The following is a 72,089-nucleotide window of genomic DNA, read 5'->3' on the forward strand; positions in this document are numbered from 1 at the left end:
GAAGGATGGCTAATTAGATAAGATTTACTGGAATTATTTTGTTAGGTATATCAATCAATCAATTAATCTTTATTTTATATAGCGCCTTTCGTAGTGAACCACCATCACAAAGCACTACATTAAATATAGTGAAGAACAATGCATTATACATTAAATGCAAGGCTAAGATGTAAAAAGAATTCTAAAACATTGTGGATGCGAGAAAAAAAGTAGCAACAACACAACAGCTAATAACAGATATCAGAACATGGAAAGCAAAAGAGAACAAGTGGGTCTTGAGAGCTGATTTAAAACAAGCGACGGTGGGAGCATCACGCACCAAAGCTGGGAGAGAGTTACAGAGAGTCGGAGCGATGAAGCTAAATGAGCGTTCTCCAAGTCATTTTTGCTTGTGGGTAACAAGCAGGCCAGAGTCGGAGTACCTCAGCTTATGGGCAGGGACATAGCAGGTCAGCAGGTTGAGGATGTACTCAGGATCTGTGTGATGAAGGGCATTGTAGGTGAGCAGGAGAGTTTTTAAAGTAATCTTTACAGGTAGCCAGTGCAGCTGGGCAAGACAGGGGGTGATGTGTTCACATTTTTTACATCTGGTAAGGATCCTGGCAGCTGCATTCTGAACTAGCTGCAGTCGGTTTATGGCACATGCCAGGAGACCACCATAGAGAGAGTTTCAGTAGTCGAGTCGAGAGAAGACAAATGCATGACAAAGCATCTCTCCATCCAGGAGGGAAAGGTAGGGACGGACTTTGGAGATGTTTCGAAGATGGCAGAAGGAAGATTTGACCATGGAGGAGATTTGGACATCAAAGGAGAGGTTGCTGTCAAGAAGTACACCAAGGCAGCAGACAGTTTCCAAGGTTCAGGGTAGCTATATTGAGATTCTTAATTTGAGTTTTAGATCCTACTAGAAGGAGTTGAGATTTGCTAGTGTTGAGCTGAAGAAAATTCGCAGACATCCAGGCCTCGATGTCTTGGCAGAGGGGCTTCCAGGGTTGACTATTAAGTGGAGTTAGGTGTCATCAGCATAGGAGAGAAACATGTTGGCGGATGAGGTGACCCAAGGGAAGCATGTAGATGTTGAAGAGAAGAGGCCCAAGAACAGAACCTTGAGGGACACCACAAGTGACTGGGTTTGCAACCCCATTGCATCCAGCATTGAAAACAGACTGCATGCATTCAGATAGGTAAGAGGACATCCAGGAGAAACAGGTTCCAGAGATCCCAGCATACTTCTGAAGGCAGTCAAAAGAATGCTATGATCTATGGTGTCAAAAGCAGAGGGAGCAGCAGCATTAGCATTAAGAAGGAGCGGAGCAGAGCAGTTTCAGTACTATGATGTGGCCGATAGCCAGACTGCTTAGATTTAAGCAGATTGTTATCCATGAGATGTTTCATCAGCTGACTGGCTACAGCCCTTTCAAGAGTTTTGAACACTAAAGGGAGATTGGAGATGGGACGGAAATTAGATAAGATAGTCAGGTCGAGGAAGAGTAACACGGGCAAGCTTGAGGGCAGCAGGAACGGAGCCTGAGTCCAGGGTCAGGTTGAGCGTGTGCATAATGGGAGGAGCAAGAGCAGAAGCACAAAGATGGACAAGATTAGTTGGCCAAGTGTCCAGGGGGCACGTGGCAGTAGTTGATTTCAACAGTAGGCCGGAGACATCAGCAATGGAGAGAGGAGAGAAAGAGGAGAGAGCAAGAGGGGCAACCGGAGGTGAGTCAAGGTGGTCAAGTAGTAAACTGGGTTTGTGGCGGGAGAGCGTAGAATAGATGTTGTCAATTTTGTTCTGAAAGAAAGAGGAGAAAATGTGCATTAAGGCCACATTTTGTTGGTCCATTGACTAACCTCATAGGAAGTTGTCACTGTATTTGAAAGGAAAGGCACAGCCAAATACCTCAGAAGAACAAATAATTGGGCAGTGAAGGGGAATCTCCTGAAAGTAAATCAATTTTCACATGCTTTTTGTGCCAAAGGCCTTGTGAAACAAATACAGTTTGATTGTAATGTTTTTCAAATAAAGCTCAAGGCATAAATCTGAGTTGGCAGTTTAATTCCAGCAAACGTGATTCTGTAAGCTTTCTAGCTTATTTATACTATGCTTCTCGGTGCTGTGCTTTTTCTAGGTTGACTTAATCTGTGGCTTATTGAATGGGGACTTCCCTGGGGATCAGGAGGTTACACTAGACAGATTGGAGCAGGGGCAGATGGCAATACATTCATTCTTTCCATTATGGAATGTGTAAAATATATTTATTAATAGAAGTAGCTTCACATTTCATTTTCTTGTCCTGCTCTTCAGTTCCAGTTGCCTGATATAAGCTATATCAGTCAAAATGTCTGTTTGGAAGTAAGAGCCAGTGGCATCTAGTGATCATTTACTTTGGATCAAGTTTCCTTTTGTTTTGCTGGTAATATACTGCAGTGCACTAGATAGTGCTAGCCTGGCACTACAGCAGGAAACACAATATTTGTGTAATTGCAATAAGAACGACTCAGAATAATTGCAAACATCTTAAAATGGGACGAGGGTATTAATACATATAGAGTAATCCGTCGCGTATCCGTCTGTCACATATCCACCCTAACTGTTTATCCGCCATGATCAACCTCTTCAGCAACATTACTTTAATATTGAACAGAGAAGATTAGTTCAAAGATTGTAGATGCTACCATCATACGCTGTGTTGTATGTGCTCCGTGCGCTGTTCGTCTGAAGGGCGTATCAACTTCAACCTTCATCTCGATCTCCTGCCTGTTACTCAGCAGCGAATGCACGCAACGAAACAGCAGATGGCTACTCTGTCACAAGCATTAATACCTTGCATCTTTCTAAACAAGGGATTAAGGAGAGCTCCCTAATAAAAGCTGAATCTCAAAACAATAATTTTGTGAATATAATAATTGTTACAGCTGTGTATAATGATTGTGACAGGAATGGCTGAGTGGTCTGACGTCACGGCAGAAGAAGGCACAACAAAAACAAAAGGTATGGTGCAGTGGCGCGGGCGCCGTTTTATTTAAAGCAAACAAAAAATAAATAAAATATTCAAACAAAAACACTCGCTCACAGAGCAAAATAAAAGGGTAAACAAAAACAAATCACGAACACAAAATAACTGCAACACAGGTCAGGCTGGGCAGATTGCCTTCACTGTTCCTATGTTTACAATAAAACATACGGCGCTCGCCGACAAATACAATAAATCATAATAAACAAAAACAATAATCTGCACAGGGGTGGAGGGGGAGACCCCGATCTAAAAATAAATAAACAATACCATTAAACAGCAGGGCTTTTCTTCCGCCCTGCTACATATCCCCCTCCTTGTGCGAAGCACACATGGCCCCAACGGCCACCTCCCCCCTCAGTCTCAAAGTCCCGGAAGAGGGGGAAGCAAGTTGCTTCTGGGGGGTGGCCATGGTGGAATTTCTGGCACCCCCCAATTCTTCGTGGCCAGCAGCTCCCTCTTCCGGGGCTCCCGCCACACTCTATCCTGCCGCGAAATTGCGGCTGGGGGAGCTGGTCTCCTGACCTTCCCCCTCCTCTTCATGGCCATCAGTTCCCCTCCGTGGGGCTCCGACCACACAATCTCCGGCCGCGAAAGTGCGGCTGGGGGAGCTGGTCTCCTGACCTCTCCCCCTTTCTTCATGGCCGGCAGCTCCCCTCCGTGGGGCTCCGACCACATGATCTCCGGCCGCGAAAGTGCGGCTGGGGGAGCTGGTCTCCGGACCTCTCCCCCTTTCTTCATGGCCGTCCGTTCCCCTCCGTGGGGCTCCGGCCATAGTGTGGCGACCCCAGGCGAAGCAGGATCCCTGGCGACCCCAGGTGAAGCAGGATCCCCGGCGACCCCAGGCGACGACAGCGGACCCTCGGGAGGCGACGGCAGCGGACCCTCGGGAGGCGACGGCAGCGGACCCTCGGGAAGCGACGGCAGCGGACCCTCGGGAGGCGACGCAGGACCGGCAGCAACCCTAGGAGACGCAAGGGAAACACAGGCGACCCCAGGTGATGCCGACGGCGGGAGGGGAGCCCCTGGCCATGAAGGCGGCAGCAGGAGCTCCACTTCTCCCAATGGTGGTGGTGGTGGAGGTAGAGGTAGCTCCTGCTCCTCTCCTCCTGACGGTAAAGACAGCTGGGGCTCCTCCTCTTCTGGCGGCCAAGGCGGCAGGGGCTCCTCCTCTTCTGGCGGCCAAGGCGGCAGGGGCTTCTCCCCTTCTGGCGGCCAAGGCGGCAGGGGCTCCTCCCCTTCTGGCAGCCAAGGCTCCTCCCCTTCAGGCTGCCAAGGCGGCAGGGGCTCCTCCCCTTCTGGCGGCCAAGGCGGCAGGGGCTCCTCCCCTTCTGGCGGCAGGGGCTCCTCCCCTTCTGGCGGCCAAGGCGGCAGGGGCTCCTCCCCTTCAGGCGGCCAAGGCGGCAGGGCTTCCTCCCCTTCAGGCTGCGAAGGCGGCAGGGCTTCCTCCCCTTCAGGCTGCGAAGGCGGCAGGGCTTCCTCCCCTTCAGGCTGCGAAGGCGGCAGGGCTTCCTCCCCTTCAGGCTGCGAAGGCGGCAGGGGCGCCTCCCCTTCTGGCTGCAACAGGGAAACCAGCAGGCATGTTCCCTCTGCTGGCGGTGGTGGAAGCGGAACCAGCAGGCATGCTCCCTCTGCTGGTGGTGGTGGGAGCAACACACAGTCCTCCCATGGAGACGGAGGTGGCACCAGCAGGTATTCTCCCTCTGCTGGTGGTGGTGGGAGCGACACGTCGTCCTCCCACGGCGGTGGAGGCGCCACCAGCAGGTATTCTCCCTCTGCTGGTGGCGGTGGGAGTGACACGTCGTCCTCCCACGGCAGTGGAGGTGGAACCAGCAGGTATGCTCCCTCTGCTGGCGGAGGTGGGAGCGACTCACAGTCCTCCCAGGGTGGTGGAGGTGGAACCAGCAGGAATGCTCCCTCTGCTGGCGGAGGTGGGAGCGACTCACAGTCCTCCCAGGGCGGTGGAGGTGGAACCAGCAGGAATGCTCCCTCTGCTGGCGGAGGTGGGAGCGACTCACAGTCCTCCCATGGAGATGGAGGCAGCACCAGCAGGCATTCCCCCTCTGCTGGCAGGTACCTGGGCTGTGGACCTTCGGCCTTCCCCTTCTTGGGCCGTGGACGCACCGACTCCCCCCTCTTGGGCCGTGGACGCACCGACTCCCCCCTCTTGGGCCGTGGACGCACCGACTCCCCCCTCTTGGGCCGTGGACGCACCGACTCCCCCCTCTTAGGCGCAGGACGTTCGGGCTCCTCCCTTTTAGGCGCAGGACGTTCGGGCTCCTCCCTTTTAGGCGCAGGACGTTCGGGCTCCTCCCTTTCCAGGTCCGTGTTCCCTCTCTGCCTCCTTCTCCTCACCTTCCGCTCTCTCCCCTCTCGCTCCTGGTAGACCCAGTCGATCATCTGGGTCATCCACTCCTCTCCCTGGTATTGGGTGGGGCAGATGGCCACGGTGTGCCCAAACTCCCCACAACCAGGGCACCACTCATTCACCACAACAACCCCTGGTGGCCGCTGTTGCAGCTGCCTTCTGCAGCTCCTCCTCCTCTCTCCTCTCATCTTTCTTCCTCCCATCCTCCTCTTCACTCTCCTTTTCTCCACACAATCAAAAAACGAAAAAAAATGAAAAAGATGCAGTACCCTCTTCTGCCTGCGTCCTGGAGGCGCTGCAATCCCACGCAGGACACCACGTGTGACAGGAATGGCTGAGTGGTCTGACGTCACGGCAGAAGAAGGCACAACAAAAACAAAAGGTATGGTGCAGTGGCGCGGGCGCCGTTTTATTTAAAGCAAACAAAAAATAAATAAAATATTCAAACAAAAACACTCGCTCACAGAGCAAAATAAAAGGGTAAACAAAAACAAATCACGAACACAAAATAACTGCAACACAGGTCAGGCTGGGCAGATTGCCTTCACTGTTCCTATGTTTACTTTCTCTCTCATTTCTCCGTCACTCCTCTCGCACACTCTCTCCTTCTGACACCCACCCCGAGTGCCGAGAGCTGCAGGCTATTTATAACAGGTGACCATCTCCCGATTAACAACAAATTAAATCACCTAATTAATTCGGGAGATGGCCACCTTCTGCACGAGTTTTAATTATTACTCCTGGCAGAGGACGAGCACCGATCTCGCCTCTGCCAGGACACGTTTTAAAAATAAACAAAACAATAACACGGCGCTACGCCGTCATAAATATAATACAATAAAACATACGGCGCTCGCCGACAAATACAATAAATCATAATAAACAAAAACAATAATCTGCACAGGGGTGGAGGGGGAGACCCCGATCTAAAAATAAATAAACAATACCATTAAACAGCAGGGCTTTTCTTCCGCCCTGCTACAATGATATTTAAAACATGATTCATTCATCTGACTTTTTACATATCCACCCTGACTCACTGCAGTCGGATATGCAACAGATTACTGTTTAAATAAATAAATAAATACATGTAATGTAATGTTCTAATTTGGATAAATGAATGTAATTGCTACCCTGAGAGATGAACTACAAATCTTACAAAATATATTTTAAAAAAGGATCCCGTAAATAAAGCCCAGTATCATATCAGTTCTATTTGACACAGAGATGCTCATCATTAATCACAAGAACATCAAAAGCACGTCCAGTGTGAAAATTGGAACATAAACCAGTTCAAAACGAGTTGTGCTGTAACTATTTCCCATTTTCTGAAAGGCTTGCATTACCCTGTGCTATGTGCCAGGGTGATGACATGCTTGTCACTTCTAATAGCTGGAAATAATGAAGGCTGTGATGGATAATGGAACAATGATACTGAAATGGAAATGTCATGATGCCTCTGTAGAAAAATGCAAGCTGGAATTGTGCTTTCGTTTAGAAGGAATTTTAAAAGAAAGATGAATGTCACTAAAAATATTAAAACAGTTTAATTTGCTTAAAACCTTCTTGTTTCACACCGATAGTGCTCAAATACATCTGACTGCGTAACCGTTAGTTATTTTCAAAGATACTGTACCAGTACAGTACAGCATATCTTTCATTCTGCCTAGAACTGCTTTAATCTGAGACATTCATGTTTTTGTGAATAAACATCACTGTAACAAGGATGGCGTGTGTGGTGACGTCAGACCAGGAAGATGAAGCTCCCACACAGACAGACTGGGGTACAACTGCGATGCGACGTGTTTATTATTAAATAAACAAAATAAAAGGTTTAAACAAAACAAAATAGTTTACAAAAACAAACCGGCTCGTTGGCTAAAACAGACAAACAAAACAAACAGACTGTCACCGGGCCGAGTGACTGGGTTTGGCTTGCCAAAAAGGATGATAAATACACCACAATTAAATTACAAAAAAATTGATTTATTTATAGGAAACAAAAGAAAAACTAGAGAAAGAAATGTGCCATGAGTCTCTCCAGCATCCACCTTCAAGGTTAAAGCTCCATCTCTGAGCATTCTCAGGCCCTTATATATAGAATAAATTTCCCATAAGGCAACTCTCATTTAAAGATACAGCTCTCATTTTTTAAAAATAAAAATAAACACAGATGCAAAAATGCTTCATTAGTATCATCAAAAAATATTTTGTCCAGATTCACACACATAAGGTTAACCATACACATATACATATATAATACAATATATATATATATATATATATATATATATATATATATATATATATATATATATATATATATAAGACAACAACATAAAGAAAAGTGCACTTTTAAATATTAGCTATGACCTTTAACCTTTGAGGCCAGCAACCATTTTGTTTCTGCTGATGTGGCACTATCAGCCATCTTTATATGCTGGTGGTATCACTGGTGGCCATCTTTTATGCACTGCTGACCAGCTACTACCAGCAACAAGGATTTTTGCACACAGGTATGCACAATACGAACTTTGGTTTTTTAATTATATTTTCTCTTTGCTTATGTTGTTCTCCAATAATGTAGATACACTGCAGTGATTTGGGAAAATTGGGAAAATGGTATGTAAAAATTCATTACTCATGCATATCACAAGCACACACACTTTCATACATGAAGGGAAGTAGGAAAGGTTCTTGGAGTCAACAAAAATACCTTGGTACAAAAATAAATTAAAAAGCCACCCTGTCACACAGACACAGAACAAATGTTAACCCTTAGCGGTCCATTTATTCAGCGCTTCTCAGGCACGTCAGGTCCAATTTATTTTCACACGCGCTGTTTATTTTACACACGCTGTTTAACCCTAGTGTGTAATTCAGGGGATGGTAACCTTCCTATCAAACAATCTAGACTCCCTTTTTAAACCCTTCACAGCCTATGCTCTCTCTCTTGCATTAGCTTTTTGACACGTACAGAGTGAAAGAATGAACCTTGCCTGTCTGGATTCAGCTTTCCAGTCAATGGCTCCTGCCCCAGAACCAGGGCACTCCCGGCCATGTCGCTCTACGAGGAAACACTGCCCAGATCCCATCCCAGTGCAGCTTTTCTTTAAAGACTTGCTTATTGCAAAATTACGAAAAGCCCTCTTCGACAAAGGAATCCAAATCCCAGCAGGAAGCGATTGGACCGAACTGCTTTCCATTTATTGTGAGTCTATCTCTGCAGAGCCTGTAATTCTTCTCGCAGCAGGGCAGCAGGGCTCCAGCTTCAGGCTCCGCTGACGTCACTCATTCAGCGCCTCCTGCAAGCCTGCCTGAAAGGCAGCAGCTACCTCCATCCGAAGTCGCCATGGCAGATTTGCATCGGAGAATAATGGACGACATGAAGCAGTTTATGCAGCCCTTTGCAGACGCTCTATCCAACGTAAATTCCCTTTTAGATGACATGGATAATCAATTTATATTGAAGCCTCCTTTCAACTCGGCTTCATCTCCTTCTTCCGCATCTCACGCACAAGTCTTCGCCCCCTCATTAAATGCATCATCCACTCCAGCCCAGGCAACTTCAACCCCGCCCACAATTCCAGCAGTCATTCTCCCTGAATACAACTTGGCTTCAGCAACCGCATCGGGATCTTAAACAGCAGCAGTTATCCGTCGCCTCATCCTTTACCCCCTAATACGTAAGCAGATAATTAAAGGTAAAGATATAAATCTTGTTTCCCTTCTCGTCACAGCATCTGAATTTATTGATCATAGAGTTATCTTTTACACTTAAATCTCGTGACTCCGTCTGCTAAAAAAACCTGTCCCTGGGAGAATTTGTTTGATATTTTTCCATTTTTAGAGATGTGCTTTGCTTTTCTTAACCCCATCGCAGACAAGAGATGGATCAGCATTTGTTTTATATTACTGAATTATCAGTGAGATATGGGAGTACCGTGTTTCATGAGTATCACAAAGCCTTCTCCGGCAAATTGGAATTGAAAAAATATCAGTTACAGAATTGGAATTGATAGGTTGAAATGAGTGGAATTCATCAATTCCATTTCAATTTCATTCGGTTCCACCCAGGTTTGTACAAATCAGTTGCATTGAATTACTTTAAATAAACACGGATGCATTTCACCCATTTTCATATCAATACTAACTGTGATGAATTAGATAAAGGTATATTTAATTTATAGTCTATATAGCAAATATTTCCTAAAACAAAGGGGAGCCAGTAATAATGTTAATATAACAGGTTAAAATTCAAAGCAATTCAAAGCATTGGTTAGCACCTTTTAATTAAAGCCACTATCTGAAAAGCTGTTCAATAACCCTACGAAAGTCTCTGCCTGCTGTGTAGCAGTAACACGGTGCCTGCTGGGTTTGATGTGGGACCCTGCTTGACCTTCTGTACAGTTTCCTATGATGGTTAAAGCTAGCTTTAATCCCTAGTGACACTGCCAGGGCAGCCCAGTGATGTGGGTTGTTCAAATCAAACCAGCCCTACTCCAGCACACACAAAGAGCAAACCCAGCATGATCACAGATGCCACACAGAGCTCCCAGCGTCTCTGCTCACACTTCAGCTTCTCTAATTACTGTCTGCAGTATGCTATAGTAGCTTTATTCACTTCTCTCCACTCAATGGAATGCTCTTAGGGTTCAGCCTAAATAAATAAATAATAAATAGCACCTACCTTTTCATCTTTTCTTACATCGATTTAGTTAATAGTGGCTATTGTTGAGATGCGATAGTTAGCGAATCCTCTCCGTTCCTTCTGGAACATAAGGCTACAACCTTTGGCCACCTTCTCTGCCTCTCCCCACCTCCTATGCATGTCTTTCAGATCTGTCTCAACAGTTCTCCTCCAGGCGTTTTCCCTGTGGGGTCCATCGCATTCCAATTTTGGTGTTGTTGTCGTGTGGCATCAGAAGTACATGGCCTAGCCATTTTGGTCTTCTCTGCCGTATCTCTGTATTAATGTCACTTGATTTAGTCTTAGTGTACAAATCCTTGTTTGATATCTTATTTGGCCAGAAAATTTGACATATGTTTCGTAGACATTTGTTGTGGAAAGTACCCAGTTTGTCTACTTTGGTTACATGCCAACATTACGAAATGTACAGTAGCACAGATTTCACATTCCTGTTGTAGTTTGATCTTTAACTTCAGACTGTACATATTTGACTTTCATATAAGCCGTAGATTTTGAAATGCTAGCCATGCAGAGCACATGTGATAATTACATGTAAATTAATGCAGGGGACACCCTGAATGTTATTTATTTCCCAAAGGCCACAGTGTTTTCCTTCACATTGGGCCTACTAAAAGAACTGTGAAAATGTGTGCTGCGATCTTGGATATATTGCAGCAGTATGAATAGCGTGTTAGTTGTTTTGTAATGCAAAATGGTTATGTTAATTATTTGATATAATAATATTATACACTGACTGAGCAAATCATTAGGGATGATGCTGGATCCTATTCAACGTTGAAATCAACATTATAGATGTGCCATGGTGTGGAAAGGCATAGCCCTGTACATGTAGATAATTTATTGTTTGTAATTTTTGTAAATATTGGGTTGTGTGTGTGGTATATATTGGGTATGTGGTGGTGGTTGGCAGGGATAGGGTTAATGCCTATCCCTGCCAGATACATGTGAGAATGTGGCCAGGCGTTGATTGGCCACATGGTATATAAGAGAGCTACACAGCTCCATTGGGAGGAACTGCCTGGGAGAGAGGAGACCACATGGAAAGTCTGTTTGTTGGCTTTGTTTCTTTTCTTTGTTTTCTTGAATTAGTGAAGGTATTGCTCAGCCTGACTCTTTTTGTTTGAATTGTATTTTGTGTAAACCTTTTGTTTGGCCCCATGCCTATTTGTTTTGTTTTTTTGTTTTATTGTTGTTTAATAAACATGCGCCCCAGTGCTTGAAACCTGCAGTTACTGTCTCTGAGTCTCTATCCACCCAGCCATCCTGCCACACATGGTTTTGACACTCCTCCAGTGAAAGGACCTAGGAAGTGAAGCAGTAACAGATTTCCTGGAAGGCAAAGAAAGCAAGTTGAGAATTTTCTTTTGCCTTGCGTAGTACCAAATGTCATGATTTTAAAATCACGTTTGCTAAAGCTTGCGTTTCCTTAAAACTACTCATTTGAGATTTACATAAGGAAGAGCATGACAGCTCATTACTTTATTAACTACAACCACTTTAAGTTCCAGTACCGTGACCAACCATCAGATTAGTTAAATACCAGGTTGACTCCTTTGTGAAATGTGACAGGGGAGCTCTGTGCTGGTGATAAAATACTAGACATCACTAATGAGATTCCACAGACACCTTCTATTAAGGAGGACTCCAGCACAATTTTATCAACTACACCTTGTAACGGTTACAAGTTAAGACTACTATGGGGGCTTTTTCTTTGATTACCTTGCAGGAACTGACATCTAGTTCAAAATATGACAGCTACTACATGCTCTCTTGATCCTATTCCTACAAAACTATTACAATATGTTATTGGTGTTATTAATACCCACATTTAAAACAATTATAAATGGTTCACTTTCCTCCAGTATAGTTCCCTCAGCACTTAAGGTTGCTGTGGTAAAGCCTATGCTTAAGAAACACAATTTTGACCCTAAAGTCCTCAATAACTATAGGCCAGTCTTCAACCTGCTATTCTTAGTTGTTGCAATTCAATTACAAAAATGTCTAACTCTTAAAGGTATATTCGAGAATTTTCAGTCTTGTTTTCGTGCTGCACATAGCACCGAGATGGCCCATGTCAGAGGTGTGAACTAAAGTATCTGTGGGTACTATTGTAGGCAGTTGATATATTCTTAAGAGCAATAAATTAAAGGACCTCCAAAAACTGTAGGGGATAAAGAGATACCTTCTATAGTCAAGATCTCGGTGGGACCTCTAGAATAAACAGTGTCCTATTATAATGTACAAACCCGTTTTTAATATCGCTCTCTGAAAACGATGACAGATTTACACATTACAACAAGCCAAAAATAGACCACATTCCAGACTGTTCAAAGTTCATAAATCGTGTTTGTTCAACATGAGCGAATGACTCAATACTGGGAATCTCTTCTTAGAAAGATGGTATTTATTACGCATGCAACAATATAAGTTTGAAAATCAGACAAAACAGTTACACAATTAATGTCACATTAAAAGCATTACCATGAGAACTAAGGTTTAAAACAACAATTTACCAAAGAAATACTAGTACATACTGACACAAGGGGTCACACAATACCGGAATAGATATTTAAGAGTATTGTTACCTAGCCTGAAAAGCATTCACTTTCAGTGTTCTGTTACCTTGTGTTTCTCCGAGTGTCAGGGCCCCCAACCTTGATGGATAAATACTGAGAGCTGAAGGCTCCAGGTGCAGTCTTGTAGTTTCTTAGAATCTGCGCGAGCAGGGATCAGCGGTCGGTCTGGGGCTAAAGCAGGGGCTATCGCCGGTCTGGATAGAGCTGGGTACTAGAGCAGATGCTAGCCTAGGGGGGTAGAGCTGGGGACAAGGAGCTGGGCTAAAGCAGGGGGTTTTATACTTTTCAAACAAAGAGATTATTTGAATTTCCCGCTGCATGCTCCGATTGGCTATTTGGTAGCGAATGGGCTTGAAATCTTGATTGATTGCTCCCCCCTTACTCTGTCTGATTAGTTCATTATCATAATCTGGAAAGGGGAAACTTTTAGAACGTGCATAACTTTTGCTAAATAATTCAGATTTTATTCTGAATTCCTGTTATTTTTACCATAAGAAATTACATTTCTTTAGACACCAAATATGTCTGGTTGCAACTTTGGTTAGACATTGCAAACAGTTTAATTCTCTTAGGGATTTATTACCTGGGTTATTCTATACTTGTTAGGCAATTTAAAATGCTTGCATCTTATACTCATAGTGGTATTAAATCAATATGATGTGAAATTTGTCTTAAATCTCTAAGCTATTTTTCTCTCTTTCAGACTATTCTAAATCACCTCTCTCACTAGACGGGTTAATTAAATCATGGAGACGGTTTTGATTAGCCTTTTGTTTCCTGAGTGCCGTGCATTCAAGGTGTTAGGTTGATCGTTATCTCTAGGCAAAGCTAGACAAATTAGATTAAAAGTTCATTCAATGTAGATTCCTGATAATATATAATGTATAATATATAATGATAATATATAATGTTATCAGATTCCTGATAATATATAATGTAGAGCTCCTAAATTATGGAATGCTCTGCCTTCGTTTGTCAGGGAAGCTGGGACTGTTACAGTTTTTAAGTCAAGACTAAAAACACACTTTTATAAAATGGCTTTCTTGTCTTAGTGGGTTTTAATGTAACTTTAAAATTGCTGCTTTTGCATTATGTGTATACTGTTATTTAAAAATGTTATTTAAATGGTCTGATTATGGCAGTTGTATGTGTGACGTGCTATATATGTATTGTGGCTTGTTCTTTTTTATGCTTTGCGATACTTTTGTATAAAAAGCGCTATATAAATGCAATAAATAAAACAAAATAAATAAATTACATTTGCAATGCAGCAGTGTGGGCTACTCCCCATACCTTTGCTAGGTTCTACAGTCGTGGAACCACAAAACCCTGGCTTTGGAACTTGAGTATTAAGAGTGGCTTCTCAGTCAACCCTTACAAAATAGACATAGAGTTGAGTTTCTCCCTCAATTTTTTAACTCTAGCTACTTCATGCTAGGTTCCTAATGGTAACGTGCAAGGTGGTCTTTGGCTTAGCCTTGTAGCACTCCAGTTGGTCTGCAATATTGCCTTGCGACAGCTTTGGTATTAGGTAATGGTTACATTTCATACTTGATAGGGAACTTGAGTTTATTATCATAACCCTGGTTCCCTGAAATAGAAATGTAACCATTAACCTTCAAGGTTGCTGCATCCATGATTGCAGCAGTCTTTAAGGAAAAATGATGATGTCTGTGTATGCAGTCCACTTATGCCCTTGGGGGCAGGCACAACTGTGTCACAGGCTCTCACATGTAACTTTGATCTTATTCAGGTTATCAGAGTATTTAGGATAAATACCCTTTAGGTAATGGTTACATTTCTATTTCAGGGAACCAGGGTTATGATAATAACCTAATGTTCCTCTTTTGATTATGGACTGTTTATTATTTCTGTAAATAAATGTGTATCTAGAACTCAGGGTGATACCATTGCTGGCAGCAACCCTGAGTATATCCCCAGTGCCACCTCACCCCGGAATCAATAAATCCTGTGTGCCTGCGTGGCACTTTCAAAGACATGTTCTGACTCCTGTGTGTTCAGTGAATCACCCACACCCTCCCACCGTACATTTACTAATTGTGTTACATTATTGGGTTCATTGATGTGGAAATGTTCACAGCTCTGTAGAACAGACAATAACGTGTTATGATAACACAAGAGCTACCTGACCTGATCAAGTTTTTTTGGACTAACTGTATAACAATGACATGTTTTAGATGGCAAGTATGTAAAACAACTAACACTAACATGTATTTTCATATACTGTATGTGCATCAATGACTCTTCAATATCTGGCCATGAGGTGTGCCGCCTTCCATAACTTTTAGCTATTTTCGCAGAACAAACACAAATGCATAAATAATTCTTCAGTCAATGTGGGTTTGAATTATTGATGTACTTCATTGCTTATCTTTGAGTAACAAAAATAAACTGAAATAATTTCACCTTTTAGGAATGCAAATCCTTCATGGATATATGACTGCCTGAAACAATTTCAGTCATTGAATTTTCTATTTAACATGTAAATAACTTATTTGTCACTGCTCAGAGTTAGATGGAGAATGAAAGGATGAGCACACAGGTTTGCAGATGGTCTGCAATACTGAGGCTCCAGGAACTATACATAGTTCTAATATGCCATGTTTCCATCTGTCTTTGGGACTGACTTGAAAGTCAATTGAAATCAGTCCGTTATTTCTCATCAGCAGCCGATCGAGATCAACTGGGACTCTATCAGCCCAATTAGGATTGCAGAAGTTACCAAATAAGCGTCCAATGCAAAGGATCTTTTTTCAGGGTTCAATTGCCAACTAGACTGCAGATGGAAGCAGCATCAGCCCTAGTATGATTTTGGAATGAGATCATCATATTGAGTTTCATGGTGCAGATGGCAAGGTGACATTTGGATTAAACAAAATACAGTATACTGTACTATTGTAAATTAAATCTGGAACAAAAACACATTGAAAATGTGAAAAAATGCTAAGTTATCAAAAGTGCCCAGCCATTTAAAGTGGAGATAGCAAAAACAGAAGCCACGTTTCAAGAAACCATTGGGGTTCTTTTTTGCAGCTGTAAATATACCCTCCTTTGATTGGTATCAGTTGTTTACTCAGCAAAATGTGATCAGTTTTGTTGGTGGCTCTGAATCTGGCACTGTTAAACAGAGTAGCATAAACCCGGTCCTGCTTCTGGCGCATATTAATTGTGAGTTCATCATATGTGAACAATTTCCACAGGTCCACAGCTCCCATAGAGTCAGTCAATTTGTGCAATTCCTCTTGAGTAAGTGGCACAAAAGGTAGTTTCTCATGCACAGGTGGAAGCAGCAAATCCCCCAGAAGTAAGATGATTTTTCCAAACCAGCCATTGTCTTTGTTGGCAGTGTGGAAAATCTCACATAGGCGAAGATGGATGTATAACAAGGTGACATTGGAAATCATAGACACCTCAACAGTAATGAGGAGCGACACATCTCGCATGTCTCTATGAAGGCATTGGAGTACCTCATCAGAAAGACTATGATACATTGGTGTTTTTCCATGCTCCACTGGGAGCATAAGTCGTCTGTGAATAATCATCCCATTGATATTGTAAGCTGCAACTCCAGTTGGTGCTCCAGTTTTTGTCTCACCTATGCAGTGACAGTTTGAATCAGAAAACTCTTACCTGTGCCCCCAGTGCCACTCACAAACATGCGAAGGATGGGGCTGTTTGTTTCATTTTGTACTTGCAAAGTGTTGGCAATGTGGTAAAACACCTTCTTCTGTTCTTTATTTAGGTGCTTGATCATATCTTGTGCATCCTCTAGCACAGGTTGTGCAGCCACGTCCCTGAATTCAGCCATCACCTCTGCAGCCTGCCGAGGAACAAAGTGAACAAGATTGTCGGGTCCTTCTATTTCAAGCACATTTTGGTCTTCAGCCTCCATTTCTTTCTGTCTTTGCTCTACTAGTCGGGTTACCTCCTCCTCATCTGTGGCAATCTGTTGTAGTAGGTCATGATAGGCCATTGCTTGTTGAATGCTATCCTTACAGGCATGAAAGGCAGCTACATAGGAAGAGCAGCCTTCAAGGAGAAGCTCGTCTGTGAGCCTCCATGGCTTGAAGAGTAGTAGGATGGCATAGAAGTAGCTTTGTGGACTGTCATGGACACTGTAGCGGTAATGATTGATTAAGTAGGACTTTGTTCTTTTTTTGAGGTATCCAAAAGGAAACTTGTAGCAAGTGATGTTCTCATTCTTGGGCCATTCTGTCACCACATCATGCCATGCAATAAAGTCATAGAGGTTAATATCTTTCAGAGCTTCTGGATAGTAAGAGTCCATCCAGGAAGGAAAGTTAGCTCCACTAACTTATCAATTTCTTCCTTTGATTTCACCTGATGGCTATGAATCATTGACACATCAAACCAATTGATAGCAGTGTGTGGATCCGTGCCATACAGACCAATGCCTAGCAGACTGTCTGGTGCCTTAACAGTGCCACATTCTCTGTTGGACAGGCTACGGAGTGTAACATTCCACAGTCTGCTGGCCAGAGACTTGTTTGAATTAATGTCATTCATGATGCTGAAGGCATAGCTCTTCTCAGGTTTTGATAGGTATTTTGTGATGTAGCGGTTGAGGGTTGTAGAGTGTTCACCAATAAACTGAATGTCCATATTGCCTTCCCAGGCTAGTGAAATGACTGGGTTGTAGTCGTTAATTCTGACTTGTGTAATATTCCGTGGTAGATCATAGAGTCTGCTGTGAGATCTGAGTGCTCTCCGTCCAGCAATTGCTTCAGCCACATCTTGGATTACCATGATTGATTGTTGTGGTCTGGGAAATCCAAAGCGACAAACTGACACCACGCTGTTCTTGGTTTTCTTTTACCTCAGGCAGTACTTGTTACATTTATGTTGCTGCTATTTCAAGACAGTCTCTTCTTCAGCACAACTTGTCACAAGAAGCACAAGGGTGTTTTGGTGTGTCAGCTGAGCATTGTGTGTAAGTCAGAAATTGTAAGTGATACTTTGTGAGAATTGTTGCTTTGTTCAGGAAGTAGTCCTCATTGTCATTAGGATCCAAATGTGATATAGTCAAGTAAGGCTTGCACAGTGCTGTCATGGTTTCTTCATCACCTTGTGCCAAGGCTTTATGCAAGTTAATTATTTTCTGGTACACTGTGACCACAGTATAAATGTTTTTAACAATTTGTCTTATGTGAGGAAAATGGCAGCCAAGTGTACAGAAGTAACGAAATGATGACTTAGAAGTGGTCCCAGACATGTAGCAGGTAATGTGATGGCCAGCTTTGTTAGGTGCATGAAAAGTTTCATTAGCACAGTGATCGATGCATCCATAAATGCACATGCATGTTTTGGGTCTGTTGAAACAATGCTTTGAAGGATGTTCAGTACAGAAGAAACAAGATCAGTGTTGGAGTCAATTCGACAGATCTTCTCATGACATTGCCATATGTGTAAGCTTTGTTTTTACTTTGGTTGCCCTTCTTCATCACTCTTGTTTTCGTCTGCCAGTGTCTCGGGCTGAGCATTGTTTTTGGGCTCTTTCGGAGTGTGGTGTCATATATTCCTTCCCAAAAGTAGGCCTCAGTGTTTGATGTGTGTTGACTTGTGCCACATATTATGTTTGCCTTTTGGGAAACATTGTCCTGTACATCTATTTTGGTAAGAAGTGGGTGTATTTTGTGTTGTAATGCAACAAACATTCGAACTAAGCTTCTATGGATTTTGTCAAACTTGGAGAGAAAGATCAACTTGGACAGAGAGTTTTGCAGAAGGACTCCTTTCTTTCAAGTTTTTCACAAGATGTAGTGTTGTTTTTGGAGATGGTGCCTTATAACTCTTCTTCTTCTGTATTTGTTAGTTATTTTTTTGAACCTGCAGTAAATGTTGTGGTGTTGTCTTCTTCTAGCTCTCTCAAGCCAAATGTTGCCAGCATAATGTGTCCTTGTGACAGAGAGCGAATGAATCCTAATCAACAATCTCCCTCCTGACCTGTGAGGGCGCTGTATAACAGGAATAGTGTGCCTCGTACTGGATGGTTCAGCAGTTCATTCCAGGGTCAGTCGGAAGCCGGCCATCCAGGAAGGGGGCGGAGTCACAATACCAGAAGTCATCGCTCTAGTACGGTAAGCGATGTGTCATTTATGGATTGGAGGAGACATGATTGAACTAGCTATCGGAGGGGGCGTGACTAAGGGTATTTTAGGGGATGTGACGATGCAATCTGTTCCTTTGTTTTGGTTATGGAAAGACCTGTAAAGGATGGGTGAAACTGAAAGTAACCGTGAGTGTTTTGTATTTGTGTTTGTTATTAACCGTTTATTTGTAATTATTAGATGGCTAATCAAACCGGGTGCTGTTGCTGTTAAGCCACCGCAAAAGAACATTGCTGTGTAGTTGCCAGCATTACTATTTAACGGTACCAAACCATGAAAACAAATTAAAGAAACAGTTTGGACCGTGAACACTGTTTGTTGTCATTGTTTGAGCACAGCATCACCTCTATACCTGTGCACTGTGAGCCACTTTGCAACAACCCTGTATGACATTTTCTTTCTCTGTGGGTACTGTTTTTTCTTTTTTGTTGTTTGGAAGCCAGGGTCTGTGATATATGTTTGTTTTGAATAGTTTATTTTTGGCTCTGTGTTATCACTGTAATGTTGCTGTTGTTGTTGTCACTTTGGGTCTGAGTTGTCATGGTAAGTTTTGCGCTGTTGTTCTTTCTTTGTGTGGGTTGTCACGGTAAGGTTTGAATGACGACTGGTGCACGATACTACAGCTACTGGGGATTTGGTGGAACCTGCTGTGTTTGAACAACAACTGGGGCATGGTAGTACTGTTCTGTGGGCTGTGTTTGAACAATGACTGGAGCATGGAAGTACTGTTCTGTGGGCTCTGTTTGAACGATGACTGGAGCACGATAGTACCCTCCTGGGGGTTTGGTGGAAACTGCTGTGTTTGAACAATGACTGGAGCATGGAAGTACTGGTGTAGCATTTGTTGTCGGTTTTGCTGCTGTTCCGAATGTGTTATTGTACTTTCTGTGAGTGGGCTGTTTGTTTTTTTTGGTGACTTATTGTTGATGTACATTTATCATTTTGTTATTTGTGTTGCATATAATACTTTATGTTTTTTTCTTAATTTTTTTAAGGAGAACGGCATGATTTCAAACCAGTTGTAAGCACCCTTGGAGAATGAAAATAAAGTGTCATAATGAATATTATGGAAATGTCCATATTGTCATTCAAAGCACTTTTTTGTAATGTAAATATCAAGCTATGTATTGCTTTTGTGAAAGGACATTTCTTTTGTTGTATAAAAAGGTTTGTATGTATTTTTTATTGATTGTGATTGTGGTTTATTATTATTATTATTATTATTATTATTATTATTATTATTATGTATTTGCTTGGCAGACACCCTTAACCAGGATGACTTACAGAGGCAACAAGTTATTACAATATAGTTAAGAGCAAGTAGAAATTAAGAGAAAGAGGGTTACATTAAGGAACATTTACAAATAAAGTACAGTTGCATTTAAGGCAATTGCAGTTAAGAGCCAATAGAGCAGATGGAAGAAGTGCAAAAAACACAAGTGCAGGTACAAGAATAAAGAATAAACGCTTATTTTCAAAATATATGTATTAATTATCCTGACAAAGTGTGAGACGTGGGGTTGGAAAAATAAGGGCTATCTAATGCCCTAACACTTAGAACTACCAGACCAGTCAGGTTGTCCACTACATATGAAATAGTTGTATTGCACCTATACAGAACAATATAATATGGTATTATTTTTAAAAGTCAGTCAGGAGTGTGTTGGCGATGTATTGAACTGTGATTAAATCAGATTAGTCATACTGGGGTAGATTTTCAAAGGTGACTAAATTTTAGTCAAACGTCCAAAGTTACATGTCTTCTAGACGACTACGTTTTTGTTGAGATTTTCAAAAATGACTTGGATGAATGACGTTCGTCGACGTCTAAGTTTACTATTCGTAGCATCGACACCCAACCTCTCTCATAGGTTAGCATCACAGTTAGGCGTCAAGAGAAGGGAGTGATTTTCAAATATTTAGACATTAGTTAGCTAGCCGTCTATGTAAATTACTTTTGCATATTACCATCTATGCAAATCAACGGGAAGTGATGCGTTTCGTCTAGGTTTTAGATGTTGCAACTGAAAGTGCAGTGCCCACCTCTCCCATTGCAGAAGGAAAGGGAGCTGACCAACCCACTACAGTCAAAATAAAAGCATCAGATGAGAAAGGCGAATGCTCTGCTCTAAAGGTAGCCAGATGCGGCCTCAGAAAAACAACATTTAATATAGAATTTGTTTTTCATTTAGTAATGAGTACTCTCTTAATTGATATCTCACCTTTTCATTTATGATACTTGAGTATTTATTTTCATTTCGCAGTATTAAATGATAGTGAAAAATAAATAAATAAATATCAAGATACATAAATAAATAAACGACTATGTATTCATTTATTTCAATATTTATATTAATGTATTTATTTATTTATGTTTTAGTTTTACCAAACCAAACATAAAGGCTATCCTTCAGCATATAGCTAATTCTCAGAAATGAATGTTCCTTTTTGTCAGTGTGGACCACTGTGACAAAGTGGCTGAGTGGATACAGGTACAGGAGTGATGCAGTGTGTGAATGAAGCAGACAGAGATAATTGTAATCCGGTTTGGAAAGGATTTTATTGATAGTTTCCAGGTCTGGCGACAAAACAATAATCCTCCCGCAATACACAACAATGTGTACTGCACGGGGTAAATAACAACGGGATTGCAGTCCCAAATTATAAACAATAATATCCACCCCACAGTAATATGTACACGGTCACCAGTCCTGGGTGCGTGCAGTAGTGCTCATGGTCGGTGATACAAGTTTATTTTGTGACAGTGGTGAAGTGTTGTTCCAGCTTTGTGCTGGCCCAAGGCTGTCACACATGACCCCTTCGTAAATGAGTGCAACCGCCTCTCCAATCTGCGGCTGCCATGTCGTCCCTTCCGGGTCAATGCGTTATCTGTTCCAGTCATTACATCCCAGTGTCTTTTTAAACGTTTAAAACAACCCTGAGCTCTCAGAACCATGTCTAACCAGAAAATGCTGTGGTAACCTGCAGCTCAGAAATAATAAGCCCCTAGAAGACTGAAGAAATATATTAGTAAGAAATAGCATATAGGATAAATGTGATATTTTTACATCCACTATAAGCAGAGTGTTGCAGGGGGACAGATTCATAGGTATAAGATGTGATGTGATGATTGGCATATAAAGTGCCTCTCAACAATAAGAATACATTACATTCGAATACTCTAATAATTAATTCCCCTACCCGGGTAACAAATTGATTACTAAAACATCCTACATTCAAATTATAATACTGAACAGATAAGAATATTTGGAAATTCCAGTTAGATTATGGTAAAACATGTACGAGTAACATTTTAAAATGCCAATATTTAGTCATTTGTATGCACAATTAATCCACAATATTATTAAAAAAATGAAACAAATCAGATGTCTTTGGAAGAAGTGACTTGGAAAAAAATAAGATTGTCAGACCACAATACATAATGTTCAAGCTATTTTTGTGGTGCAATATAATAGATGTATTTCAGGTTCTCTGCTTTGTCTATGAAACACTGCAGGATTTGATCTCATAAAAGCTCTGACTCAATCCATCCAGCAATGTTTGTCACAGCTAAATTATCCATATTGCTACTTAACATTTAATAATATCTGCTGCAATTTGCAATATTGTTTGAAATGTGTAAAAAACAGCTCAAGAGCGCTTTACAAAAATGACTGTGGCACTTTCATTTTCTCTTGTATCAGCATAGTAATGCACATTAGCAATCACAGGTCACGATTATAATGTCACCAGCTTTTAACAAGAAAGAATATCATGACTGTCTGCATATGCATTGTATTTAACTGAAACTATTTAACCAAAGGACAGACTCCAATATTGTGCATACTTAGTTTAGCTTGCAAAATACGGTTTGCATACTAATTTAACGTCCAACAATTTAATGTCCAATATCTTTACTGTAGATTTGTTGTACATTTAGATATATCATTTTTGATCTTCAGCCATTTCAAAAGTAAGACCTTTATTTTAATGGAAAACAATGTTCTAGTCAGGATAGATGCTTGAGTTTTAATGCTTGTTTCCAAGAGTGTCCGGGATACACCAAACAAACATATATATCCTTGCACATGCAATACATACCAAATGCAATTAATAAAGAGGGGAAGCATCTTGCAGCACCAGCAATAATTAATAACAGTGACAATTCATAGAACATCTTAAAAAAAGCAAAAAGTTTAATCTTAAATGCTGATTTATCATCATTCCATAAGTTAGGTGCAAGATATGCAAAATCTAATCTAAATCCAGGGACAGTGAAGTAAAACTGCCGTCTGAACTGAAGAAGTAGGCTGTGAACCTTGCAGACACAGAACATTAAAGTTATTGTGGAGAATGACCATTTAATTGTTCACAGTATACTGTATATCAGAAACCAACCAGTGATTCCTTCCTCATGTAGTCAAACCAAGACAAATTACACCCATTTTATATTAAGAGAATTAGATTGCAAACATCAGAAAAAAAACTGCCTTGAACATAGTGGATGTATTGCAAAGTTCAAAATTCCCATTCAAGGTCAGCAGTGTGGAGTAGTGGTAAGGGCTCTAGACTCTTGACCGGAGGGTCGTGGGTTCAATCCCAGGTGGGGGACACTGCTGCTATACCCTTGAGCAAGGTACTTTACCTAGATTGCTCCAGTAAAAAAAAACCCAACTGTATATATGTCAAAATAATGTTTAAAAAATAATGTAATTGTATGTAAAAAAATAATGTGATATCTTGTAACAATTGTAAGTTGCCCTGGATAAGGGCATCTGCTAAGAAATAAATAATAATAATATCAATAAAAACAAGTCAAAACACATATTAGCTTGATCTAGAGAACTGCTGCATATTGCCAGCAAAACAAAAAGAAAACTTGAGCCAGTGAGGCAGTCACTAGATGGTGCAGGCTCTTACTCTTACAAGCTGGGGTGAAATTCTGTTGGTACTCATCTGTACTCAGTACCAGGACTTATTATAATGCATTTCATCTAATAGGCTGTGCATGCATACCACTCTTACACAGTCCACAAGCATTCATTTAGAAAACAGCCTCATCATAGAAAATAAACGATCATTAAAATATCCTTGAAATGATCCAATGGCAATGGATGATCTATTTACCTTAATTCTTTGCAGTAAGATCATGAGGAGAAGTTATTTTGCAGCTTAAGTGCCAATCATCATTAAACCAATCAGTCAGTCCCATCCGCCTATGGATTTATATGACTGGTCAATAACGTTGTCAAAATAATGCATGTACCCTCCCCTGATATTGACTATTAATTCTTTAAGAAATGGAAAGTAAAAGACAGTTGCTCTTCATTGAATGTATGACATCTGAAGTAAGTTTACTGTTAATTTAGTCTCTTGATTAATATATTTTTTTTCTTTTCAACTTTCAAAACTATGAATATGATGGAATTTGTAAAATATAGCTATTTTCTGGGGTATGTGAAATAAAATCAATTTAAAAGTAAAATATGTGTATCAGTGCATTCTAGCAACCACTCTACAGAGGGAAATAACATATCATTCTTTTCTTAATGTACACAATGAAATTAAGTTACTGAGTTTTCGTGTCAAAACAAATAAACTGTACATGCAGATGGAGATAGTTGTTTTGCACATCTTGTAATGTGACTTTAAGAAAATACTATCGATCACTATAACTTCAGAATCACACATTAAACAAAAGGCTACTACAGAGGCTGCTGAACAGAACTTAAAACAAACAACAGCTTTCAGAAAACAAACTGGAAAGTCAGCGCAGACAAAAAAGTATTCCTGTGTTGGTTGTACCCAAATTAAATCAGCACTACAGGTACAATCAAGCACAGCTACCTCGCTTCAAACAACCTGCTGTTTACTTTTTAAACGCAGTTAGATTTTTAGACCCAAATAGGCACGTTTTCTTTGTTTTGACTCGGTACTAATAAAATAAATTCCTGGATGGGACAAATAACATGACAACACAAGTGCTGCATATATGGACTTTATTAAAGAATGCCAGATACCTTTGGGTAACTAAGTTTTGGGACTGTTTCTAATCGATTTCCACATCTGTATAACTTGGCAAAGCTTTGCCTTACACTTCCAACCAATTCAGTGGATGCAGACGTGCAGTCTCAATCTGGGCAAATCCCATAAAAAATGTCAGCATTCTGTTTTAGTATGGAAGCAAGTACCACTATTTTTAGGCTTTTATTTTTGGATGACTTGACCATGAGCATATGATTGAATCAATTTTTTTCCCCCACTGTGTTCAGTACTTGCACTGTATTTTTTACTTTTTAGTGACAGGCTCGTCAACAACACCAGCCATCATGACACTTTGCCAGTAAAACAAGACGGGAGACCACATCAAAACAAAGGCAACAACTCAGGTAAGACAGCTATTAAATGTATTTATCTTAATGCTAGAAGTCTGAGAAACAAAATGTTAGAACTTGAAGCTACTGCACTAACAAGTAACTACGATGTGATAGGTGTTACAGAAACTTGGTTGTCTGAGAGTGATGGAGACGAATATAATATTAGTGGGTACACACTGTATAGGAAAGACAGGCAGGACAGAAGGGTAGCGCTATACATAAGAAATAATCTTGAAGCCCAGGTGTTAAATCTGGACAAAGAAAATAACGCTGAATCAATATGGGTCAGAATAATGGACACAGATTCAAAGGGCATAATAATAGGAGCATGCTATAGACCGCCAAATTCAGACGCCGAGCAAAATAATCTGTTATACAATGACATTAGAAATGCATGTAGAAAAGGAGAAGCCATACTAATGGGGGATTTCAACTTCCCCCATATAAAATGGGAAAACCCGGTGGAGGAGGATGACGGACGAAATTGAAATGGTGGAAATGACAAATGACTGCTTCCTAACGCAATTTGTCAAGGCACCGACTGGAGGGGAGGCATGCCTTGATTTAGTCTTTTCAAATAATGAAGACAGAAAAACTAAAAAGGAGTTCAGAGAGCTGTTGGCAAACTCAGACCACAACATGGTCTCATTTGAAGTGTTTTTTAAAACCCCCAAAATAATGACCAAAGCTAAGGTTTACAATTTTAGAAAAGCAAACTATGAAGGTATGAAACAGAGACTAACATAAGTAGATTGGAGTAAAACATCCACAGAAAAAGGATGGCTGTTTTTAAAAATGTAGTACTAGAGACACAAAACAATTACATCCCAAAAGTAGACAAATCTAAAGCTAAAACAAAATGGCCAAAATGGTTTAATAGATCAATTAAAAAATATATATTTCGCGAAAAAAAGGCACTTTACAGAGCGTTTAAAAGGGACCAAAGCAAAGTACACAGAAAGAGTACTTGGAACTGCAAACACAAGTCAAAAAGGAAGTTAGAAAGGCCAAGAGAGAGATAGAAATCAATATTGCTATGGGGGCTAAAACCAATTCCAAAATGTTTTTCCAATATTATAACAGCAAGAGAACATTCAAAGAGGAGGTTAAATGTCTAAGAGACACAAATTGCATGGCAAAATTATAGACGAAGAAAAAAATAGCAAATATATTAAATGATTACTTTTCACAGGTTTTTACAAAGGAGGACACGGACAACATGCCCCACATGTCGACCTGTTCCTATCCAGTTTTAAATAACTTTAGCATAACAGAGGCAGAAGTGTTAAAGGGACTAGGAGCTCTTAAAATAAACAAATCCCCTGGGCTGGATGAGATCCTCCCAATAGTACTCAAAGAAATGAAATAAGTTATTTACAAACCGCTAACCAAGATCATGCAACAGTCTCTTGACACAGGGGTTATACCGACAGACTGGAAAATTGCAAACGTAATACTGATCCACAAAAAGGGAGACAAAACCGAACCAGGTAACTACAGACCAATAAGCCTGACTTCTATTATATGAAAACTTATGGAAACTATAATAAGATCTAAAATGGAAAATGACCTATATAGTAACAATATCCTGGGAGACAGTCAGCATGGTTTTAGGAAAGGGAGATCGTGTCTAACTAACCTGCTTGATTTTTTTGAGGATGCAACATCGACAATGGATAATGCATACGACATGGTTTATTTAGATTTCCAGAAAGCTTTTGACAAAGTCCTGCATAAAAGATTAATTCTTAAACTGAAAGCGGTAGGGATTCAAGGAAATGCATGCACATGGATTAGGGAGTGGTTAACATGTAGAAAACAGAAAGTACTGATTAGAGGAGAAACCTCAAAATGGAGCGAGGTAACCAGTGGTGTACCACAGGGATCAGTATCAGGTTCTCTGCTATTCCTAATCTACATTAATGATTTAGATTCTGGTATAGTAAGCAAACTTGTTAAATTTGCAGATGACACAAAAATAGGAGGAGTGGCAAACACTGTTGCAGCAGCAAAGGTCATTCAAAATGATCTATACAGCATTCAGAACTGGGCAGACACATGGCAAATGACATTTAATAGAGAAAAGTGTAAAGTATTGCACGCAGGCAATAAAAATGTTCATTATAAATATCATATGGGAGATACTGAAATTGAAGAAGGGAACTATGAAAAAGACCTAGGAGTTTATGTTGACTCAGAAATGTCTTCATCTAGATAATATGGGGAATCTATAAAAAAAGGCCAAAAAGATGCTCGGATATATTGTGAGAAGTGTTGAATTTAAATCAAGAGAAGTAATGTTAAAACTTTACAATGCATTAGTAAGACATCACCTAGAATATTGTGTTCAGTTCTGGTCACCTCGTTACAAAAAGGATATTGCTGCTCTAGAAAAAGTGCAAAGAAGAGCAACCAGAATTATCCTGGGTTTAAAAGGCATGTCGTATGCAGGTTAACGTGATTGGATAGCCGCATAGATGCAATGCAAGCAACTCACTCAAACAACACGCCCTAAACCAGTAGAGTATGCTGTTGCACCACGAGACAGTACAGCAGCCACATGTATGAAATATCCTAACGAGAAAATAAAAATGTCACATTTTACGCCTGGGTTTTTAACGTTTACTCTAAAAATCGGGACAAATAGCGTCCCGACAGTACCTCGATCAGGACGCGGGACAAAGCCATTAATATCGGGACGATCCAGATTTTATTGTGACGTCTGGTCACCCTATTTTTGTTATAGATTTTTTTTTTATAATATCACCTCTTTTTTAGCATATCTTGTACCCTCTCTACAACTGTTATTATAGTGTAATATTTCTTACTACTTACTATTTAAGGTTTAACTAAAGTGATGTAATACAGCACACGAGTGATACATGCAGAGGGTACAAAACTTTCAGTATGTTCAGATTCCTTGTTTATGGTGAATTGGTTATATCTTATCAGTTATTTTTTTTACAAGTATTTATTTATTGCCACTCAAATTGGCTAAATTTTTTAAATATTTGCATCCGGCTGGCGGAGGAGGACCCAGAGGCGTACTTGGTGGCGTTTGAGAGGCTGGCTACCACTGTGGCTTGGCCGCGGGAGTTCTGGGCAAGCCAGCTGGGACCCTGCCTGATTGGGGAAGCTCAGGCAGCCTACCAGGCGATGAGTGACCTCAACGGTACATGGACAGTATCTGTGGCAGGCAACTAGAACTGAAGACAGAAAGCACCTTAACAGAGACTTATCAAAACTTAACAAAGAGAACAGGTTTTGAGCAATTGCAATAAGAATGATTGCAAACATTATAAAAATGTGTCTTTACTGCACTTGTATTCATTTTGTATTCATTATTTTTGTTATCCACTCAGCAAGTTTGTAGTGTCTTTGCCATGTCATTTCCACAATCTGAATCACACCCGACAGTTCCTATTAAACCCTGAACTGTAATTTCCATAATCCAGAACATTACAGCCCCACAGTCTTACTCCATTAGTATGCTTTGATTCCTCTTATGTGGTGGATGGCATTTTGTGCCCTTTCCATCAAGCTGTTTAACATCCAGGATAGAAAACTTACATTTTGAATAAGCAAATTGCATATCCATATTCACTGGCAGCAACATATGAAAGTAATTTAAGCACCAACTCCTTCTGAGCCTGTAATATATACATTGTTTTTATGACTAATCACAATCCAAATAGTATAGCCTTGTAGGTTCAGAGAGGTGAAGTCAATAATAGACTTGTGAAAGAGATTATTTGAGATGTGTGTTGACTTCATTTTTAATTGTAGCCATTGGGTGTTGTTCGGGGAGCAGGTGCAGTGGCTCCTCCCTAGTTAATCAAGCCAATCTATTAATTAACATCCTGTGGCAGTGTGCCCCACCCCTGTGCGTATTTTGTGTTATATGTTTCATGTGGTGTATTAATGTTGGTGTGTATATATACAGTATATATATTGGTGCACAGGATATACTGGGGCTGTGGAGCACGAGTGATTTAAAATGTATAGTTGTATTTAGGCACGAGGATTGAACAATCACTTCACATGCAAATAAAATGTGTATTAATATGTGAGCACGGGGAGTGCATAGATTAGTTCACATGCTGATGTACCGAGATTCCAATTGAATGATTGATTAGCAATCGAGTCTTGGTACAGCTGCATAAAAGGTGCAGTGTTTCACTCACTCGGGGTTGGGTGATCAGAGAGAAGGAACAGGAGAGAGAGAGGAAAAATATTTAAAGTTAAAAATAACAATTGCTATATGTGCTGGCTTTCAACCTTGTTGTGTGTTTAGTGTTCGTGCTCTGTTTGTTAGTGTCTGTTCGTTTTGTTTGTCTGTTTTGTCTACTGTTTTATTTTACAAAGTGTTTTTGTGTTATTATTATTATTTATTTCTTAGCTGATGCCCTTATCAAGGGCGACTTACAATTGTTACAAGATATCAAATTATTTTTACATACAATTCCCCATTTATAGCTGTAACAGGGCGAGCAGCCCTGTACATTGTTTGTTTGTTTATTTTTAGATCGGGGTCTCCCCCTCCGCCCCTGTGCAGTGTATTTTGTATTTGTTTTGTATTATGATTTATTTATTGTCATTTGTGATGGCGTACCGCCGTGTTATTGTTTTGTTTATTTGTTTATTCATGGTTTGACCGACAGGGCAGGAATGATTTTCTGATATAAATGTTCAAGATAGTAACCTTTTAACACATGTGACAGAAAGATAATGATTCTTGGTGGTAAGTCTCCCTCTCGACCTATGAGGGTGCTAAGTAACGGGAACAGAATACTCTGGACTACTTGGCCTGACACTTCATTCCGAGGGTTAAAAGGAAGTCGGTCATTTAGAAAGGGGCAGAGCTTCGGTACACTAACTCATTGACACGTAGGGGAAAAGATGTGGCAGCTGCAACTGTTTACCAAGGGGTCATGAGTGATGGTATAAATAGGGGTCAAAGCAATGTTATCTCTTCCTTCGTTTTAGGTTTATGAAAAGTGACCTGGAAGAACCTGAGTTTCATGTATCCGTATCGTGAGTGTTTGTTTTTTCTGTCTATTTGTTGTTTGCTATCACTAGACAGCTAACACGTTCCGGAGCTGTCGCCAAGGTCCAGCACAAACCCGGAACAGCACTGCACTTGTATCACCAATAATTGCATTTGTACCACTAGCACTAATTCATGCACTAACTGACTTGTGTATGTGTTTTGTGTTTTGTGTGGGTGTATAATAAAAACACTGCATTGCATATATATTTCAGATTTTTTTTTTTCTGGTGGCATCTGGGACAAAGTGTGTGCCATGTACCCACAGTATTCTTGTACTATACAGTCATAAGCGATCCCCAAAAGAAAAAGTGCAATATTGTAGAGTAACATGTACAATGTACAGTATTGGTAATGTTAAACCTGTTTGCTGGAGGCATAAGTACAGTTGCTAAGATAACTTAGGTTAAAAGGATGACTGATAAAGCATGTGCAGAAATGTATGGGAAGGAAAATATGGTAAACAATTAACCACAGTAACCTTGTAAAAGAGAGTAGATAGTGGTTGGTTGCACTTGAATAGAGCAACAGCTGAATGGTTAATTTCTATTGATAATTAGTAAGATAGCTAAAAAAGACTGTAGTCACGTATGTCCTGAGCCTACTATAGTATAAATACCAGGTATAATGGCGACACAGCTCCAGTACCTCCAGGATTCATCGTGGACCATCAAGGTATCAGTCTGAGGCTGTCTCTCCTGGGGTTTAGGTAATCTGATCAAGTGCCTATCTCTGTTAATACCAGTGGCATGTATTGTATCCAAACATTAACGTTCAATATAGAATGTAATGTGGGTATTTGGATCTAATTGTTAAAATTTTAAACATGGTCTGGTCTCATCCTTATAGCATAACAAAGTAGTTAAGTCCATGTTTACCTTAATTCATAAACCTTAAAAATATACAGTAATTTCTGCTATGTTTTCTAGTTATGGAAAGCATTTCACATCACTAGCAGGAATATTCTCTGGTGGTCAAATTATCAATTATTAGAAATGTGTACATGAAAAGATTCACCCATTTATGATGCCCTAGACCCATAGTATGTTTTTAAAATTGACTGAAGTGGTTTAGCTCATTGGGAAAAGTCTTGTTCAAGCCTTGTCTGCATTTACTACAAAACCCTTTTAAGTCGGTCTTCTGTGGCCATCTAATTAATCAACTGCATAAACAGAAAATGGGACTGAACACATTGTGCATTAATACATGCTGCCAGTGTTAAGCAGCATTGTTTAAGATTTATGAGCTGCATGACATTCACATTAGTTATTTAGGAAATAAACCACAAAGATAATGAGATGAAGTGGAGTGATATTCACAGTAAAAGAAAGTACATTATACCACTTATGTTCCATGATAATGTAACAGCTAAACATCTAATAAAAGAGAATGAGAACCACTACTTAAAACTCTGTACTCACTCATTATAAATAGTAGTTTTTCTTCCCAGTTCAGAATGTCAAATTATGTTCCCTCACTGCAGCAACTCCCCGCAACAGCTCAGGAGAACTGAAGGCCATTGGGTGTCCTCCAATCCCACTGGCAAACCAATAGCCCCTATACAGCCAGGAGCTCCACAGTGGATGTCAGCGAGCTACTGGCCTCTAGAGGATGAAAGCCAGCCCTGTAGATGTCCGCAGTAGCATGATGAGGTGATTCAATCTTTGACAGTTTTGCCTCCCTGTGGCAAAGTGGTTCGCAGGGTACAGGTGTAGGAGTGATGTGGTGTGCAAGGAAAAGGCAGACAGTGATAATCCAATCAGAAAGTGATTTATTTTGCAATCCAGGTCTGGTGACCTTAAACAATAAACCCAAACAATACACACAGCAATGTGTATTGCACTGTTATGAGTTAGTGTACCGGAGTTCCGCCCACTTTCTAGATGACCAACTTCCTTTTAACCCTGGGAATGAATTGTCAGGCCAACCAGTCCAGGATACTCTGTTCCCTTTACTTCACAGGTTGGGAGGGAGATTTATCACCAAGAACCATTCTGTTTCTGTCACACTCCCTGACCAACAGGAGTGTCAATACAACAGTCACCGTGGAATACCCAGCAAAGATCGCTGATTTCACACAGCCAAGATGTGAACCTGTGCTTCCCTGACTGACTCCCCTGCCTATACCAGGTGAGCCACTCAGGGACACATGTGAATCATTGTTTTTGTTTTGTATAAACTTGTACTGCTGTTATTTTGCAGGGCAATGAGACATCTCAGAATCCTACAACTGTCTTGCGGAGTATGCTGGGCACTAAATAAATAGGATAGCTGATTCCTTGCTATTAGCTGTTGCCTAAATTGCTATTTCAGGTTTTTCACTCCATCTTATTCATATAATTCTGCATGACACACGCATCCACAGTGTTTTGAATTCACATCCTAGCCTTGTATTTAATGTATTTGCATTGTTCTTTTTACTGTTTGTATTTAATATATTAATCATTGTTCCTGACTATCTTGTAAAGCTCTTTGTGATGGTGGTCCACTATGAAAGGCGCTATATAAAATAAACATTGATTGATTGATTGATTATTTATTTACGATATTTATCTAACTTGTTCCATCTTCAACCTGTGGCAGGACAATGGCTAATGGAGCACTCACTATGAGCCCCCATCTAACTGGCAACTCAGCACAACCAGGATTTGAACCTGCACGCTCCCTACCACATGACTCACTCCACACTGCGGCTCTCAGCGGGTTTGCCAGCTTCAGCTGTGGGTACACGCTTGGCAGTCTCCCTCTGTTCCAAATGCTTCTTGCGAAGTTCCTGTGCTAACTATAAAATATATTCTCTCCTTGGTAAATTCTTCTCTGTGCATTCTTTGTAAAGTACCCAGGAGTTGATGGCTGCTTGGTCCAATACATTGTAAAACACTTGAACAGGCCACCGTCGGGAGCCAGCTTTCACAGAATACTTTCGTGCCATCTGATCCAAAACATCAACTCCGTATTTTGTTGCACTGTAAAACTCCACGGTCTCTGGTATTTATTTCCACTAGTCCCGATGCTAATTGACTGACCAAAGCGGTGCAGCTGGCAAGCAGGTGTCAGCCTTTCAAAAGGCTGATTGAAAAATAATAGACTGTCAGTCATTCACTCAGGCAGAGAGTAGAGACTAATCTAATGGGCAGCAGTGTGGCATAGTGGTTAGGGCTCTGGACTCTTGACCGGAGGGTCGTGGGTTCAATCCCCAGTAGAGGACACTGCTGCTGTACCCTTGAGCAAGGTACTTTACCTAGATTGATCCAGTAAAAACCCAACTGTATAAATGGGTAATTGTATGTAAAAAATAATGTGATATCTTGTAACAATTGTAAGTCGCCCTGGATAAGGGCGTCTGCTAAGAAATAAATAATAATAATAATAATTACAGCTAAACACATTGCGGACTGGTAAATAAAAATAATAAAGAAGAATACCGTTCTGTATAATCAAAATACAGTTGTTTTCTGTGTGGCCGTCAATGTGACTGCTCCCAGGGCTTTTAGGTATAATGTAATATATCTCCTTTATTTCTGCACTCCCGCTTTTCATTCTTTGTGAGAATATTTAATACATACGGACAGAAAGGTACATGAACGCACAGCCCCATATGTGTTACACGACTGGAGAAAATGACATTTTAAAACCAAAAACTTCCAAAATGACTGCCGCAGGGCTTCTAGTGTTAACACGTCTCTTCAAATATTTTCAGCTGTGACAGGGTGGTCGCTAGTTCATCTGTGCTGCCGCTGATTGAACAGGGAGGCTGCCTGGGGCTGGGCTGATCGGGAGTCTCTGATTGGCTGGGGAGGCATACCCTGGGATCCTATGGCCATTTCTAAAAGCCACTGCAGCACAGATCGTGGCTGCTGCTAGGCCATGGACCCACAGACGTGTGATGCGCTAACACTTGCGTGTTTCACAAGGAGAGCGTCCACTCCAGGGGAAAATTACTACTACAGAATCCTTCAACTCCCAGCCGGCTTTCATGAAGGCACTGACCAGCCGGGACCGTCAGAAAGAGCCAGAGTCTGGGCGGATGCCGAGAGCACCAGAGAGAGAGATTAGTTTAGGGGATGTTTATTGCAAAACAGTATAATGAGGGTTACGTAGAGTAGTAGGTTCCTGGAGCGGGACCTGTCTTTTAGTGGGAGTATTGCTCGCCGTCTGTGGGCAAACTTTAATTTATTAGCTTTGTCTTGTTTTTGTATTTATTAAATCCCGCGCTAGGGCTAGGTACCGTAGTGTCGGCACTTGCGTTATTAAATCTGTGTGCTTTGTGGTGTGTCAAACACCATTGCTCTGTATCTGGCTCTTAGTATCAGTGACGACCCATGTAGGTAACACCTGTTACATCAGCTTTCAAAGCTTCTTTGGCCCCCATCTTCTGAATTTTTGACAAAGCTGAAAGAGAAGACAAGATTAACTATTCGATTTCCGTTAGTGCACACACCAAGACAGTCAAAGCCATTGTTAATCCTCATATCCAAGCAGTCACATCTACCTTTACACCTTGCAGTAATTCAACAAAGCTTAGGAAATGGAACTCAACAATTGCTTTCTTCATTCACTTTTAGGGGGATTTTAGGATTTATAAGGCTTATTCAAAAATCGAATATACAGTTGAATGAAAGGTGAACAGTACAATATATTGCTGAACATGGGTTTTGCATTAAAGGGTATTGTATATGAATTATGGAGCTTGTCTTTTGTCAGAAAACAACATGCTGACGACACCCAGCGCTACTTAAAACTCGACCCTGGTAGCCCCTCTGCCATGGTCCTGCTCTCGGCTTGTATTCAAGACATCGAGGCTTGGATGTCTGCCAATTTTCTTCAGCTGAACACTAGTAAATCTGAACTCCTTCTAGGGGGATCTAAAACTCAACTTAAGAATCTAAATATAGCTGCCCTCAACCTCGGAAACTGTTTGCTGCTGCCTTCCCTCACAGTATGAAGCCTGGGTGTACTTCTTGACAGCAACCTCTCCTTTGATGCCTACATCTCCTCTGTGGTCAAATCTTCTTTCTACAATCTTTGTCCATCTCTACCTTTCCCTCCCGGATGCGGTCTTTGTCATGCATTTGTCTCCTCTCGACTCGACTACTGCAACTCTTTATATGGTGGTCTTCTGGCACGCACCATAAACCGCCTTCCCTAACTGCACTGGCTACCTGTAAAGTTCAGGATTATTTTCAAAACTCCTGCTCACCTACAATGCCCTTCATCACAGAGGTCCCGAGTACCTCCTCAACCTGCTGACCCGCTATATCCCTGCCCACATGCTGAGGTCCTCCAACTCTGGCCTGCTTGTTATCCCCAAGCAAAAGTGCACCACACTTGGAGAACGCTCATTTAGCTTCATGGCTTCGACTCTTTGGAACTCTTTCCCAGCTTTGGTGCATGATGCTTCCACTGTCGCTCACTTTAAATCAACTCTCAAGACCCACCTGTTCTCTCTTGCTTTCCATGCTCTTTAAGCCTGATATCTGCTATTAGCTGCTGTGTTGCTGCTACTATTTCATGTATTATGCTACTATCATGTATTATGCACTTTCCACTGTATTTAATGTATTATGCTTTTTTTTTTTTTTACTGTATATCATGTATTATGCATTTCTCTGTATTTAAAGTATTATGGATTTTCTTGTTGTTATTGCATCTTGTAAAGCATTTTGTGATGGTGGTCCACTATGAAAGGTGCTATATAAAATAAAGATTGATTGAAACATGAAGCTGTATCTGAAGCACTGTTATTCCTTCCTTTTTCAATGCACTGTTTATTTTATTGTCATAAAACATCCTCAACGGTACACCATATTCAGACGAAGAGTTAGATAACAGTACACTGAGGGGTTCACCTTTGTTGCAATCATTTAAATGGAAATTATCACTTTATGCAGAGAAGCACCCATAACTTCAAACCAAATAAATAACCTTCATACCAACATAATTATGATTTATTTCAGAAGTGTGTTTAGTTCAGCTAAGCATGCTGTTAAGCACCATTCCAGTTTTGTCATTTCATTTCAATTTTTGATTGCTACTCATTTTTACTCAGCATCCAACAATACCACAACACTATGGAAATGTTCGCTTTAATAACTGTGCCAAATTGGGCTGGACAGACGATCATCTTTTTATTATTTAAATACCTTTGTCGTGCTGACTGACAGCTCCAGCTTTTGAATTATGTTAGTTATTTTTCAATGATACACACTGTCACGCCCTGACAACTGGAGTAGCACACACAGCTGGATATGGCTTTTGTCTTGCTGTTTTCTTCAGATTCATTTATCAGAGATTGGTCTAGCTTATGTGTGCTGACAACCATGAATGTATTCAGGAATCTTTTCTGAGCGATATGGAACTTCAGACTGCTCATGTAGAAAACAAAATCCATTTGAAGGATGCCTGTGAAAATGTTGTATTCTTGTGTTAAATGTTCCTGATAATGTTGAGCAGAACTCTACACCTTCATATTAAAGAATAAAATGTCATTTTAATTGGGTTTTTTTTTTGCTGCCCCCTTACTGTACGTATTTGTGACCCTTTAACTGAGATCAGGACCAGCTCTTCAGTTCTAGTTGACTGAAGTAAGTAACAGTAGATCAGACAGAATAAGAGTTAGCAATGAACTGTGTAATCATAATTTGAAAAGCAATTCTCCAGATATATGACAAAAATATCTGTAGTGACATACATGGACTGCAAACACCGCCCTCTATCCCAAGAATCAGATATTTTCAATAACCAAGTTTAATGACAATTTGATAAGCAGCTCTCCAGATACATGGAAGGATGTGTGTGCGTACAGTACAACCTCCCCCACTATTTCACGTGATTTCACCCCCAGCATTGGATAATAAGATACACTCTGAAGGATTGTAAACATCATAAAAAGGCAAGGGGGCAGTAAAGAAAAAAAAAAGTCAATCTAATTGAATCTACTTCATCTTTATTTATATTTTCTTATTTAGATGAATGTAGCTGTGCAGTGCAGTATAATTGCTTATTATTATTATTATTATTATTATTTATTTCTTACCAGACGCCTTTATCCAGGGTGACTTACAGTCGTAAACAAAAATACATTTCAAGAATCACAGTACAAGTAATAATACAATTAAGAACAAGAACTCTAATGTTGTAAGCCATCTGAGTCAACAGAATATTTACAATATTACACCATTTCTAAAAAACACAATCAAGCAGGCCTGTAAGCATTAGCTTGACGGACGATAGCTAACATCATAAAGTAAGGTGGGGTGAGCAAATAAGTCTAATTGCTTTACTTACTTTTAAAGTGGGTAATTGTATGTAAAAATAATGTGATATCTTGTAACAATTGTAAGTCACCCTGGATAAGGGCATCTGCTAATAAATAAATAATAATAATAATAAAAAGTGAATACACAAAATATCAGCCAGGATTTTAACCTAAATGGGTTTCATTACATAACGCTTTCTCTTTCAATATTGTAAAATCATTAAAAAAAATAAAATAAACAGCATATTGTTCTAGTTCAGTTTCCAGGAAGATTGCATTGAAATATATTGAGCTCCTGGGAACATACATATCCCATAGCCTAGTAATGATTGGTCACACTATTCTCAAGCTAATTCCCTTTTACATTTGACCTGGTTTAATTAAGAGGATGCCCTGTATGGCCTCCCACTGGAGTTACAAACAGGATGAAGATGGAAATGTCTTTTCCTCTGTGCTGCAGGGTAACGGTTGACTTTATACTGGAAAAACAAATTAGCTCTTTCCTGGATTGTTCCCCGACAACTGCATTACATTGTCAGTCTGCCAACAATGCGATGAAGGTATTAGAGGCAGAAGAATGGTCACATATCCACCCAGAACAATATAAGAACTTGAAGACTCCTGTGGGAGAAATTTGTAGTTGTTATTGAATATACTTGTTAAAATGACATTTCAATTATATTTACTAAGAGACTTGAGATGCTGTGATGCTAATTAAGTTGGTCTTTCCCCCACCCTTCCTTCCTTCAAAAAATTCTTGATTGATTTACTTCAAAAGGACTAAATATTGGTAACAGTGTTGTACAGATTTAAATTGGGCAATGTTTTAGATTACCTGCTGTTCTGACCTGCCAGTTGTCTAAACAAACAAAGCTGATTCTTATCTTTTTAAATAAGAACATCTGTCTGGAATACAATATACAATTTTCTTCCTGTAAAGGGTTAAGAAAGACGACACCTGGTGGATACGAGATGCCATGACTCTCTCACATGAGACCAACAACAATACACCCTCGCTATAACGAACCTGTTGGGCTCCAAGCCTTTTGTTCGTTATATCGAGGGGTTTGCTATAGCGTGGTGCTGGGGCTATGTGTATTATTATTATTATTATTATTATTATTATTATTTATTTCTTAGCAGACGCCCTTATCCAGGGCGACTTACAATCGTAAGCAAATACATTTCAAGTATTGCTCAGATCCGCCCCTTTATTTATTTATTTATTTTCGGCTTCTCTGGGCTCCTATCGGTCTCACTCGGCCATTGAATGGTTTTCTCGGCTTTTTCCGGAGAAAAAACGACTAGAGACCTGTGTTTTACGTCTTTTTGATGATGTTGGACAGGGTCCGACATCCAACCAGAAAGGGAAAATTAGGACCGCAAAGGGCTAACAACATCCTCTCACGAGAAAACGGCCACTCCAGAAGGTCTTTTCCAGTTCTGCACTATGCCGTTTGGTCTTCACAGGGCTGTAGCGGTAGCTAGAAGATTAGCTGCATTACTATGTGTTTAAAATGAAAGGGACTGCGCCTTTAAGGATCCTCCCGGCTCCACCCCCTAGAGTGCAGAGGTCATCTTACCAGCACAAAAGGAATGTGTGTGTGAGTGCACTCTCTCTTCCTGATTCAGCAGACAAGCAGTGCAGAGCAGTGCAGGAGAGCTAGTTACAGAGACCAGGTGAAACAAACCAACTCCGCTAAAGTTTATCAAACACCCCAAAAGGAAGCTAGGAAGGTTCCAGTGACAGTGTTAGCCGGCAGGGAAGTCCAGGAGCCACAGCTTAAGGAGTCGGGTTCATTTTGAAATTAGAGCGAATGCTGCGCCAGAGAGGTTTGCCAGAAGAATGCTGGATTGATCAGCTGGAAGGGACTCTCAAGGGCCACGCACGCACATGGAGATCCTATAAAGGTAATAATTCCTCAGAATGGCCTGAATTTAAAAAAATGTTTCTTAACTACTTTGATAGATCCCTTAACAGAGCTCAACTGCGGAGAGAGCTGGACCGACAGCAATCGGAGGATGAGGACTCGGGCTCTTTTGTAATGAAGAAATGGGAAGTTTATCGAAAACTCCACCCAGCAGCAGATGAAAAAGAGATAATCACCTTTGTCATTGATGTCCTGAGGCCAGAGCTGAGACCAATCCTATTGTGCCCAGTTCCAGACTCCCTGGAAGATCTCATTCTCAGAGGTAGGCAAGTGGAGCACAGACTGAAGAAACCAGGTCAAGTTAAGATTAAGCAGGAGAACAAAGTTAGCAGTACCAGTAATTCAAGCAGTGTCAGCAGCCTGTCTGAAGACACATCGCAGAAGAACACGAAAACAGAATCCAAGCCTGATGGTGGCAAGAGTAAATCTGAAGTAAAATCGTCAACACCACCAGAGACGGTTGTATGCTGTAAAACAGGGAAAGCTGCTACTTCATTGGAAATAATCACAGAGACTGTAGGAGCAGCTACTCAACATGTCAGGCCTCCAACTATTTTGGAAGTCCCAGTTACAATTGGGGATTGTGTGTTTCTTGGTCTTATTGACACTGGATCATCTAGAACCATGATCTCAGGGAATGTGATAAAAAATGCTCCTACAGCCTGGGTAGCCACTGAAGATGGAACTAAGCGCACACTACTGCTAGCATCGAACGAGGCATGTAATCCACAGGGATATGGCAACATAACGCTTACCCTTTTTGACAAGACATGGACAGGTCCAGTTTACATGATGCCGACTTTAGTAGCTGATGTGTTGATTGGTGTTGATGTTATTGCAGCGCTTGGGTTAATAATTGATATTGCCAATTCAAGGGTACTATGTTCTGATGGAATCTGGCTTGACGTGTCACAGCCAACGAGAGCCAACGACTACTCTCCTGTACCAGCAAGAGATGAACTGGTTATGTCTGATATGGAATCACAGCAGCTACAGTGCATCTTGGCTGAATATACAGATGTGCTCTGTGACAATGTAGGGAGAACAGACACAGTAGAGCACAAAATTGATACCAGAGAGGCGTTGCCAACACGTGCAAGACCATACATGTACTCTCAAACTAAATGGGGAATGATTCGCCAGCAAGTTCAAGAAATGCTGGAGGCAGGGGTGATAGAGCCCTCCACATCACCTTGGTGCTTGTAACCAAGAAAGATGGTAGCTCACGCTTCTGCGTGGATTACCGTCGACTTAATGCAGTGACTGTGCCAGACGCATTCCCAATGTTAAATATTAAGGAGATTTTCAGCAGTTTGCATGGTGCTTGCATCTTTAGCTCATTAGACCTCAAAAGTGGCTATTGGCAGGTCCAAATGTGCCCAGAAGATCAACACAACGCACGAGGGGCTCTACCAGTTTCGGGTGATGCCGTTCGGGCTCGGAAATGTGCCCACATCCTTTCAAAGATTGATGGGGGAAGTTCTTCGAGGCATGATGTATGACTTTTGCTTTGCATACCTCGATGATATAATCATTTTTTCCCGGAGTGTTGAGGAACATATGGAGCATCTCCGAAAAGTATTAAAGAGACTGAGGGAGCATGGACTGACATGTAAACCAGAGAAATGCACCTTTGCTATGAGTAAGCTGAGTTTTTTGGGACACAATGTGACGCGCGAGGGCATACACACTGAACCGGACACAGTTAAAGCTATTGTGCAGTACCCAAGACCAAAGAAGGTCAAGGATGTGCAACGATTCCTTGGTCTTGTTAACTGGTATGGTGGGTTTATCCAGAATCTGGCTGAGATTGTTGAACCGCTGAACCAGCTGAGAAGAAAGGGGAAGCAATGGTGTTGGACGTCCCAAGCAGAAGAGGCCTTTCAAACTGTGAAGAATGCCATGGCTTCAGCCGACACACTTAACCATCCTGATATGGCGCTTCCATTTTACCTGCAGACTGATGCCAGCGATGTTGGGTTGGGGGCAGTGCTGTTTCAGCTGGAAGACGGCAACAAGAGGATTGTAGCTTACTCCAGCCGCACCCTGACTGACACCGAGAGACGTTACCATACAACAGAGTGGGAATGTCTTGCTATAGTCTGGGCAGTAAAGAAGTTCAGGGCTTACCTGGAAGGTAGGCCTTTCACTCTTGTGACTGACCACAGTGCCCTAAAATGGCTCCATTCTTTAAGGGACAGTATGGGTAAGCTTGGTCGATGGGCATTACTTCTGCAAGAATTTGATTTTCAAGTTCGTCACTGCAAAGGCAAGACAAACTTGGGTCCCGATGCCCTTTCCCGTGCTCCAGTTGAAGAAACTGCTCCAGCAGAAGAGGAGGAAGAGATGGAACGCATGGTGCCACCAAAATTAGCAGAAGTCAGTGCTATAGCCGCAGTTTCAATCAACTCTCCTGAAGAAGAACTAGTACCTTTCACAAGGGAAGAAGCGTGGGCAGAGCAGCTGAATGATGAACTGGCAGCAGGAATAATAAGGACCCTGCGTGAGGGACGTCAGTCCAAAACCAAGAAGGACCAACAGCATGCAAATCAGGTGATCAATGATTACCTGATTGTTGATGATCTATTATTTCAGAAATACATCGACAGCCGGACTGCTGAAGATGGGTGGCGAGTCTATGTTCCAAATAAACTGAGGCCTAAAGTCTTGGAACACTTCCATGATTCAAGAATGGCGGGACATTTGGGACACAAGAAGACTCTGGATCAGATTAAAATGTGTTTCTCATGGCCTGGAATTCGGAATGATGTATGGAAATATGTGCAAACCTGCTCCATATGCCAAAAGACCAAAAGCGACAACAAACTCACACCTGGCCCCATGGTCATAAACAAAGTGGATGGTCCATGGACAACCTTGGCGGTGGACTTAATGAGTCCTCTTCCAACAACTTGGAAAGGTAACGAGTACCTGCTTGTTGTTGTGGACCAATTTACAAAATGGGTGGAGCTGTTTCCATTAAGAAGAGCAACCTTCAACGCCGTAATCACTAAACTGGAAAATGAAGTGTTTTGTAGATGGGGAGCTCCACGGCGCTTGTTATCGGACAATGGACCCCAGTTTGTATCGATGGACTGGAACAATTTTTGCAGTGCATGGAAGATCAAGGTTCTGCATACAATACTTTTCATCCACAGACAAACTGGGTGGAAAGGATGAATCGAGCCATCAAGTCCATCCTGCGAGCCTATGTCCAAGCTGTCATGCCAAGTGGGATGAGTATTTGCCACGGTTGGGGTTAGCGATACGTACTGCGGTACAAGATTCCACTGGATTCTCGCCTGCTAGACTCAATCTTGGTCGTGAACTCTGCTGGCCATTGGATAGGGAACTGGAGGGACCGAAGGAGGATGAAGTTGAGCCTTCAGAATATGAGGAGTTTCTGTATGTTCAACTCGAGGATCTCTATGAGTTACCTTTGCAGAACATGGAGCGAGCTCAACTAAGACAGAAGCGAGGATATAACAAAAGAAGGCATAGACTGATTTTAAGAAGCAGCGTCTTTTTGTTTAATTTATTTTAGAATTATTAAAAGGGCAGTTTTGCTGTAAAGTTCTAAATAAAATTAAGAAATAATTTTCAGGGCCAGCTGCAAGTTGGAAACAGTCTAAACAAGTGAAACTCTAAATGTAATTTCTTTTTCAATGATAAGGCTTACTGGGGATATCAGTACACTGAATAGGTTAGTGAGATTTTATGGGGTTAATGTCTCATGGAATGTAACTAAGTGTAAACCTGTGACTCCCAGTTTCTGCTCTGAACCAACACACAGACAAATAAATTGTTTATTTGGCGTTAACTCCTTGATTTATTATTAAGTAAGCCACTTAATAATCAAAGTAACGGGGTTAAGTTAATAAAGAATAAATAGAATAACACACCTGATGTCATTATAGGTTAATGATAACAGAGAATATTGACATAGACAGGGAGGTGTTACAGGGCCCCTGCCACTTTTCAGAGACTGATGGATAAGGTATTACAACCACATCGGGACTATGCAGCTGCGTATATTGATGTGGTTATTTACAGTTCTTCCTGGAAAGAACACCTTGTTAGTAGAGCCTTGCTACCCGACCTGAGCCCGACGGAAGTGTCAGGTTCGGGTCAGGTTGGGTGTAGTTTGTATATTATGGTTAGGGGTCGGGTCGGGTCAGGTTAGTGTTATCAGTGAGTGGATTATGACGTTTTTAATTTTAAGTGAATATTTTTTTCTTCCTCTGTGTGCAAATGCTTCCTAAAACTCACTTCCTGCTTCATGATTTTTGAAAAACCACTCGCCATGCACCATAGGTTCTTTGATAAATTACTTCTCTAATATAGTCTCACAAACCCGCTTATTCATTTTGTGTCATTTTGTGTCAAATGCTACCTTGCTGGAGTAAAAAAAAAAATATCAACAGAAGAATGTGTAGCAGTGGAACATTCCGTTGCTGGAAAGGGTGCGTCTAAATCCACTGTTTGGAAAAATTACAATATTGTTGTATTCAGTGATGATAAAAGTCCATGTGGCTTTGTACAACAAATCTTGCAAAATATTATTGAAATATGATGGGAAATTCAGCTCTGCAGCGGCACACTGAAAAGTGATGTATTCGTCCTGTAGGTGTTCCCTTTCAATTCGAAAATGACCACCAACCAATACTTTTGGGATATGCCTGCCTTAGGTAGCATTTTATGTCAGAGCTGCCGATAGGCTCCTCCGTGGAGTGACGTCCTCGGTCCCACCTGCCGAGGGAATATTTAGCACTCCGCGGAGCCCACTTCCTCTTTTGCCTCTCAACTACTGTAAGGTACTGTCACAAGGCTGGCTGAGTGGTGACACGTCAGACCGGGAAGAAACAGACAGACAGAGACAGCGAGGTTGGTGAAGCTGAGGACTTGGTTGTGCTCAGCATTTAATAAACAAAACAAGAGAACACAAAAACAGAACACGGCACTTGAGGCCAAAATAAATATATCAACAAAACGTACTAACACACAAAACAAGTTGACAAACGTTTAAACAAGTACCGTGCTGGCACTTCCAGCACGCTGTAGCAATTGTTATTCTTTAGCTCTTAATTCTTTCTCCTTTCTCTCTCCTGTTCTCCACTCACGAACACCCAACCGCGAGTGAGTGAAATGTGCATCTATTTATACTGTTGTGCTGGGATTCAATAACTAATTAATTATTCACTTGAATCCCAGCATGTGAATTAATTATGTGCAACCTCGTGCGCGCATATTACTTACTTTAAATGCACGTGCAGTGATGTGCAATCCCGTGCCTAAATACAAATCTACATTTTTAAATACACGTGAAACACAGACCCGTTTATATCCCATGGGCAGCAGTGTGGAGTAGTGGTTAGGGCTCTGGACTCTTGACTGGAGGGTCATGGGTTCAATCCCCAGTGGGGGACACTGCTGTTGTACCCTTGAGCAAGGTACTTTACCTAGATTGCTTTAGTAAAAACCCAACTGTATAAATGGGTAATTGTATATAAAAATAATGTGATATCTGTATAATGTGAAATAATGTATAATGTGATATCTTGTAACAATTGTAAGTCGCCCTGGATAAGGGCGTCTGCTAAGAAATAAATAATAATAATAATAATCCCGTGTACCATAGCCCAACATTTACACGCAACACGTAACATACAACACAGAAATGCACACAGGGGCGGAGCACATTGCCACAGGTACGCTTCTGTGTCACTAACCCGAGTGTGTTTTTTGAAAGAGCTCTTCTGAGTCGACTTTAATTCCCTTGCATTTGTGCTGAGAGCCGGCTTGCCACTCTCGTGGAATCAGCATCTCCATTTTGAGATGCTGATTCTCCTTACCTTCTCCTTACAGTCTGCTTCGCTTGTGTCGCAGGCCAACTGTCTTTTCTCGACTGTCCGTAGTATGAATGTGACTGTCTGTGTAGTATTGGTGTGTGCGTGTGTTGACTTTCAACCTACACCTTTAGGGAGAACACCGTTCCTCCGCCGGGGCTTGGCTTGCCACCCCTTCGTTGAGTGACTCAGTGCACGTGGTGCTCGGTGTACTTGGTGCACACGATATTCAGTACGCAAGGCATTCGACACGCTCGGTGTGCACGGTGGTCGGTGAACTCAGCGCACACAGTGCTTTGGTACCTCAGTACACACAGTGCTTAGGTGCCCCCGTGCTTACACTCAGTGCAAGACGGTGTGCAATGCCAGGGTTATACCCCAGCTACAATGTCTTGGTTCCATGCTTGCACGTCCTTCAGGGCAAACATGCCCCAGGAGGATGGCCATACATTATGTGCGTGGTGCTGGGCCTGGCGGGTTTTCCCCCAGTGGACTCCACCATTGCGGCCTTGGTCAAGGCTCCGCCGATGGGGGGCTTGCCCAAGGACCCTGCGTGCCCAAACCCGCAATGCAGGTATGGAGTTCTGGGTTCCATAATGTGAGGAGGTAGGAGTGAAAACACAAAAACTCTTGTTGTGGCAGTCAAGCTGGATTTATTCATTAATGGAATCTGCCAGTATACTTTTGTTAGATCCAAAGTCGAAATGTACCGTTGTAACGGTCACCCTGCACAGTTGATAAGCAACCGCACTGTCCTCCCAGAGGAGATATTGCACAATTAACTAGATCAACAAGAATGACTGACGGCGAAAGCAGGGACGTCAAATATGCCAATTTTAATAACAAAACCGGTTTATTAAAGGGAACACAATGTTTAAACAAAAGCTTGAATCACAACTAACTAAAAGAACATAATATACAGTGCCTTGCGAAAGTATTCGGCCCCCTTGAACTTTGCGACCTTTTGCCACATTTCAGGCTTCAAACATAAAGATATGAAACTGTAATTTTTTGTGAAGAATCAACAACAAGTGGGACACAATCATGAAGTGGAACGAAATTTATTGGATATTTCAAACTTTTTTAACAAATAAAAAACTGAAAAATTGGGCGTGCAAAATTATTCAGCCCCCTTAAGTTAATTATTATTATTTTATTATTATTTATTTCTTAGCAGACGCCCTTATCCAGGGCGACTTACAATCGCAAGCAAATACAAATACATTCAAGTGTTACAATATAAGTCATACAATAAGAACAAGAAATACAATAATTCTCAAGTGTGACAAGCCACAATTCAATAATACAGCAGATAATAGTGAAAGTTACATCAGGATATGATTAAGTAGTGATAGTTACATCAGGATATGATTAAGTACAAAATACTACAGATTAAACACTTGGGAGATTACAATATTCTGAGGTACAGGATTAAATGCAGTAAAATAGGGGGCAGATAAGAGCAAAATAAAGCATATTTAAATGAAGGGTGATAGTGTCCCAGGATACAACAGAGGAGTTCTACAGGTGCTGTTTGAAGAGGTGAGTCTTAAGGAGGCGCCGGAATGTGGTCAGGGACTGGGCAGTCCTGACATCTGTAGGAAGGTCGTTCCACCACTGCGGAGCAAGGGTGGAGAAGGAGCGGGCTCGGGAGGCAGGGGAGCGTAGCGGAGGTAGAGCCAGTCTTCTAGTGCAGGTGGAGCGGAGAGGTCGAGTGGGGGTGTAGGGAGAGATGAGGGTCTGGAGGTAGCTGGGTGCAGTCTGATCAAGGCATCTGTAGGCTAGTACAAGAGTCTTGAACTGGATGCGAGCGGTGATCGGGAGCCAGTGGAGCGAGCGGAGTAGTGGAGTAGCGTGGGCGAAGCGAGGTAGAGAGAACACCAGGCGAGCAGCAGAGTTCTGGATGAGCTGGAGCGGACGGGTGGCGGACGCAGGGAGGCCAGCCAGGAGGGAGTTGCAGTAGTCTAGGCGGGAGAGTACCAGGGCCTGGACCAGGAGCTGGGTAGCATAGTTGGTGAGGAAGGGTCGGATTCTTCGGATGTTGCTCAGGAAGAATCTGCAAGTGCGTGCCAGAGTGGAGATGTGCTGGGAATAAGAGAGGCAGGGGTCCAGGGTGACTCCAAGGTTTTTAGCTGAGGAAGAGGGAGAGAGTGTGGTAGATTCCAGAGGAATAGCGCCACCTTTTGCTGCGATTACAGCTGTAAGTCGCTTGGGGTATGTCTCTATCAGTTTTGCACATCGAGAGACTGAAATTTTTGCCCATTCCTCCTTGCAAAACAGCTCGAGCTCAGTGAGGTTGGATGGAGAGCATTTGTGAACAGCAGTTTTCAGTTCTTTCCACAGATTCTCGATTGGATTCAGGTCTGGACTTTGACTTGGCCATTCTAACACCTGGATATGTTTATTTGTGAACCATTCCATTGTAGATTTTGCTTTATGTTTTGGATCATTGTCTTGTTGGAAGACAAATCTCCGTCCCAGTCTCAGGTCTTTTGCAGACTCCATCAGGTTTTCTTCCAGAATGGTCCTGTATTTGGCTCCATCCATCTTCCCATCAATTTTAACCATCTTCCCTGTCCCTGCTGAAGAAAAGCAGGCCCAAACCATGATGCTGCCACCACCATGTTTGACAGTGGGGATGGTGTGTTCAGGGTGATGAGCTGTGTTGCTTTTACGCCAAACATAACGTTTTGCATTGTTGCCAAAAAGTTCGATTTTGGTTTCATCTGACCAGAGCACCTTCTTCCACATGTTTGGTGTGTCTCCCAGGTGGCTTGTGGCAAACTGTAAACAACACTTTTTATGGATATCTTTAAGAAATGGCTTTCTTCTTGCCACTCTTCCATAAAGGCCAGATTTGTGTAGTATACGACTGATTGTTGTCCTATGGACAGAGTCTCCCACCTCAGATGTAGATCTCTGCAGTTCATCCAGAGTGATCATGGGCCTCTTGGCTGCATCTCTGATCAGTCTTCTCCTTGTATGAGCTGAAAGTTTAGAGGGACGGCCAGGTCTTGGTAGATTTGCAGTGGTCTGATACTCCTTCCATTTCAATATTATCGCTTGCACAGTGCTCCTTGGGATGTTTAAAGCTTGGGAAATCTTTTTGTAGCCAAATCCGGCTTTAAACTTCTCCACAACAGTATCTCGGACCTGCCTGGTGTGTTCCTTGTTCTTCATGATGCTCTCTGCGCTTTAAACGGACCTCTGAGACTATCACAGTGCAGGTGCATTTATACGGAGACTTGATTACACACAGGTGGATTCTATTTATCATCATTAGTCATTTAGGTCAAATTGGATCATTCAGAGATCCTCACTGAACTTCTGGAGAGAGTTTGCTGCACTGAAAGTAAAGGGGCTGAATAATTTTGCACGCCCAATTTTTCAGTTTTTTATTTGTTAAAAAAGTTTGAAATATCCAATAAATTTCGTTCCACTTCATGATTGTGTCCCACTTGTTGTTGATTCTTCACAAAAAATTACAGTTTCATATCTTTATGTTTGAAGCCTGAAATGTGGCAAAAGGTCGCAAAGTTCAAGGGGGCCGAATACTTTCGCAAGGCACTGTATATACTCACATACAAAAATACAGAATACTGCAACAGATAATAATGAGTGTCCAATACTTAAGTACTGAGTTCAGAAGAGGTGATAGAATTGTAATCCAGAAGAAAACAAAAATAAGATGAATAAGATAAAGATGAATTGAATGCCTCAAAAAAGCAACAAAAGAAAAAAGTAACAAATAAATGATGTCAAAAAATGAATAGAAAATGGATAGACCTCATCAAACCGTTCTTGCAGTCAAGAAACAAAACAGGACTGATGTTCAGAGATGAATATGAACCAGGATGAAAAGGCGACTTCTGTAGTTTGAAAACATTGAGTGTGATGAAATGGAATTATGATTGCAAGGCTGCTGGTTCCAAACAGGCCAGACAAACACACATAAACAACACCCACTCCAACAAACATTTAGTAATGCTACCCTACCTATAAAAGCTACACTAATGAAGTTAGAAATATAAACTAAGGGAAGCTAAGGCTAAACAATAATTACTAACAAACAATATTAACCCTTTGCGGTCCTATGTCGGACCAGGTCCGACATTACAATTTTCTCTTTCAGGTCCGATGTTGGACCCTGTCCGACATCATCAAAAAGACGTAAAGCACAGGTCTCTAGTCGTTTTTTCTCCGGAAAATGCAGAGAAAAACATTCAATGGCCGAGTGAGACTGATAGGAGCCGAGAGAAGCCGGAAAAGAAACAGGGGCGGATCTGAGCAATACACATAGACCCGGCACCACAGAGATAACACAGAGATGCTGTCTTTCTCGTGCTGTAGCCACTGCAGTCTGAAAACGATTGCACAGATGAATTAGTCGGATGTGATGGTCCTGGGCCAGTGTGGTGACCCTCTGCCTTCCAGGATGTGGCCTGTCCCTCACAGAGCCAGTTTCCTAGTTTCTCTGGACTAGTCTGCTGATTGTTGAAGCAGAACATCTCATTCTACAGGCAACTTCTCTCACAGACAGGCCGCCTTCAATCGTGCCAAAAGCAACCAGTTGATCTTCATTACTCAAGTGGGGCATGGTCGTATCTTTCTATGTTCTTGCGTTAATTAAAATTTTGTCTTTTCGAATGGCTATTTATACAGATTCTTAATCAACTAATTTTAACAATTTTAACTCAACTCAAATACCAAACACTGAGCACCTGGCGTTTTTTATGAAATCACATGACTGAGCTCAACAAACCTATTTGCTCACTTTTTAAAATGTAAATAACATTATGTATGTGCCCAATGAGCTATTAATGTAAAACTTGGCCTGTTGTGTTTTCATTGTGTATCAGTATATGTATTGAAAAATAAATACCTGTGTCGCGACAAATTCTAAGATGTCTGCAGCTCCAAAAATGCCAACAGAGGATTTTGTTATCCCAGGTCAGTCTGGTACAGTAAATACAAATTTGAGTCTCCAACTCAAATTTCAAATACTTATATATTTCTTTATATCACCTATATCCCATGGAACATTTGAAACAGCGTTTATGTTATCTGAGGAGTGGGTGCTGCCTAGATGGGGCACTAAAGCAATGTGAAAGGTCTTGAATACTATACCACATGATTAATCAGCTTCTGTTTCTTAAAACATCATTATATACAAGTTCAAATCATGCAGTATAATTAGACGTTTCTCATTGATTTACTGCCTCGTCTAGACAGGTTTGTTTTGATTTTATTTTCAATGTATTAAAAAATATGAATAGAATGATAATTATTTTTAATATGTAGGCTGGACTGAGAGTAACTGTGTGGTATCGTTTTTAATACATTTCAGATTGTTTAGTGCTAAATCTTATTTATTTTTTTTCCCTTTTCATCAGCTATCATTACAATCTCCTCTTCAGTAAAGTTGCTCTCTCTTAGCTTTTGAACATTGAGTCATTGTCTCACCTCCTATGCAAATACACCTTGGGTATAGCCTGAGTTGCAAATCATTTCCTGTTTAGATTAATATAAATGTATTCATTTCCACAGCTTTGCAATATTAACAAATTTACCTGCAACTCTTTTGAATTTCACAGATTTGCGAATATATACAAGATATTCGCAATGCAAGCATATTTGCTTAGCAGCTATAGACATTTGCAACGTCTTTGAATTTCTGGGGCCCATTTCATAAAAGTCCTGCGATTGTGATATGGTTGCAAGGACGCAGAGGTCATTGCTGCGTGCATGCCGTCACTTGCGATCATTGTTTTGCAATCTGCACTCAAAAATCAGTAACTCGGTGTGACAGAGAAAGAATGAATCTTGGTTATAAATCTCCCTCCCGACCTATGAATGCCCCGGACTGGATGGCCTGACAATTCATTCCCAGGGTTAGGTGGAAGTCGGGGAAATCTTGAAAGGGGGCGGAGCTACAGTACACCAAGTCATCGCCCCAGAAGGGAATCTATGTGGCAGCCGCGGATTGGAGGAGAAACAGTTGCACTCGCTAACCAAGGGGGTGTGACTGACAGTACAAAAGGGGACGTGGAAAGTGATCTGTTCCTTTTGTTATGGTTAAGCTGAACCAAGAAAGGAGAACTGTGATTTAACCGTAAGAAAAGAATGGATAGATCTAGCAAGTAGAATGAAATTAAAAGAAGGGAGACGAAAAAGACCTCAAATGAGGAGGAAACAATGGTTGAAATATAATTGGGTTAAGTAGCTGTTGCTGGTATTCAGAGCAAAAACAAGAAAGCAGATATAAGCTCTTCCTGCTGCCAACCCAATTAAGTAAACATGTCTTTTGTTATCCATCTAAGTAAGCAATAATGAAAATAGATAAATAGTTATAAGTTACTGTGGCAAAGTGGCTGAGTGGGAACAGGGGCAGGAGTGATTCAGTGCAGCAATTAATCAGACAGAGCCTTGTAATCCAGTTTGGAAAGTGTGCTTTATTTTTATCCAGGTCTGGTGACCAATAAACAATAATCCCCTGGCAATGACTATTATTATTATTATTATTATTATTATTATTATTATTATTATTATTATTATTATTATTTATTTCTTAGCAGACTTACAATTGTTACAAAATATCACATTATACAGATATCACATTATTTTTTTACATACAATTACCCATTTATACAGTTGGGTTTTTACTGGAGCAATCTAGGTAAAGTACCTTGCTCAAGGGTACAACAGCAGTGTCCCCCACTTGGGATTGAACCCACAACCCTCTGGTCAAGCAATGTGTACTGCACGGGGTAGACAATAATGGGCTTCTAGACCCTAGACAATAAACAATACGTATCTGCCCCACAGTAATACCGACATGGTCACCAGTCCTGGGTACATGCAGTAGTGCTCGTGGTGGGTGATATAGTTTACTTTGTGACAGTAGTGCAGTGTTGATCCGGCTAGTGCTGGCCCTCGGCGACAGCTCCGGAATCGTGTTAGCCATCTAGTGATTCACAAACAAGACGAATTACACAAAGAAAAATAAACAAAACACTCACGATACTGAAACAGTGGTCACAGGGTCTCTCACAGTCCTTCTTGGTTCATAAACACAAACCAATGCGAAGGAACAGATTACGATTCGCCGTCGCCTTTTATGCTGCCTCTCCAATCTGCGGCTGCCACGTCGTTTCCCTTCCGGGTCAATGCGTTATTGCAATGGAGTCTCGCCCCCTTCCTGGCTGGCCGACTTCCCTTGAACCCTGGGAAAGAACTGTCAGACCAGCCCATCCAAGGAACTCTGTTCTCTCTGCTTAGCACCCTCACAGGTTGGGAGGGAGATTTACAACCAAGAATCATTGTATTTCTGTCACAGTTACACAACTTGTTAATAAAATGCATTATCATCATCTTACCCACTGTCTCCCGATATCTCCACTGGCAAAACGATATATCGCAATTTGCCCAAATGAAACTGCCGCTTGTACTTCCAGGGTATTGACTGGCAGCATCTAACACAGACATTTTGGCATATGAGATGGCTTGAATATTAACAGAATTAACACCTGCATATGTACAGGTGCTCATTCACAGCAGGGGACTGTGGCAATGCGCCCCGCCCCTGTGTGCATTTGTGTGTTTTGTGTGTATGTTGCGTGTGTAAATGTTGGTGTATAGTCATTGGTACACGGGATATAAACGGGTCTGTGTTTCACGTGTATTTAAATAGTGTATATTTGTATTTAGGCACGGGATTGCACATCACGCACGTGCATTTAAAATATAATATGTGAACACGGGGTTTCACGTAATGAATTCACGTGCTGGGATTCAAGTGAGTAATTAATTAGTAATTGAATCCCAGCACAACAGTATATATAGATGCACGTTTCTTGCACTAAGGGTTGGGTGTTCGGAAGAGGAGAACGGGTGAGAGAGAGAGGAGAAACTAGAACGTAAAATCATTAAACGTAAAGATAAGTGTGTGTACTCACCGTGTTTGTTTGTCTCCGTGCACCGTTTGTGTTTAGTCCGTTTTGTTTGTCTTTTTATTTTGGCGTGTAGTGCCGTGTCCTGTGTTTTGTATTCCATTGTTCAAACCTTTTATTTTCTGTCTGTTATTAAATGCTGAGCGCAATCACGCGCTCAGCTTTACCAAAACCCCATCTCTCTGTTTATTTACTTCCTGCTTCTGGTCTGACGCCACCCACTCTGGCCGTCTTTGTGACACGTGGTGTCATCGTGGGATAGCCGCGCCTCCAAGCGTCAGACCAGGAGGGGTTTTGTTTAAAAAAAAAAAAAAAAAAAAAAGGATTACAAATATTGTTTTTGGGGGAAAAAAAAGAGAGTCAATGGCAGAAGACGCCATCAAACTGCGGGGCTGGTTCCTGGAGAATGCTGGGCTGGAGGCCCAGTCTCTGCCCATGGTCGTCCGGGCTCTGTGGATGATGGACTGTGAGAGATGGGAGGCATATCAGGAGGAACACACCCCAAACACCTTGGAGGAAGGTGTGGAGTTTGTCCTCAGCTACCTGGAGGCAACCATAAATGGAACAGCAGCCCAGGTAGCAGGACCACCAGCAGAGGAGTACCTGCTGTCCCCATCTCCACCAGCAGAGGGTGAATGCCTGCTGGTTTTGCCTCCACAGCCCGAGCGGGAGGAGCCTGAGCGTCCACAGCCCGAGCGGGAGGAGCCTGAGCGTCCACAGCCCAAATGGGAGGAGCCTGAGCGTCCACAGCCCAAATGGGAGGAGCCTGAGCGTCCACAGCCCAAATGGGAGGAGCCTGAGCGTCCACAGCCCAAACGGGAGGAGCCTGAGCGTCCACAGCCCAAGCGGAAGGAGCCTGAACGTCCTACGCCTGAGTGGGAGGAGCCCGAACGTCCTACGCCTGAGTGGGAGGAGCCCGAACGTCCTACGCCTGAGTGGGAGGAGCCCGAACGTCCTACGCCTGAGTGGGAGGAGCCCGAACGTCCTACGCCTGAGTGGGAGGAGCCCGAACGTCCTACGCCTGAGTGGGAGGAGCCCGAACGTCCTACGCCTGAGTGGGGGGAGCCCGAACGTCCACAGCCCAAGAGGGGGGAGTCGGTGCGTCCACAGCCCAAAAGGGAGGAGTCGGTGCGTCCACAGCCCAAAAGGGAGGAGTCGGTGCGTCCACAGCCCAAAAGGGAGGAGTCGGTGCGTCCACAGCCCAAAGGGAGGCAAGTCGGGGCTTCCACAGCTCTGGGACCCAAGCCACCAGCAGAGGGGAAATGCCTGCTGGTTCAGCCCCAAGAGCCGGAAGGTGAGGGGTTACAGGCTCAACCCCCTGAAAATTTTTGGGGGGGAGAAGGGCAGGATGCTGGTGTCCCCCAGCAGCCTCTCGCTATGCTGCTGAAGGCAGCACGGCGTGCACATGCCCAGCCGCCACAGCAGAGGGAGCCAGCACCGCCAGGAGCAGAGGAGCTGGAGCTGCCTCTGCCTCCACCACCTCCAGGAGCAGAGGAGCAGGAGCTGCCTCTGCCTCCGCCACCACCACCGCCAGGAGCAGAGGAGCTGGAGCTGCCTCTGCCTCCACCACCTCCAGGAGCAGAGGAGCAGGAGCTGCCTCTGCCTCCGCCACCACCACCGCAAGGAGCAGAGGAGCAGGAGCTGCCTCTGCCTCCGCCACCACCACCGCAAGGAGCAGAGGAGCAGGAGCTGCCTCTGCCTCCGCCACCACCACCGCAAGGAGCAGAGGAGCAGGAGCTGCCTCTGCCTCCACCACCGCCCGGAGCAGAGGAGCAGGAGCTGCCTCTGCTGCCCGTACCTCCGCAGGGAGTACGGTGGCCGGAGCCCCAGAAAGGGGAGCTGCCGGCCACGAAGGGGGAGGAGGTCTGGAGACCACCAACCCCAGCAGCAGTTTCGCTGCCGGAGATCGTGGGGGAGGTCCGGAGACCTGCTCCCACTGCAGCTTTTTCGCTGCAGGAGTTCTTGTGGCCGGAGCCCCACAGGAGGGAGCTGCCGGCTACGAAGAAGGGGGAGGTCGGGGGACCACCTGCCCCCGCAGCTTTTTCGCTGCAGGACGGGACCAACAGGCTGTCAGCCGTGCCACTACCGGCAGGGGTGCTGACAGCATGGCCAGCCATGGGCCCACTGAAGCCTCCCTTCCCAGCCCGAGACTTTGTCCTGGACTGCTGGGTTTTTAAGGGGGGAGGTGGCCGTTGAGGCCATGTGTGCTGTGCACAAGGGGGGGTATATGTGGCAATGCGCCCCGCCCCTGTGTGCATTTGTGTGTTTTGTGTGTATGTTGCGTGTGTAAATGTTGGTGTATAGTCATTGGTACACGGGATATAAACGGGTCTGTGTTTCACGTGTATTTAAATAGTGTATATTTGTATTTAGGCACGGGATTGCACATCACGCACGTGCATTTAAAATATAATATGTGAACACGGGGTTTCACGTAATGAATTCACGTGCTGGGATTCAAGTGAGTAATTAATTAGTAATTGAATCCCAGCACAACAGTATATATAGATGCACGTTTCTTGCACTAAGGGTTGGGTGTTCGGAAGAGGAGAACGGGTGAGAGAGAGAGGAGAAACTAGAACGTAAAATCATTAAACGTAAAGATAAGTGTGTGTACTCACCGTGTTTGTTTGTCTCCGTGCACCGTTTGTGTTTAGTCCGTTTTGTTTGTCTTTTTATTTTGGCGTGTAGTGCCGTGTCCTGTGTTTTGTATTCCATTGTTCAAACCTTTTATTTTCTGTCTGTTATTAAATGCTGAGCGCAATCACGCGCTCAGCTTTACCAAAACCCCATCTCTCTGTTTATTTACTTCCTGCTTCTGGTCTGACGCCACCCACTCTGGCCGTCTTTGTGACAGGGACAAAATTAGTATTTGAGATCCATCTATGGCAAATTTCTTGATCTAATAAAATCACACAGATTACAAAATGCAGCACATGTAAAAAAAAGAATTGTGATGTTATTTTAATATATCTATCTATTGTATATATTGTAGTTGTAGTTTGTGCACTATATTTTAAAACTGCTTGGATTTTTGTAAAACTTTATTAATGCTCTAAAATGTAATTTACATGTCAATGGATTGAAACTGCTATTGCACTTCCATCGATCTGAAACTGCACACGTCACAATTACTTCACAGTCACGTGACCGACACTTTTCTATTCCACCAGTCGACTATTGGGTGCTACCTCTATAATAGATTGCTATTTGTATAGCAATACAAGGTTTTTTTTCTTTTTCTTTCTAGTGCTACTGTTTTTAGCTTATATTTGTGATGTGCTTTCAGAAGCCTTGACATGAATTACTCTATAGGATGATGAATAAAACCCTAATGTTCTTTGCACATCCGCAGGCAAGGTCTCGTAATTTGTATATGTGGGGAGTATTGGGTGGCAGGGAGGGAGTTAAAATCCACCCTGCATACACACATGGGAATGTTTTATCAATTAAATGATTAATTAAGGCTCTAGCCACAGGTGTATAAATAAGGTGATGATGGGTGCTGAAATGATTAGTGTGTTTGAGTTAATGTTGATGCTAGAGGTGTGTGTAATGTGTTTTTCATGTGTTATATACATCCTTGAGTGTTATTATTAATTTCTTAGCAGATGCCCTTATCTAGGGCGACTTACAGTTGTTACAAGATATCACATTATTTTTACATACAATTACGTTATATTTTTACACATTATTTTTACATACAATTCCCCATTTATACAGTTGGGTTTTTACTGGAGCAATCTAGGTAAATTACCTTGCTGAAGGGTACAGCAGCAGTGTCCCCCACCTGGGATTGAACCCACAACCCTCCGGTCAGGAGTCCAGAGCTCTAACCACTACACCACACTGCTGCCACACTTACATAGAGCTTTTGTTATGGCCCTTGTGTCTGTTATTGTGTTAATGTGTTTTTGTTCTGTTTAATGTTGAGTTTTGTTTTATGTATGTATGTATGTATGTATGTATTATTATTATTATTATTATTATTATTATTATTATTATTAATAAATGTGTGCACCAGCGCTTAAATCCTGTATTCTCTGCCTCCGAGTCTTCCTGAGTACAACAGCCTTGCCAGTGACGTCATCATCGCCACATTTCCACATTCAGTGTTTAATGTTGACATACAAGTATCTGGAATAACCATAGTAACTGCACTGTTTGCCCAGGTTCCTACTAATCCACTTTATCTCAGGCAGGAAATACAGTATCCATTTAAAAAGTACAAGAGCTAATAATTAAAAGCCCTTTGCAGTTTTCCAGTAATTGTATAATTAAAAGAGGTTGACTAGTGGTGATTGGTCTTATTCTTGACTTGACTTGTTTAGGATTTGCTTGGGTAAAAGTCGGAACATTGAGAAAATTCTGTATCCTGTTTGACTGCTTTGTAGTTTTTTCATTATGACAGGTGTGATATTGTAAAAACATAGATCAAGTCACATCTGTTATTTTGAATGGTTTAAAACCAGTCACACACAAACTAAAGACCTTATTAATGAGGGAGTGCAGCATTCAAGTAATTGTGTTTTTTCAGTTTTATATTGGATCTTTTTGTTTTTAAAAATTGCCAGTTTAATGAAACTTGCTTTTAATGCAGACTAGAAGTTTAATGTCTCTGACCATTGCAAGGAAACAAAAACAATCCAATCAATGTGAACAAACGAATTCTGTATAGGGGCCTGTGGCCTTTTTCATGGTTGCAAAAGAACTGAAATTATACATTGCAGGTTTTTACTTGTATTTTGTAGTTCTAGAATAAAAAGCATTCCAAATCTAGAGCATCACAAACAATTTAAATTTTGTTCTATTCATTTGATCTATTTGCAGGTCTTTTTGTCAAAGCTCCCTTATTTACTGGTTGCTAGGCGACCGTAGCAGAAGAATCATGTGTATTATTCTGTTATTGTTCATTTCCTGTAACCATACATGCCATTGACAGCTGGTTTCATCGCAACAAAAGACCAACAAGACAGTTAAGGATTTATGCCCATATTAAGGTCCAGCTAGTCTGAAGGTAAACAAGGAAATGTGGCAAGATTGTGATATTATTAATATGACCTACTTTGTGAAATCTTAATCAAGTAATAATTAAAAGGGATTGTGAGCAATTATTTGAACTAGCTGTAATTTTCCAGGTCTCCCAGTAATAGCTGTTAAGTAATAACTACAGGGCACAATGAGGGTACAAGGAGATTACAATGGATTCAATCCAAGACAGTCAAAGATTTTCTAATAACAAGAAAGACTGTTGTCTTCAAGTACATTACTGTGCATACATCATCTTATTGTAAATATTATATGACAGGTGTCGACATAACATTTTTATTTAAATGGTTCTCCCTCTGTCCTTAATGAGCCATCACAGGTAATCTGTGTTATACATTACTAACAGATTACCATGGGTGGAATTAGACAAATAGAAAAATATTGCACTTCTAAAAGAAACCAAAATAGAGCAAACAAAAAATGACACAAAATAAAGAGTAATTGGTTTCCTTGGTTGAACGGGCATTTAGCCAAGTTGCATTAAACTGTGGAATTCACTTCCATAGTCCTTTAGGGAATCAGCTCCCTATTGGTGTTCAGGAAGCACCTTAAAACACATTTGTTTTCTGTGGCATTGTTTTATCTGTATTTTTTTTTTATTTAATTTTTTTCTTTTTCAATTTACTAGTTATTTTGTTGTTTTAGTTTTTTTTAGCTCATATTTGTTAAGACCTTTGAGATGCTTGGCCAGTAGGGGCTGCTGTAACAAAGAAACAGTCCCTGGTGATTTTGCCTTCCAGGAGTAGCACAGCCCATATGATTCTCCTTGTGGGATCAACTCCGCAGTCAGGAAGCGAACCTGCACTCCCCTAACTGAATGACCCCCTGCACACCACTTGGTCTGCCTTTACCAGGTGACCCATCTTTCAATATTTTAAGAAATCATTTTCTTGGGATGATTGCAGTGTTATTATTATTATTATTATTATTATTATTATTATTATTATTATTATTATTATTAAAGAACAAGCATCATTAATCCTTAAATACATGTTTCAATGTTACAGTTTATGAAGATATTCCAATAATTACCCAAAAAGATTGAATATAAAGTTACTTTAAAGTGCCCCTATATTGAAGGAAAATAAATTAATTAAACAAATGAAAAATACTGTATAATGCAATTTCATTTGTAGCTATTATAACCTTTAACAAACAAAAACAAATTAAATTTGAAGAAAGGGTTGTGAATAAACTCAAACACGATCTACATTCTGGGATGGGAAAAGACTCCCATTGCATAGCAGTTTGATCCATTCCTGGTTTCACTATGAGTTTACTAAGACACACCTGAGCTTGTTACCGAGACACTGGGGCTAATTAAGCTTCTAGTAAACCTTAAATGGGTAAAACTGGTATGACATGTTATGTTGAAAAGCAAACGCTAGCACTGTCCAGCTTATCAAAAACCTGTGGCTGTATTTGTAATCTCACAGTACAGAGACCCGAGGTAGCAGGTCTTTTACACAGCCTGTTTCAATTTACAACATGTAATGCTGTATCACTGCATGCTAAATTAGATGTAGTATTTTATAGCTTGTGTGCAGCAAAAAGGGTAGCAAAATTCTATTAACTTGCTGTTGTGGAGTTGGTTCTTCAAAGTGAAGCTGAGTAATAAAATGTGTTGACAGTGTTTGTTGTGTAATTTAGCTGCATCTGTGCCCTTCGCTTATGTTGTAAAGGGTATTGCATTGTATTGGACAGTAGCATACAATCAAAATCCTGTCACCTCACATAAGTGTATAAAGCATTGTGAAAGCATGGTAAAGCATAGTTAGCATTGTAATGCCTATAAAGTTATGATAATGCATATTGAAAAAAAAAAAACAATGATAAATGCACAGAATAACCATGGTAAAAGCTTGGCCAACTACAAAATAACCATGCACATTTACTCTAATAAACTTTTATAAGGGTTACCCTTAAGTTGCAAATTAATAAAACTAGGATGTTACCACCGTTCAAGGTAGTAACATTTAATCACAACTTTTATAACCTTACTTCAAAGTATCTTAACAACACAGGGGTACTAAAGTGTTGTGCTTGTCGCAACAGTCACAAACGAGTCTGAAGTCTGGGGTGAAATGTACTAAACAAGAGCAATGCTATTAGTGACTTTTTAGGGAATGCTTTGCAGAAGCCGTTTTTCTTTGCAGTTCAACCTTAGATGAATATGCAATTACATTCGCAAAAAGCGGGTGCAAATCAAGGTTCTCAAATATTGTAATGAGATGTACTAAAGCTGCCAGCAACTACAACACTTACAATTGCATCAATTTGTTAAGAACTTCTGAAAGCACAGTCGCAATTAGCAAACCTTTAAAAGGCAGTATGAAAAACACTATCCCCTAACCTTGGCTGCTGTGATTGCAGCAAGAAAGAGACATCGTCTTCAGCATGAACAAATGATTTGTAGGACGAGAAGAAAAAGGGTATTTTGTACCTGCATTACCCTCTTTGATTTAAATGAAGACCAAATAAATCACAAGTACAGGCTCGGCAGCCACATAATTCTTGAGCTGCTGTTTGATTTAAAAGATGACCTGGAGCCTGTCACCCAGAGAAGCTATCCCTCCAGTGGTCAAACTATTGTCCACCCTATCTTGCCTCTGGGTCCTTTCAGGGGACTGTGGCAGCTGTTGCGTGCATTGCCAGTTGTGCTCAATGAATTTTTGAGGCGAACATCCAAATACCTATTTTTCCCTAAAAGCAGCATTTACTTACAAGCCTTGAAAACAAATTTCTATGACATTTCTGGTTTCCCCAACATGTTGGGGGCAATAGACTGCACACATGTGTCGCTAACCCCTCCTGCTCATTCTGAGCATCTATATAAGTATAGGAAACACACCTATTCTAGTATATGCAGGTAGTTTGTAATTGTGCACAATTTAGCACGCACCCCTGACTAACTTAAATAAAAACTGAGAGTATATATTTGGCTTACAGGCTACTCATGATAATATGAATTAGTGGTAGCAACACTGCAGTAAGGCTAGCAGTCGACTGACCGATCGCTCTGCAAACTCTTCACTACCTTGCTTCCTTCCTCACCCATACCCTGTCCTCTGTTCACTCCCTCCCTATCACCCTCTGCAACCCCTAATATTCTACCCACCTTCTCGCCCCTCTCGGACTCTGCTCCCTGCTCCAGAGCTATAAACCCACCAGATGTGTTCTGGACCTCCCCACTCACCTCTTCCAGGCTGCTGCCCCTACTCTAATCCCTTTTATTTCCTCTCTTCTCAACACCTCTCTGCTCTCTGGCTGTTTCCACAATGCCTTCAACAAGCCTGCATCACCCCCATCTTAAAAAAATCCCTCATCCCTCCAGAACTACCATCCTGTCTCCATCCTCCCGTTCCTCTCTAAAACCTGAGTGGTACACTGCCAGCTCTCTGCTTTCCTGTCAACACATTCTCTGCTCGACCCCCTCCAATCTGGTTTTCGCCCGGCACACTCTACTGAAACTGCTCTGCTCTCCGTCACAAACTCTCTACTCGTGCCACCTCCCTCTCCTCTGTCCTAATTCTCCTCAACCTCTCTACTGCCTTTGACACAGCTGACCACTCTATTTTCCTGTCCTCCCTTGCTGACCTGGGACTTTCCGGCACTGCTCTTGTCTGGTTCTCCTCCTACCTTTCTGAGCGCACGTACAGGGTGTCCTGGTGTGGCTCAATCTCCGCCTCTTGCTTTCTTTTGATAGGTGTCCCCCAAGGCTCAGTCCTGGGACCCCTCCTGTTTTATCTCTACACCCGCTCCCTGGGTCCCCTCATCTCCTCCCATGGCTTCTCATATCACTTCTATGCTGACGATGTTCAGATCTTCCTCTCCTTTCCCACCTCTGACTCTCAAACTCAATCTCTCCAAATCAGATCTCCTTTTCTTCCTCCCTCTTGCTCCTCCACCACCCTCTCTACTTCCTCTTCTACAAAGAACCTTGGTGTCACCCTTGACCCCTCCCTCTCCTACTCTCAGCACATCTCTACCCTGGCATGCTCCTGTCACTTCTTCCTCAGCAACATATGCAGAATTTGCCCTTTCCTCACTGACTACTCCACACAGCTCGTAGTTCAGGCCCTGGTACTATCCCGCCTTGACTACTGCAACTCCCTCCTGGCTGGCCTTCCTGCATCTGCTACCCGTCCGCTCCAGCTCATCCAAAACTCTGCGCTCGCCTTGTCTTTTCCCTTCATGGTTTCTCCCATGCTACACCGCTCCTCCGATCCTTGCACTGGCTCCCTATCACTGCTCACATCCAATTCAAAACTCTTGTACTCACCTATCACTGTCTTGACCTTTCTGCTCCCCTCCTATCTCCAGACTATCATTTCTCCCTACACCACCACTCGCCCCCTCCGCTCATCAACCTCTGGCAGACTAACTGCACCCCCCCCTCTGATCCCCCGCCTCCACAGCCCCCTTCTCCACCCTTGCCCCTCAGTGGTGGAACAACCTACCGACGGATATCAGGACTGCTCAGTCCCAGACCACCTTCCTGCGCCACCTCAAGACACACCTGTTCAGACAGCATCTGTAAACACCACCACTCTCAACCATACTGGACTATATGGCACCCAAGTGTACCAGTACTTGCATGAACTCGTACTTGCACTGAACTGCTCCATACCTTGCCACATTCAACTACTGCTCCTAACTATAACTAATTACCATATCTTGTATTTGATTTTACTCTTATAGGTAACCGTACTCATGTTGCTTTTATTTGAAATCATTCTCATCCATTTAATATACTTACTACCTGTTCTTATTGGACTTTACTCATATGTAAATATTTACTATAAGTTTTAACTGCTCTTAGTTGAACTCGGTCTTATTTATTCTTTATTTTGCTCTTCCTTGGATTTGATCTAATTGTACTTTCATAACTGCTCTTACCTGTATTACGATATTCTGTAATGTGATATTTTATAATGTGATAACTTTGTACTGTGATACTTTGTAACAATTGTAGGTCACCCTGGATAAGGGTGTCTGCAAATAAATACATACATACATACATACATACATACATACATACATACATACATACATACATACATACATACATACATACATAAATAATGCAACATTTGTTGCTGGTCCCTTGAAATGCGTATCAACGAGAATGGACTGTCCTCTTATAAGTATCATAACTTGTGAATCTGGCACCATGATCTATTTTGTGTTCATTCTCTAGGCATAAAAAAGCACTAAAATCATTTAGTTTCAATTTAATAAATTTAGAATCTCCAATTATTTTACCCCCGATTTTCTCCCAATTTGGAATGCCCAATTATTATTATTTCTCCTTCACTGCCGCGATTCCCCACACAGCTCAGGGATCCGAGGCTCAGTGGGCGTCCTCCAATCCCAGGGGCCAATCGGTATCTTTTTACACCCAGGAACTTGAGAGCGGATGACTACAGGCTACCAGCCTCTGGAAGACAAAGACCAGCCCAGCAAATCTCCGCCCCCAAGCTCACTCACCTGGCCTGTAGGGATCGCCACAGATCAGTTAAGAGAAACACTCTAAGCCAGATCCCACCTCCCCAACCCAAAGCCAACTCATCCTGCACACCATGCGACAGTGGTTGTACGAGGTGAGCCATTCAGGGACCTCTTAGTTTCAATTTAAAATAATCTTTTATTCGCACTTGTGGTGGGGTGCCCCACCCCTGTGCATATTTTGTGTTTCATGTTGTGTGTTATTGTTGGTGTGTATGTATTGGTGCACGGGGTATACTTGTTTGAGGTTTGTCCATTGTTTTGCCTGTATTTATTTTGGCCAGCATGCAGTTTGTTTTGTGCTAGTGTTTCGTGTTTTGTTTAAACCTTTTATTTGTTCATTTATTAAATGTGCACAACAGCACTTAATTTACCCCAGTGCTGTCTGTGCGTTTCTCCAGGGTCTGACATCACCACACAAGCCATCGTGTCACATATGGTGTCAGAAAGTGGCAAACAGCACTTCCACAGACGCAGGTCAGGAGAAGTACTGTGAGTACACAGTTTTGACAGAGGATCTTTTTTTTTTGAGGAATGGAGAAGGTGGATGAGGGTGCAAAACGATGGCATGCTCATCAGAGGGAGTTGAAGGAAGGAGGGGCTTCATGGCGCTTCGCCTGTCTGGAGTATGGGCACCTCCCAGATGTATGCCCCTGGGAAGACCCCCTCTTTATGCAGGCCTTCCATTGGGCGTATTTTGTGTTTTATGATATAAACAATCCAAGCAATGGGGTTGCAGTCACCTGACCCCAGCAGGCTATACTGGCAGTATTTGCAAACACAGGGCATCATTTTTTTTTCGGCTTCTCTCGGCTCCTATCTTTCTCACTCAGCCACTGAATGGTTTTCTCTGTTTTTTTCGATGAAAAAACGACTAGACCTGTGTTTTATGTCTTTTTGATGATGTCAGAAAGGGAAAATTGTAATGTCGGACCTGGTCCGCAAAGGGTTAAGGACCTTAAAATCTGGTCACCTTAATTTTAATACATGTACAACAAAACACATTTCCTACCGGTAAACTCCCTAGATTGCTCCAGTAAAAACCCAACTGTATAAATGGGTAATTGTATGTAAAAAGAAAAAAGTGTAAAAAATAACGTAATTGTATGTAAAAATAATGTGATATCTTGTAACAATTGTACGTCTCCCTGGATAAGGGCGTCTGCTAAGAAATAAATAATAATAATGATAATTGACTGCGCCCATACGACATGTAGTTCATCTGCAGCGGCTGCTGAATTGACCTTTAGGACTATAAGCAATGCTTTCCAATGTTGATTACTATCAGCCCTGTCGAACTAATGATTTATCATACATGATCAGCCACCATAGACAACTAGAGTTCTGGCTAAGGAAACCAGATTTTTAAGTCCTTAAACTGGAACAGTATGGAAATATTGTGAATAACTTCCAAGCTACAGGGAAGCGCTAGGGTTTTTATTTTCACTTTGACAATGTTTGATTTAATATCATATTGAAATTGAATGCAGAGACTCATGGTAATATTCAGAGTGGAATCTTTTACTTTCAAAAACTTTGTGAATAAATTGTTATTGTCTATGTAATTCCATTTCTACACAAGTATAGTTATTACATTACACACAGCAGCAATTCAATAATATCAAATTCTGAGATTCTATTTTATTGCTGATTACTGCTGCAAACCTAGTCCAAGAAATTGCATCTTCTCTTTGATTTCCACTTTCCATATTGCTCTATCTCCATCTCTAAGCTATCCTGCAGTGTCCAATCTGCAAACCAGGCCCTAACTGTATGAAAACATTACATATTTCAATATTTCTATTTATAAATGGTTACTTCATAGAATCTATTTCTCAGAATACATTTCTTCCCATTTAATATGACATGGTACTTCTTCTGTATATTTTTTTCTATTGCAGTTTCTCCTTGGATCTTCGATTTTTTTCAGCCACTTTCTGCTATTAAACTATTTGTATTAAAGGTGATGAAATGTGTTAAATATCCTATCTTGACTGTGTGCAACAAGTTAAGGCCAATAATCAGCTTCTGAGTTTTGTTTAGAAGCTGCCGTGATTGCAGAAACAGGAATTTCCTTCTGAAGTAGTTATTAAGTATGGTATATAGTAATCCACCTAGGCAAGCCCTTTTAAGTTTCTCCGAAGAGTTGCATTTCCAAATCCCCCCTTTAACATGCTGCAAGCTGACGGGCATCACTTAAAAGGAAAGGAACCTGTTAAAAGTCTTAATTTCATCATGCAATTTTCTGCCTATTCCATTTTTTGGAAAATGCATTGTTATTTAATTTAGATTGTCAATGATCATGACAATCTAAATTAAATAACGATGCATTTTATGAAGGCTAATTTATTTGCTGATCTTGGCTATTTTTTTTTAAGTCAACAGTATAGGCTGAGACATGGATCAAGGTGTAATACAATGAAATCGTATTATTTTTCTAATAAAATGTTGTCACTTCTAGAAAGGAATACTATTTAATCTTCCTTAATATATGCATAAGAATTAGCCTATTTAAAATGTGCAGAGAAGCTGTCAGATTGTTAGGAGACACTTTCTCATCATCATTGATTGGTACTGAAAAACGTATCATTGATTGGTACGGAAAAACTGCATAGACAAGGCAGGAAATGTCATCACACAATTGACACGTTTTTAACATGCAGAGTCACTTACAATAGGACATTGATTTAACATCTCATCCGCAGGATGGAGCACAAGGAGGTTAAGTGACTTGCTCAGGGATCCCTGGAGCCAGCATTGCAGCCGTTGTCTGTGCTGATGCACCAGGGAGGCAAAACAGGCCAATCCCTGGAGCCAGCATTACACTTCAGCCATCAACACCAGGCAGAAGGAGATCTACATCATCAGATGGAAGGAAACGCAGATGGATCACATTAGTTTACAATAAAAGAAGCTATGTCTTAGTTGGTGCTTACATTAGCAAGAGCCGATATCAGCATGAAGTTTTAATGCCTACTCTCATGTAATGGAAATCAGGAGAAACTTAAAGGGATCAACCCCACCGCCAGCCCCGACATTTACTTCTTTTGCTGTCAGAAAAACATGCTTTTATCCATGTGTTGTTTTGCTTCTATTAAACTAATAGCTGTGATAAAGTAAAATATCTTATATAGCCATGTGACAGAAATACAATGAGTTCTGGTGATAAATCTTCCTCCCGACCTGTGAGGGCGCTAAAGAACGGGAGGAGAAGTATCTGGAAGGGCTGGCCTGACAGTTCGTTTCCGGGACCGGAAAGTGGGTCAGCCTGGAAGGAAGCGAGACTCTGTTGTAAGACCGTATTGATTTGACAGGTAAACAAGGGGCAGCTGCAAGTAATAAGGCAGCTGCAACCGTTTACCTAGATATCATGCGGGATTACATATAGGGGCCAGGGTAACGCTGTTCTTTTCCTTCGTTTGGGTTAAGCCAAGGACCGAGAAGGACGGTATTGTGAAGTGCTGTATTACTCTGTAAAGAGTTGAGTGTGTGTGTGTTTTTTGTTTGTTTATTGCTGTACAATAACTGTCTGTGTTTTGAAACCACCAGACAGCTAAAGCACATCCGGAGCTGTCGCCGTGGGCCAGCACAAACCGGATCACCACCTCACAACTGTCACCGAATAAAAAGTGTATTCATTCACCACCAGCACGACTGCACGCACCCGGGACGGGTGAACGTGTTTTTGTTTTGTTATTCAGGACTGTAACCTGTCGTTTCCATCCCCGCGCACATCGTACACATCGTTGTGTATTGCCGGGGCTTATTATTTACGGTCGCTAGACCAGGATTTAAAATAAATAAAAACATTTGTCACTGGATTACCGTTGTCTGCCTGTCACTCCTGCACTGCATCACCGCTACACCTGTTCCCCTTACTAACCACTTTGCCACACGTGGTGTCAGACTACGGGATCATGGACCGCAACGCACTGGCGGAGCTGCTGCAGGCGCTGGAGAGCAGGCGCGACGCAGAGGAGAGAAGGAGGGAGGAGCGCTACACGGCGCTCATTGAACGGGTAGGGCTGGCCGTTGCTGCAGTGACGACCCCTACCACAACACCGCTGATGTCGCCCCCGAAGGCACGGGCAATGAAGATGTCGGCGGAGGATGACCCGGAGGCGTATTTGGTGGCGTTCGAGCGGCTGGCTACCGCGGCGGCTTGGCCGCGGGAGTTCTGGGCCAGCCAGTTGGGACCCTGCCTGATTGGGGAGGCTCAGGCAGCCTACCAAGCCATGAGCGACCATCACGCCACCGATTATGACCTGGTCAAGCAGGCTATCCTCCGCCGGCTGAACATCACCACGGAGACCCACCGGGCGCGATTTAGGGAGTACCGGAGAGCCCCGGAGACACGCCCCAGGGTGGTTGCAGAGCGGTTGTGTGACCACATGGTGCATTGGCTGACCCCCGGGAAGAAGACCGCCCAGCAGATGGGGGAAGCCATTGTGGTAGAGCAATTCTGCCATGTGGTCGGCGCCGAAACCCAGGCGTGGATACGGCGCCACAACCCCGACACCCTGGAGGAGGCGGTCAAACTGGCCGAAGACTTCGAGGACTCCCTGACCTCTGCCCGGATCGGGATCCTGTCGGCCCCTGCCCTTCGGAGCAGCCGACCTCTCCCTCCCTCTCCTCCAACACCACCACCACCACCCCCCACGTTCCAGGGACCCAGACCTCCCAGAGCACCGACCCCATTGGGCCCCCTTGCCTCCCCCCCATGGAGACCAAGGTTGGCCCCCAGCTGGGGTAGAGGTGCTGCCCCTGCCCCGTTGCCATACCAGCAGCGGGACAGATTTCTGACCTATGCCCCCTCTGTCCCTCCTATCTGTTTTAGGTGCCACCAGCCAGGACATCTGGCCAGGTCATGCCCCGCTGCCATGGAGTGTGACGTGGCCGCGTGCAATTGGGCACCTGAAACTGGTAAGCGTGGGGAATATGGTCGGGAGGGGCCTTGTTTGATTAATGTTGTGTTAGGGAATGTGAAAACCCACGCATTAGTGGACACAGGGTGTGAGCAAACCTTGATTAGGACAGCTCTCCTGGGCGGTGTGTCGTGGCGGCCACGAGGTCAGGTGGCCATCTCCTGTATCCATGGAGACACGGCGGCATACCCCACATTAAAAGTATATTTATCGGTAGGACCGATAAAACGTCACCTTGTAGTCGGGGTGGCGGAAAGGTTGCCACACCCAGTTATTCTGGGTCGAGACTGGCCAAAATTCAAAGAATTGATGCAAACAATGGCAGTCTCAGCCACACACGTAAACGTGGCAGAAAAAAAAAAAAGAGGAACGAATTGGTGATGTGTTTCCTTTTCACACTGAAATGTTTTCCCCTCTTTTCCGTCCTAGAAAAACAAATAAGGAGAGACGGACCGCGAAATGGGAGGGAGCATTTGTGAGACAAGGCTGGGGTCTGGTGGGAGAGTGCTGCAATGATAACAAACGCCAGTCGAAGGGAGTGGGAACGCAGTGTGACCGAGAGAGCGAGGTTACTGGACCGACTAGAGCAGAGGTTATTCCAGCCCCTCTCAATGTACCGGACCCGTGGTACTCAAGCGCGGACCTAGTGTGGGGCCAACATAATGACCCGTCACTGATGCACGCTTGGGGGCAGGTCCGGTCCATTGAAGGTAAGGATGTTGACGGCGCTGGGGCGCTAGTATATCCACATTTCAGTATCAAGGGGCAATTACTATATAGGGTAAACCTAGCCGCGGGCACAGGACAGCCTGTAACACAATTGTTGGTTCCCCCGTCTTGTCGGACCGAGGTCATGAGGCTGGCGCATGATATCCCTTTTGCGGGGCACCTCGGAGCCGAGAAGACGAGGGAACGGATATTGGCTCGATTCTATTGGGTAGGTCTTCATACTGATGTGTCGAGATATGTAGCCACCTGCCCAGACTGCCAGCGAGTAGCGCCGGGTCGAGTGCGCCCCGCCCCTTTGGTCCCACTGCCGATTATTTCCACTCCTTTCGAGCGCATTGCAATGGACATAGTCGGCCCTTTGCTACCTTCTGACTCCGGGTATACGCACATTTTAGTAGTGGTGGATTATGCAACGCGATACCCGGAGGCAGTTCCATTGAGGTCCACTAGTGCCGCTGCAATAGCCACCGAGTTAGCACAGATTATGGCCAGAGTAGGGATCCCCAAGGAGATTTTGACCGATCACGGAACTAACTTTTTGTCCAATACGTTACAGCAGGTGTACAAAATATTAAAAATACGTCCCATCAGGACGTCCGTTTATCATCCACAATCGGACGGTCTGGTGGAACGTTTTAATCAGACCTTAAAGTCGATGCTGAGGCGATTTGTGACACAAGAGCAGAAACATTGGGCATCACTTCTCCCCTACCTCCTTTTTGCAGTGAGAGAAGTGCCGCAGAGTTCAACGGGGTTCTCCCCCTTTGAGCTCCTGTACGGCCGGCAGCCTCGCGGCATTCTCGACCTGCTGAGAGAGGGGTGGGAGGAGCACAAAGGCTCGTCTAAAAATGTAGTGAAGTATGTGCTCCTACTCCGAGATCGTCTGGATTTGGTCGGTCGTTTGGCCCAAGACAACCTCAGATCGGCTCAGCACCGACAAGAGCAGCATTATAACAAAAATGCACGGATTCGAACCTTTCGACCAGGGGACAAGGTAATGCTGCTACTTCCCTCATCAGAGTCAAAACTGTGTGCTAAATGGCAGGGGCCGTATGAGGTGATTCGGGCTATAGGGAAAGTAAATTATGAAATTAGACAGCCCGATCGCCGGAATGAACGTGAAATTTACCACATTAATTTGTTGAAGCCCTGGCAGGCAAGAGAGGTCTTATTTATAGCCCCAGGCAATATGGAGGATGATTTAGGTCCCTGTCCAGAGACCCCGAGCACAAGAGCGATTTCAATGGGGGAACAATTAGTTCCGGATCAGCAAAGAGAGCTGCGTAAGCTTATTGAGGAGTTCAGCGATGTTTTTTCTGATATGCCCGGCAGGACGAACTTAGTTGAATATGACATTATCTCTCCCCCAGGTGTCACAGTGCGAGAGAGACCGTACCGGATCCCGGAAAGTCGACGAAGTGGCGTTCGCAAAGAGGTACGGGATATGCTCGAGCTTGGAGTGATTGAACCTTCCAGGAGCGAGTGGTGCAGTCCTATTGTAATAGTGGCTAAGAAGGACGGCACCAACCGCTTCTGCGTAGATTTCAGAAAGGTGAATGCTATTGCCAAGTTCGATGCGTATCCCATGCCTCGGGTCGACGAACTTTTAGACAGACTGGGAAAAGCGAGGTTTATTTCCACTCTGGACCTGACGAAGGGATACTGGCAAATCCCTCTAACCCGCAGCTCCAGAGAGAAAACCGCATTTTCAACACCAGAGGGGCTGTTCCACTTTAAAACCATGCCGTTTGGGTTACATGGTGCGCCCGCTGCCTTTCAGAGACTGATGGACCAGGTTTTACGCCCACATCATGAATATGCAGCAGCGTATATTGATGACGTGGTGATTTACAGCTCCACCTGGCGAGAGCATTTGGCTAGGGTTGCAGCCGTTCTTCAGTCTCTAAGGGCAGCCCGGCTGACAGCTAACTTGAGGAAATGTGCGTTTGCCAAGACAGAGACTCAATATTTGGGATTTGTAATGGGAAATGGAAGGGTGAAACCTGTGGTCACCAAAATCCAGGCTTTGGTTGATGCAGCGATCCCCAAAACCAAGACTCAGGTGAGGTCACTACTGGGCTTAGCCGGTTATTACCGCCGCTTCATCCCCGAGTACGCCACAGTGGTTAACCCGTTAGTCGACCTCACCAAAAAGAGTGCTCCAAATTTAATTAAATGGTCAGCTGAGTGTCAGGGGGCGTTTGATACAATTAAGCGTAAACTTTGCCAGGCCCCCACTCTTATTACCCCAGATTTCACCAAGAGATTCATCCTCCACACCGATGCCTCGGATGTAGGTTTGGGTGCAGTCTTGTCCCAAAAAGTAGCTGGAGTAGAACACCCGATATTGTACCTGAGCAAAAAAATGTTACCTCGGGAGCGTAACTACTCCGTAGTCGAAAAAGAGTGTTTGGCCATTAAATGGGCTACTCACTCTTTACGATACTACCTGCTGGGACACTCATTTGATCTTGTCACAGACCACGCCCCACTCCAGTGGTTAAGCACCATGAAGGACAGCAATGCCCGGATAACTCGTGGTATCTGGCATTGCAGCCCTTCATGTACCATATGATACACCGTGCGGGGAAAGACCACCAAAATGCGGATTATTTTTCCCGGGAGGGGGGAGCAATGGGAAAGGTAGATTTAGCCGAG

General features: G+C 42.4%; 1 long non-coding RNA gene across 1 annotated transcript; it reads left to right on the forward strand.

Moving 5' to 3' along the window:
• Positions 1-25,110: 25,110 nt before the first annotated feature.
• Positions 25,111-31,869, forward strand: LOC131701976 (uncharacterized). Its single transcript, XR_009309209.1, has 3 exons — positions 25,111-25,201; positions 30,176-30,223; positions 31,720-31,869. It is a non-coding gene; the product is annotated as an uncharacterized LOC131701976 (long non-coding RNA).
• The last annotated feature ends 40,220 nt before the right edge of the window (positions 31,870-72,089 follow it).

This window comes from Acipenser ruthenus, chromosome 28 (assembly GCF_902713425.1).
Source record: "Acipenser ruthenus chromosome 28, fAciRut3.2 maternal haplotype, whole genome shotgun sequence".
In the NCBI taxonomy this organism is placed as follows: Eukaryota; Metazoa; Chordata; class Actinopteri; order Acipenseriformes; family Acipenseridae; genus Acipenser; species Acipenser ruthenus.